This window comes from Agelaius phoeniceus, chromosome 27, assembly GCF_051311805.1.
Source record: "Agelaius phoeniceus isolate bAgePho1 chromosome 27, bAgePho1.hap1, whole genome shotgun sequence".
Taxonomy (NCBI): Eukaryota; Metazoa; Chordata; class Aves; order Passeriformes; family Icteridae; genus Agelaius; species Agelaius phoeniceus.
The window spans coordinates 2,735,156-2,806,865 of record NC_135291.1 but is presented as its reverse complement, the minus strand read 5'-3'; the positions used below and the strand labels follow the sequence as shown (position 1 = coordinate 2,806,865).

At 49.9% G+C, this 71,710-nt stretch overlaps 2 pseudogenes; both read left to right on the top strand.

Moving 5' to 3' along the window:
* The first annotated feature begins 50,755 nt into the window (after positions 1-50,755).
* On the top strand, positions 50,756-52,414 carry LOC129131995 (uncharacterized; annotated as a pseudogene).
* Positions 52,415-63,172: 10,758 nt separating this feature from the next.
* Positions 63,173-70,125, top strand: LOC143695877 (uncharacterized; annotated as a pseudogene).
* The last annotated feature ends 1,585 nt before the right edge of the window (positions 70,126-71,710 follow it).

The window sequence follows — 71,710 nt, the reverse complement described above, 5'->3', positions numbered from 1 at the left end:
CCGGTGAGAATTACAGGACCCCAGGGGAACCAGCAAAGAACGTATGCTCCCGTTAATTCCAAAGACGTTCAGACAATAGTAAAAGCTATCTCAGAAAAAGGAATTAACTCAGGGGTGGTTTCCACTCTCGTGGATGGTCTTTTTAGCAATGATGATTTACTCCCTTTTGATATAGTGCAAATAAGCCGTATGCTTTTTGATGGGGCGGGTTTGATAATATTTAAACAGGAATGGACGGACCAATGCGCAACCATGCTCGCTCAGACAGCGGGGGAAGGGCAGCCACTCCACGGGTCGAGTTTATCTAGGTTGTTGGGGAAGCATGACGAAGTAGCCATGCCCCAGCAACAAGCTGCGCAGCTTTGGATCGAGGAAGTCAGGGCGACTTCCCGGGCGGCCAGAGAAGCTATACGTGCCGCATCCAGGGTGGTGGCCAAACCGACACCACGGTCAACCATCAAACAGGGGGAGAGTGAAGGCTTTACACAATTTGTCGACCGCCTTCAGGCTGCGGTGGACTCTTCTAATTTACCCTCTGTCACAAAAGGCCTGGTGGTAGCTGACTGCCTTTGGCAGCAATGTAACACCGTAACCAAAGATATATTGCGTTCCCTGCCAGCTGGGGCCAGCCTGGCTGACATGATTAAGCATGTTGTGAGGGAAGAGCAGCTGACCCCACTTCAAGCAGCCATCCACACCCTAACCAGTGTGATGGCCTGCTTCAAATGTGGTCAGTCAGGTCATGTTGCGGCAAACTGCCCCCAGCCGGCACAGCTTCCCCAGGCAGCACCCCCGCCCCAGCAGCGCCCCAGAGGGATCTGCTGGAGCTGTGGGAAGAGAGGTCACCTCGCTAGGGACTGTAGATCCCGGCCCCGGGGAAACGGGAGAGGGAGGGGGCGTGCGGGCCATATTCAGCCCCCTCCCGCTCTGGATGCGAGACGGCCCATCTATGCCAACCCACAGTGGGGCAGGGGATCCTCATACCCTATGCTCCCACAGGAGGCAGTCAGTATTGCACCCCCGCCAGCGATACAATGGCAGGGCTATGCAGCACCACCAACCGTACCCTCGCACCCCCCACCACCACAAGCCGCGCAAGCGCTACAGGACCAGCAGGGGACGCCCCAAACCGGGACCCCTGGGTGGCCCTGGCCATGAAAATAGGGAAGGAACCCCTGATGATATGGGGGACATGCCGCCTCTATGGCAGTCAGGACCCCCACATCGTAGGGCTTCAGTTTTGGGCAGACACGGGATCAGACTGCACGATTCTCCCCCAGTCGCATTGGCCCAGGCATTGGCAGTTTTAGGAAGTCCCTCCAGTGAACGGGGTGGGGGGACAAACCCGGGCGTGGAAAAGCACCCAGCTAGTGGCTATAACACTTCACACGAACAAGGGACCAGAACAGACAGTAGCGATATACCCCTACATTTTGCAAAACTCTCCGCCACTAATAGGAAGGGACGTCCTTGCTATGCTAGGAGTCAGGATTACAAATTTATCATAAAGGCCACTGCTGTACACCCTCAGCTGCCGATCAAATTGACTTGGAAATCATCAGATCCTATTTGGAGGGAGCAGTGGCCTTTGTCAGAGCCTCGAGTGGCAGCTTTGCTGGAACTGGTCGACCGCGAACTGCAAAAGGGTCACACAGAACCCTCCACCAGCCCATGGAACACCCCTGTGTTTGTAATCCCCAAAAGGTCCGGAGAGGGTTATCGTCTCGTCCACGACCTGAGAGAAGTGAACAAGATGATTCGACCCATGGGTCCAGTCCAGACACTGCTACCCATGAATTCAGCTATCCCTGAAGGACAGCCGTGCACAGTGCTGGACATCAAAGACTGTTTCTTCTCGATACCCCTGCATCCGGACGACAGAGAACACTTCGCCTTTTCCGTTGCGTTTCCAAACGGTAATCGGCCTAACCTCCGTTTCCAATGGAGGGTGCTTCCACAGGGCCTAGTGGACAGTCCTGTTATCTGCCAGGTCACCATGGACAGAGCACTGATGCCAGTCACGAGAGACTTGCCTGGCAGAAACTTACTCAGGTTTCCCAAGACCCTTTTCCCTAGTCAGAGCTCAACCTCCTACCTCATTACAGTGCCTATGTATAGGACTACCTCATTCATTTGTGAAAGGGGGGGGGGGAAGTGTGGTAGGTAAGGGACAGGCGTTCGGAAGATTTCGGGCTGTGACGGAAAATTACAGGACTCCTTCTGCCCCTCTCCCCAGAGATAAGGATCACCCTTGGAATGTAGCCAAACATGTAGCCCCCCTAACCTATAGATGCCAGTAACTTTCCACTCCATACTAACCCTAGAAAGTATAGCCAAACCCCTTTCTGACGTAGAGAAACCCCTTAGTCCATAAATGCCCCTGAGACCCCTCAATAAACGCCTTTAACCGTCCACCACATTGGTGTTAGTGTCCGTTACTGGCCCGAGAGGTCCTGGGAGGGGATCACCGTGCTGAACTCTGAAACCAGGTCGCCGCTGCCTTCACAAGAAGGCAACATAGCAGACACTGTGTGGTTGTGTACCTTAAGTCTACACCTCCCTGTCATGGTTTTGGTCCCTTCACAAAATGACTGAAAACCTCAGCGCAAAAGTTAAAGCTGAATTTTATGCTCTACTAGCCAAACACAATGCCAAACCTTCTCCCGGAGGAAAAGAACGGGCACAAAGTAACTGATTTAATTTGAAAAATGTTATTGATAGAGTATGTTCTTTACAACATGAAACAAAATTTAAACTGGGCAAAAATAAAACTATTCTCTGCTCAGTTTTGGGAGCTTGTCTGACAGCAGCTATAAAAACTCTCTTAAAGTGAAGAAGTGAGGAAAAAGCTATAATGGACTCCCTTCAAAACCTAGTTGAAATTTGGAAAAAACAATTAAATGAAGAAAGAAATGAGATCCATCTGTTACGAGCTGCCCTTAGAGAGGAACATGTTAAGAATTCACTGAATGCTGATTCCTCAACACAGGCAGAGGAAAAGAAACTCCTCACATTAAACAGATTTATCCCTATAAGGAACTAGAAGCAGTAAAAAAACTGTGGAGAAAACTGCTGCCCTCATTTGAGACCCCTGGTTAAAACAGAATATAATTATATTAATGATGAAGATTTTGAACCACATATCACAACTAAACAAATACCATTCAGCACTACCAAATTGGCTGAGCTGAAGAAAGAATTTGGGTGCCTCCCACAAGAATCGGAGACAGAATATGTCTTCCAAGTGTCCCTCACTGGTGAAGATCAAATTAAATTAACTGAACAGGTGGCCAGTAGGTACTGGGGACATGGAGTTTTCCTAACAACAGGAGATAAGCGTGACACGTGGTCCCTGACACAATGTGTGCCTTTCTGGGCCAGGGGAATTAATCCTTTGGAAAGGGGAGACCCTTTAGCTATAGTCAGTGCCCCCAACCAGCTTTTGGAAGGCGCCCACAAAGCCACCTGCCTGAAAATGATTCATGAAAAAGGTTGATTCCTGGTTTTCAGTCACCAATGCAATTACCTGTAAAGCCTGAAATTATGACTCCTTTAATTTGATGGCTTCCTAAACCTACAGCAATTACTTTACAGAAAACCATAATGGCCTTGGGTCCCATAGAGAGACTAGATAGATTCCTTGGTAACCCCACTGACCAAACTGGATCTACTGATCCTGGTTTCACTCCATACTCCATCCCCTCACAGCCCCCAGCTTCTCAATCTGATTCACCTGCCAGTAGCCATAAAGTTTGGACATGGAGCGAGGTTGCAGTAGATTTGATTAATTACAGTAGATGATATGGACCTGTAAAAACCCTGGAGGAGAAATCAGAAAAAACAAAAAACAAACGGTGTTTGGTTTATCAGGGCTCCTCACGGTGAAAATTTAGGGAAGGGAAAACAGATCTCTAACCACCACCATTGGTGGTTGTTGGAAGTTAAAAGGGGGGTCCCCAGAGAGGTGATGGATGGTTTGCCCCTTGATAAATTACAGAAAATAATAACGAATTGGCACTATCAGAAACCGAATTTTTCAGTTCAACCCAGTGCACCCCTCCCTTCTCAGAATCCAGCCAGTGAGCCAAAAGAAACCCTCTCCCAGCCTCTCCCTCAGAATTTAGGATGTGAGCCAAAGCAAACACAGAACCAGAGAAACTAGGCTCTCCATCCCTTATAGGTGAGCGAAGGGCTGGAGCATGGATGTATCTGAGAATGCTCACTAAACATAAATCAGGAGATATATTGATCACAGCTATCACAGGCCTCAAACAGGCACTTGTAACCTTTCTGATTGACACTGGGGCACAAATCTCTGCACTAACAAAAAGGATGCCCAGAAGTGTAGAATTGTTCCAACAAAGAAACAATGATGTGCTTTAAATGCCCTAGGAACTACAGAATCTATGAATGTGGCCTTAGTAAAACTCACACTCCATGGAGAGGAGAATCAATTAGTTGTCAAAATTGGGGATATTCCAAACAATTTATTAGGGATGGATGTTATTGCTGGGAGGCAGTGGGAAGATTCTGAGGGATTCCTGTGGTCATTTGGCGTGCCACATCTTAACATTAGACTGCTCCAAGCTGCATCCTCCTCGCTGTCTAGCAAAATTACTCATGTAAAACAATACCCTCTACCTTCTGGTGCCAAAGAGGGCATCAACTGATTATACAGGACTTGTGAGACCAAGGAGTAATAGTCAATACCCATTCTCTTTTCAACTTGCCAGTGTGGCCAGTTTGGAAACCCAATGAGAAGTGGAGGCTGACAGTAGACTTCTGCAGGCTTAATGCCAACACAGACCCTCTTACAGCAGCAGTCCCAAATTTGGCTGAATTAATGACATCAATTCAAGAAAAAGCTCACTCAATCATGGCAACTATAGATGTCAAAGACATGTTTTTTATGATACCCATACAGCCAGAAGATATGGACCGTTTTTCCTTCACATGGGACGGACAGCAATACACTTTCACTAGGCTTCCCCAAGGCTACAAACACTCCCCCACTTTGGCCCACCCTACTTTAGCCCAGGAATTAGAAAAAATACCCAAACCTGACAACGTAGCTGTTTATCAATACATTGATGACATTCTGGGTGGGGGGGTGTGTGAAATAGAGGTAGTAGGGAAACATCAGCAGAAAATAATCTCTCACTTAGAAAGTCTTGATTTGCAGATGCCCCCAGAGAAAATTCAGAAGTCTTCTCAGGAAGTGAAGTTTTTGGGAATTTGCTGGAAAGGAGGTATGACATGTATTCCACCTGATATCCTAACCTCTTTAGATCAGATCAAAATGCCTGAATCCAGGAAAGATCTCCTGCAAGCTCTAGGATTATTAGTGCTCTGGAGAAAACACATTCCAGATCTTTCAATAATTGCTAGGCCCCTTTATGACTTGCTGAGCAAACAGGGTGAAATGGGATTGGACTCCTTCTCAGGAGGAAGCATTGCAATCACTGTTTTTTGAAGCAACAGCTCACCAAGCACTGGACCCTGTCCATCCCACAGATCCCTTTCAGGTGGAATGGGGATTTGGCTCCTCAGGGCTGTCAGTACAGCTACGGCAGCAGGGTCCTGAGGGTCCGATGTGTGGGAGGTTAAGATATTGCGATGTTACGGTCAGGCAGAACCCCTCCCCTTTTACTGTTACCTTTTACCGTTAACCCCTGTTATAAATGACCTGGTTCAACTGTTAATCAAGGCCATTTTACCGTCCACCACATTGGTGTGTGCGTGTACTTGGTCTGTGTGGCAAAGGTGCTGCCACCGAGCCGTTCTTGACCCAGGACCCCACGCCCCAAGTGTCGGCAACAAGTGGTGCTGAAACCCGGGACAATCCGGGAAGCGGGAACCGCCTGGGCGAGTGAACGGCAGCCGGAGCAGCAGGACTGTCCCCGGCAGGGAGGACGCTCCCAGAGGACCGGCGAGAGGGGAAAGTCTCGCGCTTAGGACCGGCAAAGGAGGAAGTCTGGCGCCGAGGACCGGCGAAGGAGAAAATGGAGTACCTCCCAAAGGTCATTTTTAAAATTCATAGGCAGTGGGGCATAGAGTGCGAACCAGGAGATTTTATCCTCGTAGTGTCGAGGCTCCTGCGGATTGGGGTTATTGGGCAGCTGGTGGATATTTTCCACCTCGAAGTGTGGGATAGTTGTACCGGGGCCCTAGCAGAGGAGGCTTTGTCCTCAGGCTCGGGGCGAAATCTTAAATTATGGGGCAGAGTCACGCAGGCTCTGCGAAAAGTTCAGCAGGAGCAGGAAATGTGGAAAACCACACAGGACTGTTTGCAGGCGGGGCCCTGGCAGGGTGTGGGGGCGGCCGCACAGACTGCGGGTGATCGTGAGTCTGCTGAGTGTGGGGATTTACAGCCGCGGGGATGCTCTTCACAGCTCCCAAGCTCAGGCACGCAAGCTGAGGGGAAAAAGTGGTCATTTGGGACGGGCTGCTAGAGGAAGCGCGAGGTGCAGGCGTTAACTTAGAGACATGGGGTGCTGCCATTGACTCAGAGGCGCGGGGCACCGCCATTGACTCGGAGGCGCGGGGCGCTGCCATTGACTCAGAGTCCGAGGGAGCCTGGGCGGGGCCTCCGCCTTACGCGCCACGGGGGGTGGGCGCCAGAAGGGGGGGATGCGGACACGGGCGTGATCGGCAGAGACGGAGAAGGTCTGCAGGACAGCGCAGACACGCGCAGGCAAAAAGGAAGGAAAAGACACGGAGGGGGAGCTGACGCCGCTTGAAGCATGGGTTGGAAATCTCATTACAAGGCACTGGCCTCCCCCAGCAGGAGGCAGGGCAAGCCTAGAGGGAGGGAGTGGCCCAATGCTAAGACAAAGGGGCGAGGTCGAAGCCTGACAGAGGGTTTTACCAATTCCATCCGGCCAAAAGATCAAGCACGCATCCTAGCAACCGCCCTGCTGGCTTTAAATCAGTTCCCCAGGGGAGACGAAACAAAAAGTCCTGCCCAGAGGCACTGGGCCACCCGGGCACTAGAGGAAGGCCCACAAGTCATGATTAAAAATTAGTTAGGAGAATGGGAAACGGGTTGGAGGCTGGTACTCACAGGGCGAGGGTACACAGCCGTCAAGAAAAATAGTAAAATTAAATGGTGCCTGCTTAAGTCGATAAAACTGGACCTTCAGGGCAAAAACTAATGAAATTTGTAAAGCTTGTTTTGCAGGACTGAATCCTCAGACGCCCCCATGGCCCGTATACCCCGCTTCCTAAAGGCTGTGACGAATCATCAAGCAGCCCGATGGCAGACCATACCGGGGTCGTGAAAAACTCAGTGACCACACTAAAGGAGAGGCCGGCGCAGAGAAGGACTGGGGGAAAAAAGCTCAACAAAAATGTTATCAGTCATGGTTCACATAAATGTTTTTGAAAGTCTTGTTTTAAGTGGTATCCATCAAGTAGAGTTCCAACTCTGGCCAGGTTCTGGCTCTACTTGAATGGAATGATCGCCAATCAGCCCAGAGTTTTTCTGCGTCAAAAGGTTCAAAGGGAGTTTTGGAGAAACGTGAATCCAGACATGAGTTCTCAACATCACTCTTCTTTTAAGGTCAGCTGTCGCAGACTCTGGGAGGATAGTTCGGTGCTGTGGTAAATGTATGATTTCAAATCGTCAACTGTGTTAACAACTATCAGCCAAAAAACTGAGGAAGTCCTGCAATGATATCCTAAGTCATGGTTCAGTCAGCCCCCATGACTGATTGCCCTTGGTTCTACCTTATTAGGCCCTATTATTGATCTTGGACCTTATATTTCAAAGAAGTTAGCATTGTTTATTAAAAACCAGTTAGAAATAGTTACCATTTCACCATCCACCACATTGGTGAGTGCGTGTACTTGGTCTGTGTGGCAAAGGTGCTGCCACCGAGCCGTCCTTGACCCGGGACGCCACGCCCCAAGTGGTGGCAACACCGAGGAGGCCTGTTGGTTTCTATTCCTGTGGTTTCAAAGATGCTGAGAAAAGATACACTACCTGGGAAAAAGGATTGTTTGTGGTTAGCTTAGCTCTCATAGAAGTGGGAAAAATTGCACAACAACAACCAGTTGTCTTGAGAGGCCCTTTCAAAGTTATTAAGACAGTCACTACTGGGACCCCCCACCCCACCCCCGCCGACAGGGTGGCCCAAAGGGCCTCAGTTGCAAACTGGTATGCTCAGATTGAACATTACTGTAACATTTTCTCAATAACAGAAGATGCTGTAAAAAATTTAGCGCTACAAGAAACTGAGAATTTGGGCAGCAGCCATGACAAACCTGCCTCTGTAATTAAAGTAGCCCCTCCTTTCTCCCCCAAACGATCAGCAAATTCTTGGTTCCCTGATGCCTCTGCTAAACAGGAGGGGAAGGTGTGGAGATACAGGGAAGCAGCCCTCCACATTTCCTCTGGTGAACGAATCATTACCGAGGGAGAAGGCAGTGCTCAGGTTGGGGAGCTGAGAGCTGTTTGGAGTGCTTTCCAACATGAGGTACAGAATACCTCTCCTGTCTGCATCTACACGGACTCCTATGCTGTGTATAAAGGATGTACTGAGTGGCTTCCTTTTTGGCAGCAAAATGATTGGGAAGTTAACAGAATTCCAGTATGGCAAAAGGAAAAGTGGCAAGAAATTTTCAACATCACAAGCCAAGGGAACCTTGTTGGGGTGGGCAGCCTTTCATCAGACAGATGGAAATCCAGCAGGAGAGTGGAACAATAAAGCTGATGATTTAGCAAGACTAAGTCCCCTGAAAAAGAACAAATTACAGAGGACTGGGATCAACTATTGTCGGGTTCGGCTCTCTGTCTCTGCCCAGACACGGGTAGGGTGGTTCTTGGCTGGCACGCACTTCAAAGGACGAGTCTGGACTCTTCAGCTTTTCGATCTTCAGATTGTTTATTGTTTCTTATCTACAAAATTTTCTGTCTGCCCAACAGAGGTCTGATCTGCAAGGCAGCCAAGGGCACTCGTGACCACCCACGGGGCAGTCATGTCTTTTTATACTAAAATCTACGTACATGATATTTACTTTTATTTTCCAATACTTTTCACCCATATTAGCAAGTACACCTTCACCATAAACCAATCCCCAAGTGCCAACATCACCACAGGAGATGGAAGACAAGAAGAAGAAAGAAGGAGGACGAGACACGCCCTGATCCCCCCATCTTGTCTCCATAACCCCCCTGTACCAAAAACCTTAAAGTTTATATTTCACCCTATAAATGTGTCCCTTTTACACCCTTCACTCTAAAGTGATTCTCATGTCCTCAAACTGCTGTCACTTCTGTGGATGGATCAAAATCAAGCCACCAAGCACTCTTGGCAACATTCCAGGATTTCCGAGACCCCCCCAAGGGTTCTCCTGGCATCTCTGGACATCAGGAGCGATGTGCTGAGTTCTCACAAACTATTAGAATAGCTGCATGTAAAAAGACAGCACACAGGTGTGAAAGATTTGTACAAGGAAGCTCTGGCCCAGCGTTGGCCTGTCACCAAGGAAAGGTGTAAAACATGCGTATCAACCTGTGAGCAATCGCAGACTGGAGACTGGAGAGACATCCTTTGGAAGATGACCCTCTGCATTTCAGAAAGGGTAAAGGCTTATGGGACGCGTGGCAGGTAGACTATATTGGACCCTTTAAGAAGTCAGGAGTTAAACACTTTGTGCTAGTAGGAGTAGATATTGTATCTGGGATGGTCCAGGCCAATGCTTTTAAAAGACCTACAGGTGATAATACTGTTAAAGCATTGCAGGGATGGTTTGGAATTTTCCCAAAACCACAGGAAATTCAATCTGATTATGGGTCCCAATTCACTGCTAGAATTGTACAGGATTAGGCAAAAAATGAAGGAATTAAATGGACTTTTCATACCCCTTACTACCCTCAAGCTAACGGGATCGTGGAAAGGACCAATGGTCTTTTGGAATGACTTTTGAAACCAGAGGAGGGAAATTGGGATGTTCAGTTATGGGAAGCTGTGAAAAGTGTGAATGACAGATGGGGGGGTAAATGGGTGTCCCAAAATCACTGCCTTTTGCCCCATAGCTCCAAGCATAATTGCCTCTCTAGGGAGACCAGATGATTTCAAGATTCCAGCATATTACCCTGGACAACCTGTTCTGATGGACCTCCCTACTGTAGGGGAACTACCACTAGTGCTAAAAACCCCTCTGAATAAACATGCATGGGTAGCCTCTGATGCTCTAGGGAGAGAGCATCGGATAAATACACACTGGATAATTCCATCATTCTAACTTTTTCTGTCCCTTAGTGGCAGGATTCTGTTGTCTTTACTTTTACAGAAGAACCCTGAGGGACATGAGGATCATCTGAACCATGATAACACTGGTGATACTTTTCTGCATCCTACCACAATTCCGTGGACAGAATCCTGCTGAGTGGTCGTGGTCTGAAGCTACCATCCATCACACTAATGTTCTAGGATCATATCCCAAGGGTCGCCACCTGAACCTAGAGCCTATAGTGCTGCATGACTCTGAGATATATCGCCCAAGTGAGTGAGGATGGGATCAGAAGGACTGGACTAGAACCCTAACTGGAACAATTGGTGAGTCGATTGTGGTAGCGTGCAGAAAAGTGGAAGGATCTCTCTATGAGAAAGCCACCTCCATTGCAGGTGCTGGAAATTTTTTAGAACCAGATGGAAAAAACTATTTGCACATCCCTACAACAGAACTGTGTCCTACGACAAAGTGGGAGTGTACCAAACAAATTCCCCTCACTCTGTGCTGCTGGCAGGAGTACGTTGGTAACTACAATTTAGGCCCCAGAACCAACAATGCAATTACAAAGGATTGTAGAAATTAATCAACTGACTGCTGGCATAATTTTACTTTAGCCAAACCAACTTATGTGACACGCCGTTGGCAAAATAACTTGACAAATCCATAAAGTTTAAAAGGTCTAGTTTACAAATTTAAGATAAATGCTATAACAAAGCCCACACTGAGTATAGTAGTCACACCCCAGTGGGTAGAAAGGACTGAGAGCACCCTTAGTCAACTTGATACTGAATGGCCTTGGTCCCAGGCTTTTGTTCATTTTTCCAGATCCATGGGAAACGTGAGGGATTTAAACCTATCAACTGTCATTATGCATGAAAATCAGATATACACTAGGCAGGGATGGGAAAACCAAAAAGCCTGGCAGCTTCAAGGGATAGTGGGGAAAAAAATTAGTATGGGATCCAAATGATTAACGGAACTACCCATAGTAACGCAACCTCAATCGGTGTTTTGACAGATCAAACAAATAAGCATGAAAAGGTTTGTACGCACCCAAGCTTACAGGATTGTTGGCACAATTTTACATTAGCACAAACCATAGAAGTGGTTTGTCTTTGGTCCAAAAAATGTAGGCCTGTAGGGCCTACATTTTAAGTTTATAGTAAATGCTATAGCCCAACTGGTTACAATTTACACCACCACCACTCCAGCCCAACCACCGCTTATGCTTAGCCCAAGAATTTTTGAAAATGGACCAGATATAATTAGGAAAACAGGACAACAACAAATACTGTTCAATCCAGCATGGTTCTCTTAAACAAGTCAAATTGCTGATGCAAAGTAATGTCTCAGAAATTCAGCCGGCCTGTTCACCTTTTTTGCAAACTTCCTTTGAGGGTTGGATGACCTGGTTGCAAAAGCGGAACTCTTTTAAAAGACGGACGCTAAGAGACATAACCGGTGTTGTGGGAACAGGATTGGGAATTCTAAAGAGTATTGATTCAGAAGTATTAATGAATAGAATTGGCTGCTACAACTAGAGATTTGACCAAGTTACAACAACCACTACAGTCATTGGCTTTAGGAACACACCAGTGGCTGCTATCAAACATTTTGCCAAATTGGGAAAAGGTAAATGTAAATGACCACAAATTGGTAAATGATGCACTCGGTGCTACACAAAACAACATTTCTTTGGCTCTCAGCTGTATCCAGGCACAATTGTGGATGCAGTCAGTTGCTGCCTCAATGATAAGAGAAGGTGAAGAAGGCACTTTTCCTACTGAAATTGGGAAAATAATTAGGGACAGTGCCACTGATTTTGAAAGAGAATTCCAATCCTGGTGGAACCTGGTGAATTTTACTTACAATCCCATTACAAACATAGCCATGGCTTTTGTGTTAACCATACGTAATGCCTCAGTGCATTTGATATTTCCTATGATTGCATTAGGGCTGAATCATGATGGAGCTGTTCTCTATCCTTATGAGCATTGGGAATGGGCCCGTCAAATTGGTGAGAAATGGCAAAATGTTAATTTAGAATCTTGTCTTGTCCGAGAACAACAAGGGTTCATCTGTGAAAGCAATGCAATCAATACAATAGCTCAAGACATTTTTTCAGACACAGAGCAAAATATCTGTCATTTTGAAATTCATCCTGATGAGACTTCTGAAACAGTCCTTATATATATAGGCAATAGATGTGCATGCTTCAGACCTGCTTGTGATTTTGTATTTGTAGAGAATGTTGTAGTAGATACTAAAAATTATTCAAATGTTTGTGCTTGTAACTTTACCAAGATTACAGGATGGGATTTCTTTTATGAAGCTCCAGTTACCTCTCACTACCCATTGCAATCCAACTACACACTGATTCACAAACTGATGCCTACTCCTATTGGGATGGATCTCACTTTGGTAAGACAACTGCTGCTCCATCGAGACTTAGTTGAAATTCTTGAGAAGATTGAGAAAAACGCACAGAAAGCCCTGGTGACTGTTCATCACAATGTGAGACAGATACCCCGTGTCATGGAAAGGGTGGAGAAAGATGCCGAGCACAGGTGGTGGGATACTCTTTTAGGTGGTCTCCTACTGCCATGGGTGTCCTGAGCAGTCTGTGTCATCCCATTGTTATCCTTTTGATACCAAATCTGTTTGGTTTTATTTTATCAGCAGTCCCATTTGTTATGAATTGGAGCAGGAAACAGCTGACAAGATTGACATCTATAGTTCATGCACACAACTTGGCTGATGTCCTATGCACTGTGAACATCCCCAAGACTTTGACACAAGGCAATTATGAATGAAGCATATGTGTTTTGGAATAATCCTAATTTCCATTAATGATTTTGTGGGAATTAGTTTTGATTTTTAGTGAATTGGTTTAGAAAATCATTTTAAAGTTAGTGCTTATATTATGATTTGTTTATTGCTTTTGCTTTTGATATTTGTGATTTGTTTTGACCATTTGAGAATGGTTATAAAAATAATACTATTTTAATTAATTAACCATTTGAAAATAGTTATAAAATTGATACTGTTGTGATCAATATTAATTATGTTTGTTTATTGTCTCTCTTTTTTTTCCCCTCTTCTTCCTATCCTTTCTTTTCCTCCTTTCTCTCTCTCTCTCTCTCTCTGTCATGCTGTCCCTATTTTTCCGGGTTCTACTACCAACGTACAGCGAGTCATGAAGACCTATCAGCGACACTCCAGAGCCCTGCTGATGACGATCCCTTCAAGACAATTGTGAGTCACGGGGTCGTGTGAGAGTCTGTCTGAAATATCCCTCATCTGCCTCACGATCGTCACTGGGGACCACTGAAAATCTCGGGCTTTGTAGGAGAAAGTTACACAAGCCAAAGGCTTCGAGACCTGAGAGCACAATGTTAGGTTATTGTTTTCACAGGTGTTGTTTGCTGTATGCTACACTGAGCCCAATGAGAAGAAGAAGGAAGCACCGTGCCCTTTGTGCAACAACAGCCTTGGAAGCTGTCCCACCTCTCGGCCTGGCTGGATTCTCCTGAGTTCTGGGTGGTCCCCCCACAGAAGACCCTCACCTGTTTTACAACCACCGTGACAGACAGACTGAGATGTAAGGAGCCTCTCCATCAAGGAGTGAGACATGAAACCCCCATGTGAAAAGGCCCCTCTGCTCCTTCCAAGGACTGGCACTGAAACCCCCAGCCCGGGGCAGGTGTGTGGGGGAGGCAAGCTGACCAAAGCCAGATGTTTGCCTGCAGGTTGTGACCGCTGGACCAAGAAGACAATGGCTCTCATTTACTGCTGAGAACATGGACTACCTGTTACATCTATTCTTTATTGTATCTGTTTCCCCCCCTCCCTCACAATTTTCAATAGAGTTATCATAATAAAACCTCTGAGTTAGCGAGAGATTTCAAGATCTCCCCGACATAACAGGCGGATCCTCGACTGGACTGGACCAAAGGACTTCGTCTCTATGTTTGGTAGCTCTATCCCCCTCTTTCTCTCTCTCTCTCTTTTGTCTCTCTCTTCCTCTATCTTTTTCTCTCCCTTAATCCCTCTCTCACATTTTGCAGTGGTCATTCAATAAAGGTGCATTTGTTTCGATTATCATTGCAAACCCCCTTGTACCGTGTTGGTTCTTTTTGCACCCTGAGATCAAATCCACAAACCATCACGAAACCCACCTGTTAGGACGGATCGTGACACCCCCCGAAGAACCCTCCCCAAATTCCCCCCCAAAGCCCCCCCAGCACCTCCAGACCCTGCAAAAACCCCCTCAAGTTCCCCCCAGACCCTCCCCAAATCCCCCCAAACGTCCTCAAGACCCCTCCCCAAATTCCCCTTACGACCCCTCCAGGACCCCTCACCTGTTCCTGCGCCTCCTCAGCAGCTCCCGGAGCCCCCCCGTCCTCTCCCAGCGCCTCCCCTGCTCTCTCCAGCGCCTCCCGCAGGACCCGCCCGAGCCCGGGGCGGCTCCTGGGGGTCCCCGAGGGGGTCCCAGGGGGCGGAGGAGGTGGAAGGGGGGCGCCCGCTCCATGCCCGGCCCCGGGGTCAGGGGGCGCCGCTTCAGGCTCGGCTCTGATTGGCTGGAGCGGCGCGGGGAGGGCAGGAGTTGCAATGGAAAGACGCCCGGTGATTGGTTGTTTTCGTCGAGGGCGTGGTGATTGACAGGAGAGGGGCGGGAGAGGTGGGCTTTGCTGAGGAGAGATGCGCGGTGATTGGTTAGTTCAGCTCGAGAGAGGCGGGCATTGCTGAGGGGAGACCTGCGGTGATTGGTTGGTTTGGCACATCAGAGGCGGGCGTATCTGAGGGGAGGTGTGCGGTGATTGGTTGGATTGGCGCACAGGGAGGCCGGTGTTCCTGAGGGGAGGTGATTGGATGGTTTGGGGCGGGGCGTCCGCTATTGGCTGGGAAAAGTCCGGGATTTTTAAGAGAACATTCCCGGTTTTCTGGGGAAAACCTCTCAGATTATTAAGGAAAAATTCCCGTTTTTTGAAGGAGAAACATTCCCTAATTTTTTGACGCCACATGACCCCAAATAACCCAAATAACCCCGAAACACTCGAAATAAACCCCAAATAACCCTAAAAAACCCCAAACAATACCTAAAAGTCTGCCAAATAACCCTAAACAAATCCAAATAACCCCAAAAAACAAACAAAAAAAACCCCCTCAAATTAAACATAAAAACCCCCAAATGATTTAAATTACACCAAAAAAAAAAACATATACACCAACATAAACCCCAAGAACCCCAAATAATTCCAAATAAGCCCAAATTAACCCAAATAACCCAAAATAATTCCAAAGAACCCCAAATAAATAGAAATAAACCAAGTAAAACCCAAGATAAACCCCAAATAGTCCATAAATACCATAAATAAACCCCAAACAAACCCTAAATAAACCCAAAGAAACCCCAAGTAAGCCCAGTTCCTCCCGTCCCCACGCCATAACAGATCCCGACCAATCAGAACGCGCGGCACTGATGACAATCCAGTTGCTGGGCAGAAACTCAGAGCACTGGCCGCGCTCAGCGATTTTCAGCGAATCCGCGCCCGGCCCGACTCTGACTCATCAGTTGCCAGGCACAGTCAAGGCCTCTCACTGCGTTCAATAATCAGAGACTGCGCGGGGTAATTTCCAGCCAATCAGAGCGTGTCTCGCTGATGACTCATCAGTTGCCAGGAGCGGATTTGGGGAGCGGGGGAAGGTGACCCTGAGGATGGGCTGGGGGCCCCAAATTAATCCAAAACGGGGTCGGGACCCCAAAACGGAGCAGGAGGGGCCTGGAGCCCCCAAAACCAAACACAGGGGAGGGGACTGGGGGAACGATTGGAAAGGGGAAGGAGAGAGGGGAAAAGAGGGGGGTGGGACCCCCAAATTGAGCTGAGAAGGGGATGGGACACCCTAAATTGATCTGGAAGGGGGGTGGGACCCCCAAACAGGATGAAGCCAATTTTGCTCCTGGAATATGTAAAATAGTTTATGGATATGCAAAAAGTCTATGAATATGCAACAGGCTGATGTCATGGGAGACAAGGACCATCCAGCAAAGGTTGTTATGGCCACTGAGACCTCCGAGTTATTTCCGGGGACACCCCTTAATTAATCTGGTTTTAATTCCATCAGTCTGTTGCATATTCATAGACCCTCATGCATATCGACAAACTCATTTACATCTTTCAGGAACTATTTTACATGTCCCGTCTTTGGGAGTGTCTCCCCATTTCAGGAGCCTCCACTGAAATGGAAAATGTAAACCTCCTCCCTTAGAAGACGAAGAAGAAGAAGTAGAAAAGAAGAAGAAGGAGGAGAAGGAGAAGGAGAAGGAGAAGGAGAAGGAGAAGGAGAAGGAGAAGGAGAAGGAGAAGGAGAAGGAGAAGAAAAGCTGAAATTTTGGGAATCCAGTGGGAAAATGGCTGATCCTCTGGGAATCCATTTCTTACCCCCCAAAGACAGGGCAAAGGCAGGGCAGTGGGGTTTTTATAGGGTATCCCAAGGGTGGAGTTGGGGTTTGGGTCAGGGGAGGAGTTCTTAGCAACACAAGAAGGATGAGATCAAATTCCTGCCTCTTAGCAACAGCAGCATTCCACACAGAACGTGTCCCTAAATCCTAAATTTCCTCTAAAACAACTGAGAAATTATGGAACTGCAGATATATTCGATCAATTTCCTTCATCTAACCCAGTTTGGAGAGTTTTTCAAGGATGAAGGTGAAGCAGAGGAAAATTAAGGCCAAACCAAAGGGCTAAGCAGCCAGGTGTGTTCCCAACATGGATCACAGGGAATGTGCGTGACCAGGGCTGTGCCCAAAGTGCCTCCTCCAGTGGGGGATGGAGCTGGAGCAGCGCACGAAGCTCTGCCCGCACTCGGGGCACTCGCAGGGCTTCCCTTACCGGTGCCTCCGTTGGTGTTGGGTCAAGTTAGAGCTGCTGGAGAAGCTCTTCCCACACTGGGGACACTCGTAGGGCCTCTCCTCTGTGTGGATGCGCTGGTGGGTGATGAGGGTGGAGTTGTGCTTGAATCCCTTCCCACAGTCAGGGCACTGGAAGGGCCTCTCCTCTGTGTGAATCCGATAGTGCAGGAGGAGATGGGAGCTGGTCTGAATCTCTTCCCACTCTCCCCACACTCGTAGGGCCTCTCCCCAGTGTGGATCCTCTGGTGCACAATCAGGTCGCAGTTCCACCTGAAGCTCTTCCCAATCTCCACGCACGTGTGAGGCTTCTCCCCATCATGGAGCTGATCATGGAGCACCAGCTCCGAGCTCTGGCTCCATCTCCGGCCGCCTTCCCAGCCCAGGCTGGCTCTTTCCCCCTCACATCCCCGCCATCTGCATTTGCAGCCCCTCCTCGTGCGGCAGCTCCGGGGCTTTTCCTCCCCGTTGGCTTCCTGTGCCGTGGAGCCGCTCAAAACGGCCTCTGCCACCAGGTTCTGCCGCGGGCATTTGTCCTCCCTGCTCTCCATGCTCAGCTCCTGCTCTGGGGGAGGAAGGACAAGGAAAGGATGGGATTTGCCTCCGTGCCACAGGCAAGGGCAAGGAGATCCCCCCAGGGCTGAGCTGCAGCCGGGGGCCCTGCTGGGCTGGGAGATGGAGCAGCACAGAGGGGAAAGGGGCACTCATCGCCAGCTCGGGGCTGTGCACAAATCACAAACAGGACGGGACTGCTAGGAACGTGTCCTGAGCTGTTTTATTTCCCAGCATCTGTCTCATTACTTGGTTATGACAATGGGAAGGTGCCAGTAGCTCACATCACAGGTAGCAGACAAAGAACTTCATGTAAAAACTTACTTTAAAAGGTTTTTGACCAATCACACAAAGCAAAGGCATACTGACAGTAGTTCTATCCAAGCACTATAAGCACATTGACGGTTAAAACAATGCTCCCTTATTTCAAATACAATACCTGCTTGTAAGCCTTAAAACACAATGCACAGAGCTCCACTATTAAGCTTGGAACTTCCTAATATCTATCTAGATACACTTTTCTGCAGGTTAGGGAGTTATTCTAGATAAGTGTTAATGCACAGACCATTGTTCTATTTCTCCCTACTTTCTACTTCTTATATAACTTTTCTGCTGACCAATCTTATGGTTACTGCAAAGCTCTAATCAGTTCTACTGTCTCTGAGGCTTGTCTTTTGAAGCTTTCCCAAAACCCTCTGATTTTAAGCATTCGAGAGACACTGACTTCCTCCTCACCTCCCTCAGTGTCCCAGGGCATCTTCCTCTTCCTCACAGCCTCCCAAGTGTTGGCAATAGGAAATCCTGGTTTGGGGAAAACAAGGGATGAGCACGTTGAGTTTGATGGTTCCTCTGCCCGAGTCCATCTCTACAAGTCAGCAGCCATCTGGGCTCCAGAAAAACCTCCCAAACACCAAGATTCAGCCCTGAAAAAGCCACCCAGGAGTTCCCTGTCCCTGGCCCCTCCCCTCTGGTGTTCGGGGGTTCCCCCCTGTCCCAGCTGCTGGGGTCACGCTTGGATTGGGGATCCCCCTTCTCCTCGGTGCCGGCTGCTGGCAGTCCCAGCAATGCCAAAAGCTCCCCCCGCTTCGCTCTCCCCATTTCGGGATGCCGGGGCTGTTTGGGCTCCCGGGCTCCCTTCTCCCCTCATTCTCTGCTCTGGGCTGCAGCGGCTCCAAGGAGTCCCCCCTGCCCCTCTCCAGGCTCTTGAGGCTCCCGCCAATGGCGGCGCTCCCCCCTCTCTGGGCTCCCCACTTTGGGCTCCTGGGGCACACAGGGCTCTGCTCCTCCAGGCTGCCTCTGCCGGCAGCCACCACCACCACCCCCCGATGTCCCCCCAAGGGGCCTTTTCTGCACAGCCTTGGACTTCTTCATTCTCCAAACATCCCCCAAAAACCCCAACCCAGGGACCCTCTGGATATCTGGGCCGAGCTCCCCCTCCCCGCTCACCGGCACGATGGGGGAGGCGATGATCCCACAGGTGGGGGCTGCGAATTCAGGCAGGGATCGAAGGCGTGGCTCCCTCAGTTCAGCCTCGATCTGCTTTTGTCCCTCCTCTTCCATCCCTCCTCCCCCTGCTCCTCCCCCCTAGCCCCACCTCCTTTTCCCCCTCATCCCTGCCCTTCCCTGCCTCCTCCTCCTCCCCCAGCAGCAGCCACACCCTCGGTGCCCGTTCCCGCAGCCCTCGCAGCCCACGGCAGGAGCGGGGATGGATCCGGGACGGGTTGGGATGGGCAGCGCGGGGCTCTCGGCTGCTCCCAGCCGCTGCAGGCGGGGGGAACCCGGCCCGGGCCAAAGGCGAGGCAAACTGGGCAAACTGGGGGCTGCACATCCAAACTGGGCCTTGCTGGGGACCCTGCCTGGCCACTGCCAGCCCTTGGGACTCCTCCCGGCACATCCGCCAGGGGGGAACGCACACAGGGCTGGGGGATCCCAGCAGTGGCAGCACTGCCAGGGACTGGGCTGCACTGGGACCGTACTGGGAGTGACTGGGGCTGTACTGGGCTTGTACTGACATCATACTGGGATCATACTGCCATGCCAGGGCACACTGTGATTGCACTAATGGAGAGTGGGATCATACTGGGATCATACTGGGATTGTACTGGGAGTGAGTAGGAGCCTGCAGGGGGCAACTGAGACCATGTTAGGGGCAAATGGGATATACTGGGAGTGACTGGGAGACACTGTGAGCAACTGGGAACATACTAGGACCAACTGAAAGGAACTGGGTGCATACTGGGGGTGATTGGAAACTGCTGGGCTTACACGGGGATGAACTGGGATCATGGCTGGAGGTGACTGGGATCCTACTGGCAGTGAGTGCCACTACACTGAGGCTGACTGGGAGTGCTTGTGAGCAAATGGGATCATACTGGAAGGAACTGGAAAGATGCTGGAGATAACTGGGGTACACTGGGATATACTGGGAGCGACTGGAAGGAAAGTGAGGGTGAAAGAGAGCAACTGGAACCATGTAGAGCAAAACTGGTTTATTCTGGCAGAGACTGGGAGCACACTGGGCTCATATCTGGATCATACTGGGAGTGACTGAATGTCACAGCGAGCACACCCTGCACAGCATCCCCCATACTGGGCCTGACTGGGAGCCACTGGGAGCAAATGGCATCATACTGGGACTCACTGAGTTGATTGAGGAAGCAACTGGAACCATGCTGGCGGCAGCTGGGACCATGCTGGGAGAGACTGGAAGTAAGTGGGATTATAATTGTGAAAAGTGCATATTTTGTGATTGGGTTTTGGCAAATATGAAAATGAATATTATACATCTTGTGTTAGAAACTAATGCTGTATTAATTCTCTTAAGAAGTGGGTTAAATACAGTTTTAGGTTATTACAAAATATTAAAATAGAAACTATGCTTGGTAAGAGACTTTCTTTAAAGAAAGGACTTGCAGCGAGATAGCAGCCCCAGGACACCTAAATCATTCAGAGAAAAAGAATTTATTGCCCTCTTATCAGAAGAAATGAACTTCTTCCCACCTCGAAGGCGCTGTTAGGATTCAGAGGAAGAAGGTGGCACTGACCAGAATCCCATGTTTGAATGGAATTTATGCATCATGTATGAAGTGTATGAATATGCAACAGGCTATTGTTTTTAAGGGTTAATCCTTTGTTAACAGGTGTCCTTTTTAGGGCTTGTGCTGCCCAGAAAAAGGTACCCGGACTCCATAACACTTTGTATTTGTTGTCTCATATTGTCCTAATTCAAATTGTCCAAATTTTTATTACTCTAATAGTATTACTATTATGATAATTATTTTATTACTATTAAACTTTTAAAATTTTAAAAACAAGTGATTGGCGTTTTTCACAATTTGGTAGCAGAGGATGGTTACCAACACCTCGCTGCCGGTGCTTTAGGAGAGTCAGAGTGGGGAAGGTGCCCCCTGCCCTCTTCAGCAGCCTCGCTCTGTTTGCCCTGGGGTGACCGACAGACGCAGGTTATGGTGGACAAAAGGAGACAATAAAACAAAGACAAGGGAAAAAGGCTCCCTACAACCACGGCAATTGGCCCCCTAAGAGTAGTAATGTGCACGAAGAACATGGGAAGGAAAAGGGATTGGTAAGTATTTCTCAGGGGGGATGAATGTGAGTGAATGAGAGGCGGGCTGGTTGTGCCAGACCTGCCAAGTGAGTGCTGGAGTCTCCCATGCTGCGTTTCTGACTTTCCACGGTAAGTGGCTGTCGCAGACATCTTTCATAAAAAATCCTTTCTTAGGATTTTTCCTTGTGAGAAGCTGCAGTTTTCAGCAACCAAAGTAAACAATGGTTATCTGCTGCTGTGGAATGCAACAGGTGGACCCGTGATTGGTCTCCTGTGGGTGTTTGGATTTCTTGACCACTCATGGCAGAGCTGGCTCTTGCTCTCTGTCTGAGACACATATCTTTGTTATTCATTCTTTTCTATTCTTAGCTTAGCTAGCTTCTCAAGAAACTTTTTCCTTTCTATTGCTTTTTAGTATAGTCTAATGTAACATATATCATAAAATAATAAATCAAGCCTTCTGATCATGGAGTCAACATTCTCGTCTCTTCTTCATCCTGAAAACCCTTGTGACTACAGTCACAATTGGTGACCCTCAACTGAGGAGGACAATCATCACTTGGTGAGACCACCAGAGGAGCATTGCTGCACTGGGTAAACCCTGAATGTGTGGCATTGATGGTTGCTTCGCAAGTGACCACAGAAGTGGATTCTAGCCAGGAGCTGAAGAACTGAAGATCCGAATTTGGACAGAGTTCACAGCAAGGCTGACCACAAAGAGAACCTTCTGAAAAGCCTCCAGGAAGATGTTCAGAAAGCTCAGCAGCACCGTGCAGATAGCCAGAGAGTCCTGGACACTGTCACAAGGTACTGTTGGTTTTTCCCCTCCTGAAGATGAGGCCATTCGCAGTTTGTGGCTGCTCATGTGGAGGACTTCTTCCCTAGAGGATGAGGTTCCATTCTCCCCTTCAGAGGAGAAACTTATTGCCCTCTGGCAAAAATGGGGTGAAGAGGATGGAATTCTCCTGTTGGAGACAGATTTCTATGAGTTTTTTCGATGGGCAAAGCTCTTTGGGTTTTCTTATGAATGTGCTATATGCCCTCGATATGTTTGTCTGGGAGTGTATGGACTCAATTTTCCAATTCTTTTTGGGCCGTGGGTTCGGATGCCCCTCAATTTATCCAACCTTTTTGTTGCTCTTTCTAGTCTTGAAACGGAGAGCAGCTGTTTTTCCCTGGATTGCTAGCTGCAAGGGCAAAGCCCCGTTCCCCCCGATTCCGGGGGAAGACCCTTTGGAGGGGGACGCTCTGCTGCTTTCCAGCCCCCCTGAACCACAGCAAGGGGCGAAGTTTCGCCCGCAGCCGAAGTTTTTTTTACTGCGTCTTCCGAGCATGCTCAGACGGAGCCGTTTTTTCCCCCCTCCCGTTGCTCTCAGGGGGGATGGGAGTGGGCGGTGCCGCCCCAGCCAGCGCCACGGGCACCGCCCCGGCCAGCGCCGCCAGTGCCACCCCAACCCACCCCGCGGGTCCGGGCGGTTCCCCGCGCGGCCCGTCCCGCGGCCGCCCCTGCCGGGGAGCCTGTGGGCGCTCCGGCCGCGGTTCCGCCGGCTTCCCTGCCTGCATCTGAGGTCTCAGAGACACCGCTTCCCGTGTCTGCGCCAATGTTGCTGGGCAACAGCGATCCACCGCTCCCCCCGGCCGTCCCGCCGCCTTCTGCGACTGCGGTTCCGCGGCCGATGTCAGAGCCCAGCGCAGAAGATGCTGCCGACCCCGTGCGACCCCGCCACCCCCGCCGCCTCCCCAGGCGGCCCCGCTGCCCGCCCCTGCGGGGACTCCGTCCTCTGTGTCTCCGTCAGAGGCTGCCCTGGAGCCGGGGGCGGCAGCTGCAGCGGCGCCTCCTGCATACAGCGTGACTTCCTCCCCGAGTTTTTCGGGTTGTCCCGGGGCTGCCCCTACGGGGGGAGCTGGGACAGGGGAAGAGGGCGTCAGCCTGTCCTTCCGTGGAGGAGGCATGGCCCGACAGCTGGCTGTGGGTGCGGCCCGGCTGCGTGTTTTCAAGATCAGCATTTTTGGCGGGTTGGTGGGTGTTTGGTCCGGGGTTTCCCCCTGGGGGATGCGGATCTCTCTGCCGCCCCTCGCGCGCCCCAGCGGCGAGGGGGAGGTGGGTCCCAAAAGTTCTGCCCCTGGTCCCCAGCCCAGAGGGGGTGGAGGTGGGGCTGTGAGGCAGATGGGAGGAACACCTGTTGCATTTGCATCGCAGAGGCAGAGGGCACAGCAGGAAGCGAGCATCGCTTGTCTGCTATGGGGAAAGGACATCCCCAGACCCGAGACGAAGTTTCTCGGGACAGCTTCTGTCTTCCCATTGCTGGCATGCCTCGGTGATTTTGGGGAAAGGAAGAGTTTGGTCACCCCTTCTGCCATTGTACTGGCAGCAGGGTGCGGGTCTGTGCCAATGCAGAGCCTGCCTCGGGGGCTGGGCCTGGGCTGTCTGCCTTGGTTGCTTGGGCCAGGGCCACCTCCCGGCCTCCTGTTGGGTTTGGGGGCTTTGCTTCCCCCTTCTGGTCCTGGGCCACCTTTCTGTGGGCCAGGTCTGGGGTTCCTGATCCTTCCACATGGGCCAGGGCCCCCAAGGGCCTCTCTCTGGCTCCTTTGCTGCTGCTGCTCTTTCCGACAAAAAAAAAAACAACAAAAAAAACAACAACAACAACAAAAAAACCAATTAAATTGAATTGAATAAAAAAGGGTGAAAGAGCTGGCAGCAGCTCAGAGGCATTGAGGAGCCAGGGATTGGCTTCAGCCCAAGTTGTTCAATAAAGGGCTGTGGCAAGACATTTCAGAAATTTTCTCAAAATTCTTTGAAGACTGTCAATGGACTTTTGATAACTATTGATGGACTTTTCTGTAGCAAGCCTGTTTCAGGACCAAAAGAAACTTTCAGATATGGCAAAGAGGAACATCTTCAAGCCATGGACTTTTCCTGAAACTCAGCTGCTTGGACTTGAATTTTCTTTGCATTGTTTTTGCATTTTCTTATATTATAGAATTGTTTTAGTGATATGATAGAATTTATGTTCTACGGGTGAAGAAATTCCCAGTGCATTCCACAGGAGCACTTGAGTGGAGTTTGATTGGCAACAGATAACCTGTCAAGTGTTTGTCTTTTTCTTCGGCATGAGTACAGCAGAGAAAATTACAAACACTTTTTCCTTTTAATTTAATTAAATAAAAAAAGGTGACATGTTGCAGACATCTTTCATGAAAAATCCTTTCTTAGGATTTTTCCTTGTGAGAAGCTGCAGTTTCAGCAACCAAAGTAAACAATGGTTATCTGCTGCTGTGGAATGCAACAGGTGGACCCGTGATTGGTCTCCTGTGGGTGTTTGGATTTCTTGACCACTCATGGCAGAGCTGGCTCTTGCTCTCTGTCTGAGACACATATCTTTGTTATTCATTCTTTTCTATTCTTAGCTTAGCTAGCTTCTCAAGAAACCTTTTCCTTTCTATTGCTTTTTAGTATAGTCTAATGTAACATATATCATAAAATAATAAATCAAGCCTTCTGATCATGGAGTCAACATTCTCGTCTCTTCTTCATCCTGAAAACCCTTGTGACCACAGTCACAAGTGGCCAGTAAAGAGACAAAGTGAATGTTAAAAGGAGTGAAAGAATCCCCCGGGGTAACTGGGACTGGGTCTCAGAGAGGGGCTGGACCCCTCGGAGGAAGGGAGCAGAGGAGTTTCCTAGCCCAATCCACTAGGAAATGGGACAAAAGGGGCTCCTAAAAACCTGCTGGGTTGAGGGATTAATATTCCAAGAGCATTCAGGGTAAAGCAAAATTCTGCTGGATTGAGGATATGCTCAAGAGCATCTGGGATTGGACAACACAGGTGGATTGAGAAATAAAAAAATGCCCAAGTGTTGGGGAAGATGAAACAGGAAAGCCTTATAAATATGATTGTCTGGCAAAAGATTTTGACAATATAGAAACTATAAGCAAGATAGAAATCAAAGCAAGCTTTGAGATACCTCAGTTACTGAACAACTGGAAAACAATGGTATGGCTGGCTGAAGGTAATCCCCTTTTGATGGAACAATTCCCTCTGCTTGCAGACAGATCCGAGGGTCAGAGCAGATCCTGCCAGCTTGGCAGAAGGGGTCAAAAGAGGAGTTTTTACGGTTTAAAATGTAACACAGTGTGGTAATGTAATGATTCTTATAGGCTGTATGTAAATGCTATAGGACGTGCATCTTGTACTAGATTGGCTGTTGAGAAATAGAATATTCAACACAAAAGAAGATTTATTGTGTTGTAATGGGAACCTTACTCTCTTACGCTTTTGCTCTCTTACGTTTTACTCTCTCACCCTCTCATCCTCTCTACCCCTCTCTTCTCTCGGGCCTGCTCCAGCTGTGCCTGGCAGCTCCAAGCAGGGCCCTGCACCCGGGCCCTTTGCAATAAACCGCAAGTTCCAGGGCCTGGCTGCAGAGATCTCTCGTCTCCGTCCGTCCCGACCGTCCTACCCCCCGACGCTCCTACACCCAAGAGCATCTGGGGTTGGCCAGCACAGCTGGGTTGAGGGATATCCAAGAGCACCGGGACTGACCAGAAACACCTAAACTTGTAATAGGTGATGTGAAAGTAAAAGGTACCTTATTGTTGTCTTGTTTGTGTGTGAGAGTGAGTCACACACAAAATCAGCCTCAGCTTCCTGGGCAGGTGGGAAGGGGGGGCTGTGGAAAGAGGAGTGTGTGACCCACAAATAAGCCATTGTCCCTTGGGTGGGTGGGGGCTGCGACAGAGCATGTGTGTGACTGCAAACGGGCCATTGTCCCCCCGGGCCTGTGAGGGGGCCGTAGCTGAAGAGTGTGAGTGACACAAATCAGCCTCACAGGTGAACGGGCACCGGAGGCAGCAGAGTCAGGGCCCTCCCAGGAGGCCGGGAGATACTGAGACCCAGAGGCCAACGCCAAGGGGAGGGGGCCACAGGGACTCGCGATTCTCTGTCAACAGGGATCCACTTTGTGTCCTCAGCGTGTGAAAGAATGTGTGGAAGTGAATGAGAAATAGAAGCGAGTGAATGTAGACAAATGAAAGTATATGTAATGTAGATTGTGTATTTTAAGCTTCACTATATCTACTTGGAGAGAGGTGGATTGCACTGAAAGTAGTGTGAGAAAAAGGTTTTTTATTTTTAAGTGTGTAGTTGAAAGAAAAGTGGTATTTCAGTTGTTAGTGAAAGTGAAAAACAGAGGCAGATGATGAATAGATAAGATCTTGAAAAATGAGACAGAAAACCAGTAAGTTGGATTACAGGGAAAAAAAAAGAAAAAAAAATAGCCCTTTGGCAGTTATGTTAGGTAACAGAGATACAACTCCTTGCAAAAGGAGAAAGTACAGTGTATGTAGTAGTTGATGGGAAAAACATGCAAACTATGGAAAAAGGGAAATTAAACTTAAACTAGTAAGCTCAAACTCGTGAATTATATACTTTAAAAAGAGCACTAGAATATTTAACACAAAATAAAGGAACCATATATACTGATTGAAGGTATGCCTTTAGCGTAGTACATACCTTTAAAAATTTGGAAAGGAAAAAGATTACTTAATTCAAGAGGAAAAGGTTTAGTACATGAGGAACTTATTTCAGAGGTTTTAGAGGCATTAAAATTACCTAAAAGAGATAGCTATAGTACATATTAAGGAACCCCAAAAGGGAAAGACCCCAGAAATAAGAGGAAATAATTTGGCAGATGACGAAGCCAAGGATGCAGCAGAAAATGGAGCTGAGTGAGTTATGTTAATATTAACTCCAAACGAGGAAAAACTGGAAATTCCAAAGTTTAGGGAAGCCGAGAAAAAAGAATTAAACAAGACAGGAAGTGAACAAGATAAACCAGGGAAATGGAAACTTCTTGATGGAAGACAATTACTTAATAAAATGTGCTTACTAGGAAAATATTAGAAGACATGCATCAGAAAACCCACTGGGGTACTCAAGCTTTGTGTGATCATTTTTTAAGGAACTATGGGTGCACTGGGATTTTTAGAGTAGCAAAGCAAGAAACTGAAAGATGCTTAATTTGCCAAAGGATAAATAAAAAGGTGATGAGAAAAACAACATTAGGAGGTCGTGAGTTAGCTCGTCGACCATTTCAAAGTATCCAAGCAGAAGTTTAGATTTGTTAGGCTCTGGATTTATTTGTAAAAAAACCCATTTAATCTAGAAGAAAGAGAATATGGCATAGGTTAGACAGGAGATTTTAGGAGAATAAAAATCTTTAAAGTATGAGAAACCCCCGAGACAAAACAGGAAGAGAACAAGGGGAAATGAAAGGGAGGGGAACAAGAGGAAAAGTCAGAAAGAGAGTGGGATCCTCTGCAGCTCTTGCCCCCTCCGTTCGCGGCCGAGGCGCCTGTCCCGGGTCCCGGCTCGCTGCCCGCCTCAGCTCCGCCTGCCCCGGTTTCCATCCCAGGTGCGGGCTCACTGCCCAGGGCAGCTCCACCTGCCCCGGCGCTGGCGGTGAATTTGTGTGCCCTGCTCCCACTGCCCGGCCCGCGGCCGCTCTGCCGGCCATGCTGGGGAAGATGGGGGTTGCTCTGTCCTGCCGCGTGGGCCGAGGTCACCGCGCCGACCGCACCGAGGGCGGGTCCCAGCCATCCCATCCCCGGCTGCCCTGCCCGTGCCAGCTGCGCTGGGCACCACCGCTGCTGCTGCCGGGGTCTCCCACCTGCCTTTTCTCTGCCGCGAGCTGCCGGATCAGCCGCCATAAGCCATGTGGGGGCTGCCCACGCTCCGGCTCGGTCTCACGGGAAGATCCCCCTCTGCCGATTCCGGCAGCAGACCCTGCCCACACTCCCACCGAGCCTCGGCGGGATATCCTCCGTGCTCCAGCGTGGCTGCTCTGGGGGCTGCAGGGGGATCTCTGCATCCCCATGGATCTGCAGGGGGATCTCTGCATCCCCATGGATCTCTGCATCTGGCACCGCCGTTTTTGGAGGCACCAGGAATAGGCTGAGCTCTGCCTGAAGCTCTTCTCACAATCCCCACACCCTTCCCGGCACAGGGAGGCTTTTACCTCCTCACAGCTCCCCAGGCTGGGTTGGCAGCCCCTCCTCGTGTGGGATCTCTGGGGCTTTTCCTCCCCATTGGACTCCTGTGCCGTGGAGCTGTTCCAAATGGCCTCTTCCACGAGGTTCTGTGGCAGGGATTTGTTCTCCCTGGTCTCTGTCTGCAGCTCAGTGCGTGAGGGAGGAAGGACAAGGAGAGGAAGAGACAGGGAGAAGGGAAAAGGAAAAGGCAGGAGGAGAGGAAGGAACAAGAAGGAACAAGGGAGGAAGGAGATGGGAAAGGAACATAGATGGATGTAGGACAGAATGAGGAGAAGAAGGAGGGTGGACAAGGAGAAGATGGGATTTGCCTCCATGCCAGAGGGAAGGGGAAGGAGATCCCCCCCAGTCCATCCCTGGCAGGATGGCGTTGGCAGTGAGGCTGTCCTGCAGCGATGCTGGGCTGGGAGATGGAGCAGCAGGGAGGGGAAAGGGGCAGTGATTCCTCCTGCCCTGCCTGGCTGTCCCAGTCTGGAGCATCCTGGCGCTGCCGAGGCCCTTGGAGCGTCCGGCACTCAGGAGCCCGGAGCTCACGGCTGCTTTATAAAGCTGACAAAGTTGGCAGGATGGGTCTGGGTATGATCTCAGCAAACTGGGTTTATTGGTACAGGAGCAGGGGACAGAGCTGAACTGGGTCCAGGCACAAAGACAGGGTGCAAGCTGAGGGCACAGGGGGTTTTTATATGGGGTAGTGAGGGTGGAGCTGAGGGTCAGGGTCCAATGGATATGGGGGAAATGGGGCAAAGGAGGGGTTAAGGGTCCGGACAGCTAATAGGGAAACAGGGGCAGAGGAATGCAGTAAACTGGGCCAATGGAGGGACAGAGAGCTAGGGACTAATCAAAGATGGGTAATAGGGGTGAACTAGGGTAATTAGGCCAACAGGCCAATGGGGTAACATAACTTTCCAAAAATCAGCATGTGCCGGCAAAGATCTATAGGAGAAGCAAGCTTGTCACCATAACCTTGAAATCTATTCTTCTTATTAGGGACCAGTCCTACACGGGTGGGAGATTGAGACTCCCATGGGCCTCCACACCAGTGCATCTTCCTTTTCCTCGCAGCCTCCTCCTCCTCCATCCAGACAAAGTTTAGGGTTGACAAATCCTGGCTTTGGGGGAAGAACAAGGGGTGAGCACCTTGGGTTTTGTGAGAAATGAGCCTCACTCTTTAGAATTTTTGAAAGTTTAATAAGGAATAATAAGGGACAAATCAGTAACAGCGCTGGGTGTTGGCAATGGCCAGAGGCACACCGGTTAACCACAGCAACTCTTCTTGTCTAGTTTCTCCATTGTATTGTTCAAATACATATTCATAATGATTATACATATTCAAACATTTCCTGGAACTCATTTACATGTTCCAGGAATTCTTTAGGTTGGTTTGACCCCCAACTCGCCTTTTTAGAGCACGTGCAGGAATCGTGGATTGCTGTTTTGAGGGTTGTGTGTCACTGCCTCACAAGGGCCCCTGTTCTGTGGTTTCAGCAGGTGACAGTTATTGACAGTGGAAGGGTCAGTGGCAGGGGCCTCATCACATCCCTTCCTTAGATGTTATCTGACCATGCAGACGCTTTTAGCTACTTCCTCAAGTACTTTAAATGAACATTAGCTATTTCACAAATATCTCTGAGTTGTTATTGTCAGTTAGTTACAAAAATAAAAGCATTAGTTATTATTTCACAACTACGGCTACTTCTGTAAAAGTTAACATTCTAATGCACAACACATGGCATCCACTTTAATATTTTGCAAAAGCCAAAACTATAATGTATGTTTTTCACACTGTCCACTAACTAGAATATCATCCATAAATGATGTTCTGAGGATATGAGCTACACACGGGCCAGGCATTGGCCACAAAGAGCTGACAAATTATACTATAGCAAAAGCAGTGAAAAGTGATTACAAACTGTACTCTATCAAACTCATTGTGATTAAGAATATTTTGCAGAAGTCAATACCTAATAGCAAAAGCCAGCACTACCTAGTTATTTATAACAAACCCAGGGCAGGTTTTTCCCTTGCATGGAGCACCTGGGCCTTCCCCGGGCCCCTTCTGCCCTCCTGCAGAGCCGGTGGCATTTTCCAGCACACACAGTTTGTAACCAAGAGCCGGGTGCAGCCGAGAAGGCTCCAAGCGCCTCCTTCCAGGCTGACTCTGCAGGTGCCGAGGCTGCTCTGGGCTCTGCCAGGGCTCTGCTGGGGCTCAGCTCTGGGCCAGGCTGGGCCCGCCCTCCCCTCACATTGCTCCGGGCAGCTGAGTCACAGCGGGAGAGGGAAGGGACACGTCAAGGGAGTTGAGGTTTAAGAGCGTTTTTATTCATCAAACTTTCATAACAAACAGGCTGCTCTAACTACCATAACTAACTAGCAATGCTAACTACCCTAACTAACTACCAGTGCTAACTACCATGACTAACTAATTGTCCTAACTACTGTAAGAAGAAGCTGTCCTCAAGTGCTTCATCTGCTCTGCTGCTCCCTCAGGTTCTTTGCTGCAGTGATCAGAGGGGTCAGGCTGGAGAGAGGCTTGGCTGATGATAAAAATGGGTGCTGCCCAAAGGATAAAAAATAAAGAAATGAACTGTTACTTTCCAGAGTCAAGTTCCTCACAGGCTCTGTTGCAACAGGACAAAGGGAAATGGTTTGAAAATTGAGGGAAGCAGGCTCAGATTAGATCTAAGGAAGAATTTTTTAACCAGGAGAGTGGGGAAATACTGACAGGAGGTGCCCAGAGATGTGGGAGGTGCCTCCTGCCTGGAAACATCCAAGCTCAGGTGAGGCAGGGCTCTGAGGCCCCTGAGCTGCTTGAAGATGTCCCTGCTCGCTGTGGGGCACCAGGTCCAGATGAGCTCGAAAGGAGCCTGCCAGGCCACAGCAGGCGAGGATTCTGCTCGCTCTGCGCGTGGAACGCAGCGAGACTGGAGACTATCGGAGGGGGCCCCACAAGAAAACCCCTCCCTGGCGCTGCTGCTTCCCCTGCAGCCCTTGGCTCTCACCTGCAGCAGCTCCTGGGCAGCCCAGCGCCGCTCCTCGTCCGGCTCCAGGCTGCACTCGAGGAAGTCCCGCAGCAGAGCCGACAGGCGCCGGGGCTCCTGCAGCTGCGGGGTCCTGTTCTGCCGGATCAGAGCGCGAGCCTGCAGGGAAAGCAAACTCAGCGCTCTGCCAGCTCCCTTCACACCCACACGGGCTCACATCCACCCCGGGGCCTCAGCCCCAGCTCCAGGGCCACTTTCCTCCCTGCCAGAGATGCTGCTCAGAGCTCATTTTGCTATGCCAAGCAAAAAACCCAAACCCTGGGGCTGCCACAGCCACTGCAACATCCAAATGATCTCGCCTTGAGAGCCAGTTTCATTGGCTGGCTTTGTTAGTAGGAACCTCCATCAGAAATAGCCCATTTTGCTTCTCCAAATATGGACACCAGCTTTACAGGCCATTTTCCAGAGTCACTGTGGTCTGCCTGTGTTATTTCAGAGGATTCTTCCATCAAGCGCATCTCTGCAGTGCCACTGACACTCAAGTAAATGCATTCCTGATGCCCCATCCCAGAAACTGCCAGGCAAGAAACAGGAGGTTTGTGATGCTGAAAGCTCAGGCTTGGTGACACAGAAAAAGTAGCTTGGACTAGGAAAGAAATATGATAGACTATGGGGATGTTAAACCATCATCTTCATGTTTTCAACAAGTTTCCCAGTGAGAAGAATCAGGGGGGTGATCATCTTGCAAAATGTCTTTTAGAAACTCCTGCAGAAATCTTGTTGGGTTTGGGGCTGGGATTTGGGGATGGTGTGGGGTTTTCTTGCAAGATAACATTAGAGCTGATGCACTTGCTTCATATTTCCAGGTCATCCTCTCAGCTAGAAGAGCTGCAACAACGAAAAGCCCAAAGCAAATTGTTGCTGGAGACTGCAGCAAATTTGTCTGTGTGGAGGCACAAGTCCTCTGGGAATTCCCTTCCCATGTGCAGAAACCTCCAGCTGCTGCTCCCAGTGCAGGGTCCCCCTGTGCTCGCAGCCTCTGCAGGCACTGGAGAATTTGCCTCTTACCATGGCCGCCGTTTCCCTGAAGTAAGGAGGTTCTCCTTCCACCATCTCGATGGTCACAATGCCGAAGGACCAGATGTCCACCTTGGGGCCATAAGGAGATCTGGTCACAACTTCTGGGGCCATCCAGTGAGCAGTGCCCACCATGGAGCTGCGCTGGTCCTGCTCAGGGCTGAGCTGAGCGCAGAGGCCAAAATCAGCTGAGGACAGAAACAAACCCTGTCAAAGGCAGCTGCAATGAGGAAATCAGCACAAAGATTCCCCAGGCTCAGTCTGAGAGTGTAGTAGTGAAGTCAGCTGGAAAAGCCCTCAGGGCTGTAGCCAAGGAAAGATGGAACTGGGCCCTTCAAGAAACCCTCAGCTTTCCTGCAGTGGCTTTTACTGATTCCCTTGGAGCTTTAGATTCCCACTGCTGCCCCTCTGGAAGGGCCATGGCCAGAGCAAAGGCACTGCTGGCCCCCTGCTCCTCTCCTGAGCTCTCTGCAGGGGCAGCCACTCTCAGCTGGCAGCAGGGGCTGGGCAGTGCCCCCAGCAGCCCTTGTGGGGCTCTGGCCCTCCCTGGGAAGCAGCCCCAGCCCCGCAGCCCGGGAGCGCCGTGCCTGGCCAGGAACACCCACCCAGCCTGACAGAGCCGTCCATGCCCAGGAGGATGTTGGAGCTCTTCAGATCCCTGTGGATCACCCGGTTGGAATGGAGGAAATCCAGGCCCTGCAGACACTGAGAGAGAACAAGAAACACGAGGGCAAAAATCAATGGCTGGAATATATCACACCAGAAAGGACAGCTCAGAATTCTGCCAGCAGCAGCTTTGCTGTGACAGGCCAGGAGTGCAGTGCACACAAGCTCCAGGCAAACGGTTCAAGGCAAAGCTGAGAACAGCAAATCAAATCCAAACCAGACAGAGAGTACCACAACAGCAGGAGAAAGAACAAGAACAGAGTAGAAGTGCAGTGATGCTGGCAGGCCGTTCACTGCAGAGGCTCTTTCTTCTCCAGCTCATGAAAACAACTCAGAAACAAAGCCCTGAGCATGAAGCCACTCCTGTTCTCACACCCTGTAGGGTGTGAGGGTTCTCACTCCCTGGAAGGACCATCGTGTCCCAGCCATGGGAGTGACAAGCAGGATCCCTCACCTCCCGACTGACAGCTGCCATCTCTCCTTCAGCCATGCGTGTCTGTCTGACAACGTCCCGCAAAGTTCCTCCATCCATGTATTCCATGACCAGCCAGAGATCTCCATCCACAAGGAAGCTGGAAGAGGAAAGCAATGGCATGGAGATGAAAGTGCAGAGCTCAATTCCCCCATGGAAAAGCCTGGAGGGGAGTTTTGTTTCCAGGTCACATGTCAGTGAGGACAGAATCAGATGGAGAGACATTCCTGCCAGGCTGCACAGTCCTTGAAATCTGCACAGTCTAAAGGGGAAGGAGACACCTGTGAGAAAGGAGAGGCCTTAGATGGCAAGCAGGTGAAAAATGCAGTTTAGCAACAGCCCAGATCAATGTGGAACCACAACCCTTGGCCCCAGCTGGTTCAGCTTCTGAACTCATCAGTTCCACCATTCCCTCCAGAACAAGGCAACACAACTGCCAGGGTTATCCAGGGGAGGAGGCCATGCAGCACTTGGGACAAAAGCAGTCAGAAAACCTTTCAGAAAGTCCCTTCAGAAAACAGGCAAGGCCAGTGAAAAATGGGCAAATGAGGCATTTCTGGAAACAAGAACCCGATCTTCCTGGCATCTGTAGCAATGGAAAAGGGCTGGGAAGAAGAAGCCAAGGGAAATAATTTCTGCTGTGGTTTATCAGCACTTGCTGGGAGACACAGCAAACGGGGTCAACTTGAAGGAAAAACCAAAGCAAAGCAACAAAAGCACGTGGAGGGAGTGAACTGCCAGGCTGTTATTTTGGGAAGATGTGGCTGGGTCAGGCATTTTCAAAACAGGCTACAGACTCCTGATGCCAGGAAAGGTTAACGCAGGGCCCGGGCTCGGGATCAGAGCTGAATCACTCACCTGTCCAAAGAGTTGACAATGTTGGGGTTCTTCTTGTCCTTCAGGAGCAGGATCTCATTCACAGCTCGTTCCCTGTTCTGCCCTCTGAGACTCATTTTCTTGATGGCCACCTGAAGGGACATTGCAGCTTTGAACTGGAGGAGTCTGTGGCAGGAGGCCACAGCAAACACGGAGCGAGTCTTTGTGGAGCGACGGAGCCGGGCTGTGCCAAACTGCCTTGGGATGGGACACCAGAGCTCAGCAAGGGCCATTCCCACAGCCCATTGCTCTGCCAGCTGGGGGCTGCTTACAGGACACATGGCCAGAGACATTTGGCCTTGCAAGCTCTGCAGAAATGGTCCCTCAGCTGTCAGCCTCAAAGCTCTAACAACATTCTCTGCACCTACAGTCTTCTCAAATGGCCTCAACACTCCTACTATTATTATTCAAACCCATTTTGCAAGCAGGAGGTAATTCTGGTTCTGTGAAAACAGAGCAAAACAGCCAGGAACCCCTTAGCAATTCTATGGGATTTGGTCATGATTTCAGATCCAGCTGCTCTGTTTGGGATTGCACAACAAAGCAGACACGCACACCCATTGCTCAGGTGATCCCTGTCACAGGCTGTCACTGACACCAGACCAAACACAACTTCAGGCTTTAGGAGAGAGCTTTGCTCTGGATATCCATATCCTCATTTCTCTCCCTCTCTCTCTGTGAACAGCTGAAGTAGGACTAAAACCCCAAACTGATCCCAAGCAGGATCTCTCCATAATTAGGCCTTGAGGTATCCTTTGAAGATGAAAGGCAGGATGGAAATAATAATAATGTTATAGTTTAGCTAAGAATAGCTAAATAATGTTCCTGTCTGAGGTTGGGATGAAGATCAATTGGGCCTCAGTCTCCAGCAGCTGATGCATTCACACTTTTAGATATGAAGGCCAAGCCAGCGTGTCCTGCTCTGACAGACACCGCTGCCCTCCTTGCATTCCTTTGGTGCTTCAGAAGGACCAAGTCTGTCCCAGCTGTGCTCTGCAGGCTGACACTGCTCTGCCTTCAGAGGAGCAGCCTGGGCAGGAAAGCTCTGCTGGCCCCCAAAGCTGCAGCCACAGCTCCCAGCAGAGGGGAAAGCCCTGGAGAGCTGCCAGGCGTGCTGGGCGTGTTGGCACTGACCTCTCCTCCAGTGGCCCTGTCGAGTCCTTTATAAACGGTTCCAAAAGCCCTGGAGACAAAACAGCAGAGAAGAAAGAAGCAGCGCTTTAGGCCCTGGCAGGGAAAGCCAGCCCAGACAGGAGATCTCTGCTGCCTGCAGCGTTCACAAACACCTGGGTGCATCGACCCTTCCAACAACAGCACAGCAGCCACCAGCCCTCTGCCATGCAAGGTGTGCAGGAGAAAACTGAGACCCAACATGAAGGAATTGGGCTGGAGCAAATCCCAAATGTCCACCCTGAATTGCTTTAGTTCAAAACCTGAGGTGAGAGATGGCTGTCTAAAGAACTGGAAAAGAATGCATTTCATCCTTTTCCATTTCCTGCCTAAGACCTGCAGGTTCCACAAGGGCCCTGCCATCAGGCAGGTGATGCTTTTTCCCCCAGAGTGCATCAGCTCTGTGCCTGTTACTGAATGGATGGGGTCTGCTACCTGTGCTAGAATAGAGCACTTATTAGTTCATCTCTGGTTTCTGTTTCTAAACCATTAGGTTGATAATCCTGACCAGATATTTTTTGAAGGAAAATATTTGAAAGAAATCTTCTTGAGAACTGTTTTCTGACAGTCACCACATGGTGAGTTGCTCTTTTAGGCAATCCAGTTCCAGGGACAGAAGATCTTCCAGGTCCTGCTCCTTGCTGCAGGCAGGACACTGCCAGCCTCAGGGGCCTTTGACGGCACCTTCTGACCACAGTTATCAATTCTGATCAGGACTGAGAGACAGCAGGATGGTAGCCCAGTGTCTGAAGGTGCTTGGAGCTCTCCTGACTTCTCACTCGATCCTGCACCAGCACAACACCCGGCCCTGCTTGTGCAACAGTAGCTGCCGTGCACTTACCCTTGGCCAATCTGCTCCACTTCCAGGTATTTCTCGGCAGGCTCCTCCTCGCTCACGGTGTTCCCTGAAAGAAACCACGTGGAAGACGCTCCCTCCCAGAGTGAGACCCTGCCTTGCAGCAGAGCCAGAAGCAGCCCCACTCCCTGGGGCCGTGAGCCCCTTGGTGTCAGCTGGGGAAGGACAATCAATGGCTCGGTGACATTCAGCTGCAGAGCAACACTGGGTGCAGCTGATGCCCAGACACACACACAGCACCTGCTCGGGCACCCAGGAACAGAGCAGACGTACTCAGCTGCATCAGGCACCACTCCCCTCTCCCCTCTGCCTGCCCGGCTGTGCTGCTGTCAGAATGTTCAGCCCAGGATCCCACAGCGGAGGGAGGTTCCTTGTCCTCTTCCCAAGCAGAGGGAGCTTCTCCATCCTCTTCCCAAAATGCTGCAGCTTCTCCATCCTCTTCCCAAAATGCTGGAGGTTTGCCATCCTCTTTCCAAGCCAGGGGATGTTTGCTGTCCACTTCCCATGCTGGGAGATGTTCACTCTCCTCTTCCCAAGCCACAGGATGTCCTCCATCCTCATCCCACACTGGGAGATGTCCATTGTCCTCATCCCACTCCGTGGGAGCTTGGCCACTCTGGTCCCACACCAGGGGCCATCCACCGTCCTCGTCCCAGGCCGGGAGATGTCCCCTGTCCTTGTCCCACCCCGCGGGAGCCTCGCCGTTGCATTCCCACCCCGCGGGATGTTCGCCCTCGTCTCCCAGAGCAGCGGGAAGTTCACTGTCATCTCCCGGCGCTGAGGGAAGTTCACCATTGTCCCCCAGAGCAACGGGAAGCTCACTGCTGTCTTCCTCCTTGTTGACCTCCTCTTCGGAAGCAGAGGGAGCCCCAGGAGGTGCTGGTGCTGGTTCTGTGCCCTGTGGACAGACGGCAGCGTGAGGGACGGGAAGTTCTATCTCAGTTATCACCTTATTTATCCTCAGTTGCACATCCAGCTGCACTACACAGAAATTTGGTTTGGAGCTGTTCCAACTAACAATGGGCTACAGTCGACATTGCCACTTATTGTTTGGAATTCCATATTCCACCATGGCTAAAGCCAGCAAGCAATCCTCTGCCTGCAAAACCAGACCTGCAGCTCTTCAAAAACTCTTCAGCAGAAAAGGAGAAAACTGATGGGAATTCCTTTGCTGCTGCTGCTGCTGCAAAGACACTGACAGGAACTTTCCTTCAGCCTCCCAGGCTGGCCCTCGACTGCCACATGCTGAGCTCACAACTTGCTGCACAATTCCAAACACCAAAGGTTCCTTTCCCACTCACCGAAGGAGGAGCTGCTCGGAATGCAGACATGAGGTGCCCTGCAATGGGAGAGGGAACATGAACCAGATGCTGTTAGGAGAAAAACTGCCATTACTGGGAAATGCCACGGAGCAATGCAACCCCAAGAGAGCATTTTGCTTTCACTGCATCCCTCCAGGAGCCACAGTCCCTTCCCACAGCAAGCAAGAGAACAAGCACAAAACACTGGGCTGGGTCAGTTCTTGGCTGGAGCAGCAAAGGGAGGGAGTTCCAGGCTCTGCTGGCACAGACTCCCTGCTTGAGGGAACAGAACCCCCCAGGGCTCATTGCAGATGCTGTGCACGCCCCGCTGGCTGCAGACACCCCCTTTTTCAGCTGCAGCTGCGGGCAGGAGCTCTCCCAAAGCAATGGTGTCTTCATGGCCATTTGGTTCCAAACTCAACTCAGCTCCAGAGGAAGAACAGAAAGCACACAGCAAGCCCAAAGCCACAGATGCTGCACGAGGGAAAACCTCAACTTACGTGCCAAGTGGGTTAAAAAATACCCTGAATAAGCCACAGAGTACAGAGTGCAAACTGCAGCAGCCACGTGCTGGATCATTTTGGCTGCGCTGCACACGCCTGCAGCCTGTAGCCCTGCAAGCACAGAAGGACAGGGCTGGGCTGGCTGCTGAGAATGCCTCGGGCAGGAAGATCCTCCGGCAGCGAGCCCAGAGCCACTCTGGGCACTGAGGCCTCCGTGTCCCACAGCAACGGGAACACCACGGGGACGTGGCGCTGTTCCTGTGACATCCCAGCAGCAGCTCACGCAGAAGCCGCCTGGAAGGTTCTCCTGTGTCACAAAGGAGCACAAAGAACCCTCCCAGGGCACAGCCCATGGCCCAAAGGATGCAAGAGGAACTCGGAAAATGCAGCAAACAAGGACACCCCATAGCCCAGCCTGAACACTGAGGAGAACAAGGACAGGACCAAAGCAAAGGAAACGTGACCTTTAGTCACTGATAGTTCTGACTAAAAGCAGCAAGCCTTGTTCCATCTGGGATCTTTGTTCTAGTTCTAAAAACAAGCAAGGGTCTCCACTCTAAATACACAGAAGGCAGGAACTGGGGAGGAGGTGGGATTAGGAAGGAGGAGGAGGAGGAGGGAGAGAGGAAAAGGAGGAGCAGGAAGAGGAGGAGCAGGAGCAGGAACAGGAGGAACAGGAGGTTCCAGTGCCCCCTGTGGCCGCAGCCACGGGACCATCGCCCCCAGCTCGTCTTGCAGGTGAGCGGGCAGGGGGAGGTCGTCCCAAATCTGTCGGGGGGTCCCTGAGAGGGTTTTTTATTGGGGTGTGTTTGGAGCTCGCAGATTGTGGAATTGACCCCAAATATCATCTGGTGTCTCTGGGAGGTTTTGTTTTCTCTGTGTGTGTAGGTTTGGATTTTGCAGGAGCCCAAAGCTGAGCCCCTTGGGGGGATCTTTGGGGGCCCATGTGGCCATTGCCCAGTATGGGCAGGGGAGGACATTGGTCCTGGGGACCCCCGGGAGAGCAGAGGAGGGGAACCCCTGGGACCCCCAGAGTGGGGAGAGCAGAGAGGGGCGATCCCAGAGCTGGGGGACCCCGGCAGACTGGAAAGGGGGGGAGCCTGGAGAGGAGAGACCCCTGGGATCCCTGGGATCTCAAAGTAGAGCATCAGGGGAGAAGGGCCCCCATGGACCCCCAAAAGGCTCTGGATCATCCCTGAGCAGGACGCCAGAGAATGGAGAAGCCCTGGAACCATTGGACCCCCATGATCCTAAGGAAAGGAAACCTCTGGAACCCCAAAAGTGGAGAGATCAGCAATAGGGAACTGCTGGGAGAGTTTTTTGGGGCTGAATCTTGACATTGTGGGGATTTTCATGGACACAAGACTCCTGCTGACTTCTAGAGATGGACCTGGCCAGGAGGAGCCTCTACTCCAAGGCGTTCCCACCATGGTTTCCCCAAACCAGGGTCTGTCATTCCCAAGCTGTGGCCAGATGGAGGAGGAGGAAAAGGCCCAGACATTCCGCACAAGGAGGGGCTGCAAACCCAGCCCAGGGAGCTGTAGGGAGGAAAGAGCCCCCCTGAGCCAGGAAGGCAGCCTGAGATCCAGCCAGAGCTCAGAGCTGATAGAGAAGCCTCATGGCAGGGAGAAGCCCCACAAATGCTTGGAATGTGGGAAGGTTTCAGCTACAGCTCCACCCTGATGGAACACCTGAACATCCACCCTGGGGAGAGGCCCTGGGAGTGTGGGGAATGTGGGAAGAGCTTCAGTGGGACCTCCGACCTGAGCAAGCACCACAAGATCCACACTGGGGAATGGCCCTAGGAGTGCTTGGAATGTCAGAAGAGCTTCAAATGGGATTCAGAGATCGTCACTCACCAGCACTTGCACACCAGGGAGAGGCCCTGCGAGTGTCCCGAGTGTGGGAAGAGCTTCGTGCGCTGCTCCAGCTCCATCCCCCATGGGAGGATCTGTGCTGGATGATCCCCAGTGACCCCTGTTGGGCAGAGCCCTGGTGACCCCTGTTCTGGGTGATCCCCGTTGGGTAGGGGGAAGGTGCTGGAGAGATTTCTTTCCCTTCTCCTTGTGCTGCTGTGATTTGGTTGGTAATAAATTCCCTCCCTGTGTCCAGGCTGGGTCTGTTGTGCCCGTGCGGGATTTGCTGAGGGATCTCTCCCGGTCCTTGTACTGACCCACGTCATTGTCGAAGTGCATGAACATTTGCCGGTTGTAGATGAACCTTACCTGTCCCCTGTTCCTGTACCAATAAACCCAGTTTGCTGCAGAGCATACACAGACTCATCCTGCCGACTTTGTCAGCTTTATAAAGCAGCCGTGAGCTCCGGGCTCCTGAGTGCCGGATGCTCCAAGGGCCTCGGCAGCGCCAGGACGCTCCAGACTGGGACAGCCAGGCAGGGCAGGAGGAATCACTGCCCCTTTCCCTTCCCTGCTGCTCCATCTCCCAGCCCAGCATTGCTGCAGGACAGCCTCACTGCCAACGCCATCCTGCCAGGGATGGACTGGGGGGATCTCCTTCCCCATCTCTCTGGCATGGAGGCAAATCCCATCTTCTCCTTGTCCACCCTCCTTCTTCTCCTCATTCTGTCCTACATCCATCTATGTTCCTTTCCCATCTCCTTCCTCTCCTCCTGCCTTTTCCTTTTCCCTTCTCCCTGTCTCTTCCTCTCCTTGTCCTTCCTCCCTCACGCACTGAGCTGCGGACAGAGACCAGGGAGAACAAATCCCTGCCACAGAACCTCGTGGAAGAGGCAATTTGGAACGGCTCCACGGCGCAGGAATCCAATGGGGAGGAAAAGCCCCAGAGATCCCACATGAGGAGGGGCTGCCAACCCAGCCTGGGGAGCTGTGAGGAGGTAAAAGCTTCCCTGTGCCGGGAAGCGTGTGGGGAATGTGAGAAGAGCTTCAGGCAGAGCTCAGCCTATTCCTGGTGCCTCCAAAAACTGCGGTGCCAGATGCAGAGATCCATGGGGATGCAGAGATCCCCCTGCAGCCCCCGGAGCAGCCACGCTGGAGCACGGGGATGCCTGAGAGGAGGCTGTGCCCCCGTGGCCAGAGGGGCCCCGCTGGAGCAGCCTGTCCTGGCAGGACTGACCCCGGGGCACAGTGACCCACGCTGCAGCACTTGGAGGGGGGCTGTGCCCCGTGGGATGGACTCAGCTTGGAGAAGTTCCTGGAGAAGTCTCCGGTGGGAGAGACCCCGGGTGCAGCAGGGGAACGACTCCCGTCCCTGAGCAGAGGGAGAAGCCCCGGGGCATGAAGTGAGCACGGCCCCATTCCCTGTCTCCGGCACTGCCGGGGTAGGAGGTGCAGCTGGAAGGAGGGAGGCGTGGGGGAAGGCTGGATTTAAGGCTCTTCACTTACTTCTCATTATCCTGCTCTGAGTTTTTGGAGTTTTCTGTCAGAAATCTCTCCCCGCGCCCACTCATCCACAGGGTTGGGGCAATTTTCCCTTTTTGGGGGAAATCAAAGCGATTCCTTGATGCTCCTAATTAGAGGTAGCAGTAGTGAGGCTCCGGGGCTTCTCGCTGACCGGAGCCCCAGAAGCCGCAGTGCTTCGGGAAAGCCGTGGCGGGAGGTGCGGAGAAGTTTGTTTGTGTTTTCAGCTCAATCCCCTCGGGCCCGGGCCCGTTCCAGGGCTGTTCCTCATCTCCGGCTCTGCCCTCACGCAGCCCGGGGGGCCCTGAGAGCGCGGGGCGAGGCTGTGCCGTGTGCAGAGCCCGCCCCTGGCTGCGATTGGGCGACGGTGCCGTCAGTCGCGGACGGCTGACCAATCCACTGAAATGTTCCTCATTTCAGGGATTGCTCAGCAGGAAGGTCAGGAGCTGGAGCTGTCTGGTTGGTTATTCCCAGGGCAGCTTGTAATCTAATGATGCCATTGAAATGAGAAATCGGTTCTGTGGCTCCTGACATGAATTGGTTTGGGTTCCCAGGGGCTGGTCCATGGTGTTATAGGATTTGTTCTGCTGGCCGTTCATCTTTTCTCCATTTTTGGCCGCGCTCTCCAGCAAGGACTGCATCAATTGATGCTTTTCTCTACTTAAATCATCAAATACTTGGATTCCCAACTGATTTCCCTGAACTTGTGGTAGCAAGAACATTTCAGTGCTCTAATACACCCTATATAACACTGACAGTGACAGCACATGTTGGAGTGGGCAGAGGGATGATTCCCCCCCATTTATTTATAGTGAAGTTTTCCCAACATTCTTCATTTGCTGTTTCCCTTTGCAGCTTCGCCCGTTTCTGTTGCAGGGTCAGATATCCTCACCCTGGGCTCTGCCTTGAGCTGTGCAAATTCCATCAGTGCAAGCAGGCAGAGCTTGGGCTGAGGGACAGAGGGAATCAGCCCAATTCCTGCCCCAGGCAAGAGACCCAGGTCCATTGTCCAGGCTTTGCCCAGCAGTGTTCATTTGCATTTCTAAAGCTCCTCTGCAGGCTGCCTGGAATGAAGCTTCTCTTCCAGAGCATGACTCATATGCGCCCCACCCCAAAAGCCAGGGTTTGGGGTATTTTTAATGTTTGGGGGTTTTTTTGAAGAGTGTTCTATTAACGGTTTGTGAGTTAAAGGGTCACCTTTAAAGCTCTTCTAAACGCAGCCTGGAGGTAAACACCAGAAAACGCGGACCAAAATTTTGCCATCTCCACCAGCCAGGCAAACACACACTGAAAAAGAATCCAAAGCAATAAAGATATTTTCTACTTCTTCTGCTGAGAATAAAAACTGATTCTCACCCCCAAACCTAACTGACAATATGAAAGTAGGATTATTTAGAAAAAACATTCTCATGGTGTAATCTTATTTTAGGCAGCCCAGAGTGTGGGTGTGAGTGAGCCCCAGAGTGGAATTGTGCCGTGGTGCTCCCCAGCAGCTGTGGCAGTGCAGGCCCAGCCAGCGCTGAAGCTGCAGCAGTGGCAGCAAGGCTTGGCCGCAGTGGCTGGAGGTGCCAGAGGAGGGTGGCCAGGATTTCCGAGGGTTTGAGCAGAGGATCTGTGGGCAGGCCCAGGGGCTTGGCCCGCTGTGGAGCCCTGGCTGCTGCTGCGTTGCCTTCAGGGCAGGCTCAGGGGCGGCTCCCATGGTCCTGCTGCAGGCGGGAAGTGCAAATCTCCGGGGCTTCAGAGCCCCTGAGGCCAGGCTGAGGGGTCCCCCCGTGTTCAGCTGTGCTGGTGGCTGTTTCTGGCCTCAGGGACACTTGGCATGGGCCCCTTGGCCACCAGTGGTGCTGCTGTGCACTCCTTAGGCAGGAGCCGATGTCCTGGCTGGGTGTTGGCAACAGCAAAGTGCCAGGGCAGGCTCTGTGCCAGCCCAGCTTCCTGTGGGAGAATATACCTTGATCTCTGATCCAGTGCTTGCTGAAGCAGTCAGAATTGCTTTTGCTCCCCTGTTAGGTGCCATGGTGTCAGCAGAAGGTATTGAAGCCTTCCTGCTCAGGGCATTTCAGTGCCAGGCTCTTACAAGCACCCAGAGCTCCTTGGGTTGAGCTGAGCATGGGGCGGTGACCTGCGCTTTGTCTGATTCCCCTTCCTTCCCTCCCCTGGAACAGGCTGTTGCTTTTAGACACCACTTGTCCTGGTTGCTTCAGAGTACTTTGGAGAGGCTCCATATCTAATTTTCCCTATTTCCCTGGGGCTGCCCACACTTCAGGGTTCACTTCAGCATAGGCCTGGCCAGACATTTGACACAGAGGTACAACAGAACTGGCCTCTGTATCAACCTTTATAATATTAATTTGCATTCCAAATTTAGCGATCAAATCCCTTCCCAGTAAATCATGATAGCAATTAGGAGCAAATAAAACTTCATGCATTTCAAATCCTTCTCCCAGATCTACTAATAGTGGTTGAATAAAACCATACAGCTTTCCCACTTATGCCATGAATAATCAAAGACATTTTTGGCATTTCTCCCTCCCTTAGGTCTAAGATTCAGAGTGGATTGAGAGGCCCCTGTGTCCATCTGAAAATGCCTCCTCTCAATGCAGACCCACCTGAATGTTCTCAAGGGCTCCAGTGTGGAGGGTCCCTGGTGTGATGGGAGCTGTGACAGCCCTGCCAATCCATGTCCATCACGGGGTGGACTTGCTGGTCCTGAGGGTGCTGCTGTCTGTGCTTGCAGTGTCCTTGTGCCCTGCAGCTGGAGCCCTGATTCCTTGCCAGGGGCTGTTTGGGTGGGCTGTCCCCTGCCGAGGAGGGCAATGCCTCTGCCGGGTGATTGTGGCCGAGCCCGTGCCCTGGGTGCTGGGGCCCCCTTGGACCCTGGGGTTGATCCCTCAGGGGCTGTAGGAGCTCTGCCCTGGCCTTTGCCTTCAGCTTGGCCTTTTGCTGCTCCCTTCTTGCATTCATCTGCTGGGCCTTTGTGCCCAAGTGCTGCAGGGCCTTCTTCTTCCCCTCCTGCAGCCCCCCTCAGTGCCTGTGGGTGTTTGTCTTGCTTTACAAGACAGGTGTCTGCTTGGGAAGGCAGAAAAAGCCTCTCTTGGAATGGAGAATGCAAACCCCCTCCCTCTTAAGTTTTACAATAGTGAAATCAAGGGTCTCTCAGGCAAAGCTATGGGAATAGGAATACCAGTTCTTTACTAGTGTGTATAATAAAGCAAACAAACAACCACAGCTCCGGCAGTGACAACAAACAGAGCCCGGAGCCAGTCCCGGCCTTTCGGCTGCGGCGCTTTCCCGTTGGGTGCAGTTCCGGGCACGGCCGGCAGGGGCGCTGGTGGCTCCCGCGGGGCAGGGCAGCGCATCCCTGCCATGGGAACCTCTCTTAACGGAAATAGAGCAATCCCTTCATCTAACTCTTTCACTTTTTTACCTTCTATGACCTTTCTCCCGTGTTTTGAGAAAGAATTTGGAGAGGGCTGCCTTTTAACTGAGCTCCTAGTGTTTAGATAAGGCGCTTCCTGTAGAGAGAGAGCTTTCCTGAACAGCTGGAGCTGTGGTTACCAAGGGGATGTAACTCGGAGCAGGACGGGGTCAGGGGAGGATATCCCGCTGAGGCTCGGTGGGAGTGTGGGCAGGGTCTGCTGCCGGAATCGCCAGAGGGGGATCTTCCCGTGGAGACCGAGCCGGAGCGTGGGCAGCCCCCACATGGCTTATGGCGGCTGATCCGGCAGCTCCCGGCAGAGAAAAGGCAGGTGGGAGACCCCGGCAGCAGCAGCGGCGGTGCCCAGCGCAGCTGGCACGGGCAGGGCAGCCGGGGATGGGATGGCTGGGACCCGGCCTCGGTGCGGTCGGCGCGGTGACCTCGGCCCACGCGGCAGGACAGAGCAACCCCCATCTTCCCCAGCATGGCCGGCAGAGCGGCCGCGGGCCGGGCAGTGGGAGCAGGGCACACAAATTCACCGCCAGCGCCGGGGCAGGTGGAGCTGCCCTGGGCAGTGAGCCCGCACCTGGGATGGAAACCGGGGCAGGCGGAGCTGAGGCGGCAGCGAGCCGGGACCCGGGACAGGCGCCTCGGCCGCGAACGGAGGGGGCAAGAGCTGCAGAGGATCCCACTCTCTTTCTGACTTTTCCTCTTGTTCCCCTCCCTTTCATTTCCCCTTGTTCTCTTCCTGTTTTGTCTAGGGGGTTTCTGATACTTTAAAGATTTTTATTCTCCTAAAATCTCCTGTCTAACTTATGGCATATTCTCTTTCTTCTAGATTAAATGGGTTTTTTTACAAATAAATCCAGAGCCTAACAAATCTAAACATCTGCTTGGATGCTTTGGAATGGTCGACGAGCTAACTCACGACCTCCTAATGTTGTTTTTCTCATCACCTTTTTATTTATCCTTTGGCAAATTAAGCATCTTTCAGTTTCTTGCTTTGCTACTCCAAAAATCCCAGTGAACCCATAGTTCCTTAAAAAATGATCACACAAAGCTTGAGTACCCCAGTGGGTTTTCTGATGCATGTCTTCTAATATTTTCCTAGTAAGCACATTTTACTAAGTAATTGTCTTCCATCAAGAAGTTTCCATTTCCCTGGTTTATCTTGTTCACTTCCTGTCTTGTTTAATTCTTTTTTCTCGGCTTCCCTAAACTTTGGAATTTCCAGTTTTTCCTTGTTTGGAGTTAATATTAACATAACTCACTCAGCTCCACTTTCTGCTGCATCCTTGGCTTCGTCATCTGCCAAATTATTTCCTCTTATTTCTGGGGTCTTTCCCTTTTGGGGTTCCTTAATATGTACTATAGCTATCTCTTTTAGGTAATTTTAATGCCTCTAAAACCTCTGAAATAAGTTCCTCATGTACTAAACCTTTTCCTCTTGAACTAAGTAATCTTTTTCCTTTCCAAATTTTTAAAGGTATGTACTACTCTAAAGGCATACCTTCAATCAGTATATATGGTTCCTTTATTTTGTGTTAAATATTCTAGTGCTCTTTTTAAAGTATATAATTCACGAGTTTGAGCTTACTAGTTTAAGGTTAATTTCCCTTTTTCCATAGTTTGCATGTTTTTCAAATCAACTACTACATACCCTGTACTTTCTCCTTTTGCAAGGAGTTGTATCTCTGTTACCTAACATAACTGCCAAAGGCCTATTTTGGGGTATCTCTGCTAGTATGCTTGTATTCCCTCTTTTTTGTTCTTTTTTTTTTCCCTGTAATCCAACTTACTGGTTTTCTGTCTCATTTTTCAAGATCTCATCTATTCATCTTCTGCCTCTGTTTTTCACTTTCACTAACAACCGAAATACCACTTTTCTTTCAACTACACACTTAAAAATAAAACACCTTTTTCTCACACTACTTTCAGTGCAATCCACCTCCCTCCAAGGAGATATAGTGAAGTTTAAAATACACAATCTACATTACATATACTTTCATTTGTCTACATTCACTCGCTTCTATTTCTCATTCACTTCCACACATTCTTTCACACGCTCAGGACACAAAGTGGATCCCTGTTGACAGAGAATCGCGGGTCCCTGTGGCCCCCTCCCCTTGGCGTTGGCCTCTGGGTCTCAGTATCTCCCGGCCTCCTGGGAGGGCCCTGACTCTGCTGCCTCCGGTGCCCGTTCACCTGTGAGGCTGATTTGTGTCACTCACACTCTTCAGCTACGGCCCCCTCACAGGCCCGGGGGGACAATGGCCCGTTTGCAGTCACACACATGCTCTGCCACAGCCCCCACCCACCCAAGGGACAATGGCTTATTTGTGGGTCACACACACCTCTTTCCACAGCCCCCCCTTCCCACCTGCCCGGGAAGCTGAGGCTGATTTTGTGTGTGACTCACTCTCACACACAAACAAGACAACAATAAGGTACCTTTTACTTTCACATCACCTATTACAAGTTTAGGTGTTTCTGGCCAGTCCCGGTGCTCTTGGATATCCCTCAACCCAGCTGTGTTGGCCAACCCCTGATGCTCTTGGGTGTAGGAGTGTCAGGGGGTAGGACGGTCGGGACGGACGGAGACGAGAGATCTCTGCAGCCAGGCCCTGGAACTTGCGGTTTATTGCAAAGGGCCCGGGTGCAGGGCCCTGCTTGGAGCTGCCAGGCACAGCTCGGAGCAGGCCCGAGAGAAGAGAGGGGTAGAGAGGATGAGAGGGTGAGAGAGTAAGAGGGTAAAAGTGTAAGAGAGTGAGGTTCCCATTACAATTCAATAAATCTTCTGTGTTGAATATTCTGATTCTCACTAGCCAATCTAGTACAAGATGCACGTCCTATAGCATTTACATACAGCCTATAAGAATCATTACATTACCACACTGTGTTACATTTTAAACCGTAAAAACTCCTCTTTGGACCCCTTCTGCCAAGCTGGCAGGATCTGCTCTGACCCTTGGATCTGTCTGCAAGCAGAGGGTATTGTTCCATTAAAAGGGGATTACCTTCAGTTGGGCCACACCATTGTTTTCCAGTTGTTCAGTAACTGAGGTATCTCAAAGGTTGCTTTGATTTCAATCTTGCTTATAGTTTCTATATTGTCAAAATCTTTTGCCAGACAATCATATTTATAAGGCTTTCCTGTTTCATCTTCCCCAACACTTGGGCATTTTTTTATTTCTCAATCCACCTGTGTTGTCCAATCCCAAATGCTCTTGAGCATATTCTCAATCCGGCAGAATTTTGCTTTACCCTGAATGCTCTTGGAATATTAATCCCTCAACCCAGCAGTTTTTAATTCTGGATGATCTTGGGCACTCTTATCCCTCAACCCAGCAGGTTTTTAGGAGCCCCTTTTGTCCCATTTCCTAGTGGATTGGGCTAGGAAACTCCTCTGCTCCCTTCCTCCGAGGGGTCCAGCCCCTCTCTGAGACCCAGTCCCAGTTACCCCGGGGGATTCTCTCACTCCTTTTAACATTCACTTTGTCTCTTTACTGGCCACTTACCGCGGAAAGTCAGAAACGCAGCATGGGAGACTCCAGCACTCACTTGGCAGGTCTGGCACAACCAGCCCGCCTCTCATTCACTCACATTCATCCCCCCTGAGAAATACTTACCAATCCCTTTTCCTTCCCAAGTTCTTTGTGCACATTACTACTCTTAGGGGGCCAATTGCCATGGTTGTAGGGAGCCTTTTTCCCTTGTCTTTGTTTTATTGTCTCCTTTTGTCCACCATAACCTGTGTCTGTCGGTCACCCCAGGGCAAACAGAGCGAGGCTGCTGAAGAGGGCAGGGGGCACCTTCCCCACTCTGACTCTCCTAAAGCACCGGCAGTGAGGTGTTGGTAACCATCCTCTGCTACCATAATTGTGAAAAATGCCAATCACTTGTTTTTAAAATTTTTAAGGTTTAATAGTAATAAAATGGTTATAAAAATAGTAATACAATTAGAGTAATAAAAATTTGGACAATTAGGATTTAGGACAATACAAGACAATGGAAACAAAGAGTTACAAACGGCTCGGGTACCTTTTCCTGGGCAAAGTAAGCCCAAAAACGGACACACGTTAATAGAGGATTAACTGTGAAAAACCATAGCCCATTGCATATTTGTACATCTCATACGTGATACATAAATTCCATTCCAACACAGGATTCTGTCTGGTCAGTGTCAGCTTCTTCCTCTTCATCCTGATGGCATCTTCAGGGCTGAGCAAGGCAGGAACAAGTTCATTTCTTCTGATAATTGAGCAATAAAATATTCTTCTCTGAAAGATTTAGGTGTCCTGTGGCTGCTATCTGGTGTGAGTCCTCATTCCTTTTTTAAAAAACTATCCCACATACATAGTTTCTATTTTAACATTATGTTATAACCTAAAACTACATTTAACACACTACTTAAAAAAATTGTTACAGCATAACTTCCTAACATAACATGTATAATACTCATTTTAATGTTTGTGATAAGCCAATCATAGACATTTTTCACACGGGCTCTGTCAGCAGCAGTGGAAAGAGCAGCCTAAGAGCAGCGGCTCCAATTGCCTTCCTCCAAAAACCTGAGAGAGGGACAAAAAACTGAGAGAGGGCCAGCAACTGCGCCCAGCCCCTACCCCCAGCCTGAATCCTCCGGCATCTCTGCACCCTTCCCCCGTCCCCCCCTCCCCCGCTCCTGGGAAAACTCCCAAAAAAACAGAGGTCCCAAGCACCCAGCAATCAGCTCTCATCAGCAACTCAACCCTAACCCTAACCTTCTGACAGCTGCTAAGTTTTCTGCAAAATCATTCATTTCTCCAAGGACCCAAACCCAATCCTTAGAAGAAAATCTGGATCCTTCCATGTACAATCTGTATTTCCCAGATGTTCCTTGCTCCTCGTCCCTGTGCTCAGGGTGCCCTCCCCAGCCCGTATCCCAGAGCCGGTCCCTGTCCTGCCGCAGTGTCCAAAGGCGCCCCCCGGCGGGCAGGGCCGGCAGCTCCACGGGGCCGGGCAGCGGCCGGGGCGTCCCGCAGCCTCCTGGGGGCCGGGGGCCACTGCCGGCCCTGCCCGGGGCTGGTGGGGTCAGGCAGCGCCCGGCGCTGAGCCCCGGCTGCCCCACAGCCCCGGCCCGGCCCCGCAGCTCCCCCCAGGCCCCCAGCCCGTGCTCCCGGTCCCGCACCTCTGCGCCCGCTGCTGCCGCTGCCCCCCACAGAGAAACCCCCTGAAACCCTGACCTCCTTGTTTTCCTCTCCTGGAAACCGGGGATACAAATGATCAGCCGGCAAATGTTGAGGATAAGACCCTGCTGAAAAACATCCCAGTCCTCAGTATTTTTCTCTTCCTTCTCTTTTCCATCATCCTTTTCCTTCCCACAAAGATTCCTCCTGCGGCTTTTTGCCTTAAGCATATTGCTGCACACTCCCCCTCACCCAGTCCCTTTTCAGCACACCAACACCATCCATGCCCTGTTCTCCAAATGCGAGGGGAATTTGGGGAGGTGGGAGTGGGGCAGCGCCAAGGCCGGGCCCCCCCGCGCTGTCCTGGCGGGAGCGGCTGCAGTGGGGACCGAGTGCGGGCGGGAGCGGCCGAGAGCCCAGCGCTGCCCCAGCCCGACCTGCCCCAGCTCCATCCCTGCCCCTGCCGTGGGATGCTGTGGGTTTGGGGGCAAGAGGGAGCCGGCAGCGGGTGCTGGGCCTGGGGCAGGAGGAGAAGGGAAGGAGAAGCAGGGTTGAGGAACAAAAGGGTCAAACGATGCATGTGGGAGGAGAAGGTGCAGAAGGAGGAATAGCAGAAGGAAGAGGAGTGTGAGGAAGAGTGGGGACACAGGAGGAGAAACAGGAAGAGGAAGCAGCACAAGGTTCCACCTCTCCCTGTATCTGCAGCCTCTGACCCCAGCCCCAGGAGCGTTGCCCCCCCCACATGCAGCAGGTGACAGGGGATTGGGATCCACAATTTTCCCGGGGGTGAATCTTGGTGTTTCTGAGCTTTCTTGGGCTAATTATTGGTGCTTTGTTTTTTTGTGGGGGCTGAATCTTTATATTTGGAGGGGGCTTTTGCTGAATGTTGATGTTTGGGAAGTTATTGATCTGTGTCTTGATGTTTGGAGGACTTTTGTGCTGAATTGTGGTGTTTTGGAGGTTCTTAGAGACACAAGATGCCCAATGACCTAATGAGATGAACTTGGGCAAGGAGGAACTCCCAGTCCAAGGCACTCTCATCTTGTTTTTTTCTCCAAACCAGGATTTTTCATTCCTAGGGCGTGTCTGGATGGAGGAGGAGGAAAAGCCCTGGAGATTCCGCACGAGGAGGGGCTGCAAACCCAGCCCAGGGAGCTGCAGGGAGGAAAGAGCCCCCCCTGAGCCAGGAAGGCGGCCAGAGATCCAGCCAGAGCTCAGAGCTGGTGGAGAAGCCCCACAAGTGCTTGGAATGTGGGAAGGGTTTTAGTCGGAGCTTAGATCTGATCCAGCACCAGGTGATCCACACTGGGGAGCAGCCCTGTGAGTGTGAGGAGTGTGGGAAGAGCTTCAGCCACAACTCTGTCCTGATCCAACACCAGAGGATCCACACTGGGGAAAAGCCCTTTGAGTGTGGGGAATGTGGGAAGAGCTTCAGGCAGAGGGGCCAGCTGATGCAACACAAGATGATCCACACTGGAGACCGGCCTTATGAATGTGGGGAATGTGGGATGAGCTTCTGCCAGAAGGGGAGCCTGATGCAACACCACAGGATCCACACTGGGGGAAAGCCCTGTGAGTGTGTGGAATGTGGGAAGAGCTTTAGATACAGCTCTGGCCTGAGGAAACATGAGAGGATCCACACTGGGGAACAACCCCATGAGTGTGGGGAGTGTGGGAAGAGCTTCAGCATCAAGTGCCAGCTGACGGAACAGCAGAAGATCCACACTGGGGAAAAGCCCTACAAGTGTGGGGAATGTGGGAGGAGCTTCAGAGGAAGCTCAGCATTGATTCGGCACCAGGTCATCCACACGGAGGAACGGCCCTACACCTGCTTGGAATGTGGGAAGAGCTATGGGTGGCACTTTGACCTGAGAAAACACCAGGGCACCCACACTGGGGAGAGGCCCTACGAGTGTCCCCAATGTGGGAAGAGGTTTCACAGGAGCTCCGATCTTCTCAAACATCAGCAGAGTCACACCGAGGAGAGGCCCTTCCGCTGCCCCAACTGTGGGAAGGGCTTCAAGCAAAACTCCACCCTCACCCTGCACCGGCGCATCCACACCAGGGAGAGGCCCTACGAGTGTGGGCAGTGTGGGATGAGATTCTCATTGAGCTCAACTTTCACCCAACACCAACGGAGGCGCCACTAAGGGAAGCCCTGTGAGTGCCCTGAGTGTGGGAAGAGCTTTGTGCACTGCTCCAGCTCCATCCCCCATGAGAGGATCTGCATCGGATGATCCCCAGTGACCCCCGTTGGGGAGAGCCCTGGTGATCCGTGGTCCTGGTGATCCAAGTTGGAAGGCATCTGGCTGGGGGGCTCCACATCTTCCTGGTTCTCTGAGGGTACCTAGATAAACCCAGAGGCAGGAACCTCCATCAGGACGCAGGCCTACAATGGGAATTCCTTGGGAAGAGCAGATTTGTTGAATTTCAATCCCATAAAATCTTTTGCATTCAATCCTATCTTCTGGTGACATCAAGGAGTACTGAATGGTCCCTGAGGTATATTCTGGGTTGACTATTTGGTGCTTGTATCCCCAGTCTGTTCTGTTTATGCTGAATAATAAGTTTTACACCTTCAAGACCTGTCCTGAGAGTGAAGGGGTAGAGAAGCAGCATGCAGTTTGTTTTCAGAAACTGCACTTGCTCCTCCACATTCCTGCTCTGGGACTGTGTTGTCTGCGGATGGACAGACAGCGGGACAGAGCTCTCCTTTGCTTTTAGTTAGTTTTAGCTAGCTGAACCAAACAAGTTCCTGAACTGTGGTGTTTTTTTCCCTTTTCTTTGGACCTGTTTAAACCTGCTCTGGCCTGAACACCAGAAGAGCACGGGCAGCTCACACCTGTGGCCCACTGGGCCGGGCCTTGGCCGTGGCATTTCCAGCACCAGAGGGACTGATAAGGGACTGAGTGAGCTGAGCTACAGCCCACAGAGGGACTTGGTGAGTTTGTCTCTCTTTTAGAGCAGCAAGAGGTTTTACTGTTTTGTTATCTTTATTGAAAGATAAAAATATCCGTTCCAGAATATGCAGTTGATCTTCCCAGTTATCACTTCATTGACACGGTATTCCACACGGTATTTCATGGTCCTTCAAAATAAACACTTGAACACCAACATAGGTATCTAATCTGTTAACAAATGTGTGTGGTAAGGCTAATTCAATTTCTTCTAGGGTCTTTGCTGCTGGGGTCAGTTGCCTCTCATCAGTAGAGGAGGTGGTGCCTGAGAGCAAATCATGCAATAGTTGCATCTGATGATTAGTTATGCCTAAATATGATCTAATCCAACCTATTAAACCAACCAATTTCTGTACATCAGTAGCAGTTTTAACATCAATGTCTAACTTCACAGGTTGAGGCATAACTTGAGTGTTAGTCACTAACATACCAGTATTTCCAAGGCATGTGTTCCTGCACTTTCTCTGGGGCAATGATCAGACCAAAAGCTTTCAAATTTGTTACAGCACATTGTTTAAGAGCTGATAACTGTTGTTTGTTATCAGATGCCAACAAGATATCATCCATGTAATGATAACAGCAGCAGTTATTAAATTGCTCCTGCACTTTTGACAAGACCTGTGCCACAAACCATTAACAAATAGTTGGCGAATTTTTCATGTCTTGGGGATGTACCCTCCATTGATATCTTTTATTGGGTTCAGGGTTCAGCATGATTATGGAAGGCACAGTAAAAGCACATTTTTCTTTGTCTTGCTCAGCCAATGGAATAGTGAAGAAACAATCTTTCAGATCAATGACAACTATTTGCCATTCCTGTGGAATCATTGTAGGTGTAGGAAGGCCTGGTTGTAAAGCTCCCATTGTTGCCATTACAGCATTTATCTGCCGTAAATCATGTAAAAGTCTCCATTTTCCCGATTTCTTTTTTATTACAAAAACAGGGGTATTCCAGGAATGATTGTTCAATATTTCCTGCTTGAAATTGTTCTGTGACTAATTCTTGCAGGGCAGTAAGCTTTTCGCTAGAAAGGGGCCACTGGTCAACCCGGACAGGTTTATCTGTCAAGCATATCAAGGCTACAACTGGACGTTCATTGCCCTGCATCACAGTGGCCCCCATTAAAAATCCGTAGTAATTTTGACACCCCATTGAGATAAACAATGTCATCCCCACAAACTTTGAGGAGCATCGGCAACATAGGGTCTGATGTTAGATTGTTGGCCATCAGGATGTTTCACATTAATTACAATGGCTGACAGGCCACCTGTTGTAGCACCACCCAACCCCAGAAGTCCAAAACTTGCATGAGTGAGAGGCCACGATTGAGGCCAGCAAAGTCACGAGAGTATTGTGACATCTGCTCCAGTGTCAATCAAGGCTGTTACTGATATGGTTCCTGGATGACATCCACTGGTGGTGAGGATGCATGTCTTTTCTGAATGGTTCTCCGTAACTTTCTGAGCCCAGAACACTTGAGGTATCCCTGTTGATCCAAAACTTCCTGTGCCACGACTTCGGTCCACTGTATTCAGAACAGAACTCACAAAAGGTACAATTTGAGCAATGCAAGTTCCTTTCTGAATAGTGACAGGAGGGTCATCAATGGGTACCATAGCATGAATCTGTCCTAAATAATTAGCATCAATAAGTCCTAGATGCACATGAATACCTCTAAGTGTAGTACTTGATCTTCCCATCAAAAATGCACTCAATCCCCGTCCTATTCGACCATAGGCATCGAGGGGCACTTTGCACATTTCTTTTGTCAGAATGGTTACTGTGTCAGCAGTGGGTATATCAATCCCTGCAGACCCACTTGTTGCCCCTTAGTATTGTTCACAAATGTTTAGCTTTGCAGTGCTGGGGAGGCCCGCATTTGCTGCTGTGGTTCTTGGGGTATTTGTTTTCCCACATGCCCATTCGCGCTCTTCTTCCTGTTTCCCTGCAACAGCTGACCATTTGCATGATATTTACTCCTGCATTGTTTAGCATAGTGCCCAAATTTAGCACAATGGTTGCACATAACGTTGCTGCTTGCATTTGATTTAGATGTTATTTTCTGGGTATTACACTGTGCCATTACTTGCCCTTGCTGTCCACAATTATAGCATTTTGATGAAGGTCTTAGAACTGCAGCAAGAGCTGCTATTTTATGCTCTACTGAACCAACTTTTGAGCAAGTAGTAATCATTTGAGGCAATGTGGGTTCTCCAGGTAAAGTGTCAATAATCTTTCTGCAGCCCGAGTTTGCATGTTCTTTAGCCAAATGTATACAGAATTTGTGTCGCAAAGATTCATCATCTACCTGTTTTTCAATAGCTGCAGCAAGCTCTTCCACAAATTGCAAAAATGGTTTTCTCATCCCTTGTTGTATAGTATCATATCTCTGTTTTGGAGCTGCCATTTCCATTGATTTAATTAAAGCACTCGTGCCAATTTGCTGAGCTTGTGCCAAAATTGAAGGATCCCACCTTGCCTGTGAATCTGGGCTAGCAAAAGGCCCAGTGCCCAGTAGGGCATCAACACCCACAGCATGATGAGGGTCGTGTTGAGGCAACTGCATATTTGTTACAGCTGTGCGTTCAGCCGCTCGCCTCCAAGTGTCTTGAAATACACCGTATTGTACTGGCTGGAATGAAATAGTAGCAATATGCATGATGTCATAAGGTGCAAGCATATCTGCATTAATTACACATATTAATTGCATTACCTCTGAGGAATTAATGCCATACTGAGCCACTTTCGATTGGAGATCTTGCACAACCTTCCAGGCAAAGACATGATGACTGTCATCCTGCCCTGTTCCAGGAGCTGCTTTAAAACCTGGAAAAGCCATAGGGCTATCACAGGCAACATTTGCATTAGCACTGTTCTCCTGAGGTACTCTTGGAGCACCAATTCTTTTCTTCAGCTGCTTTCTTCCTAACAAATTCCCAAAACTCCTGAGTGTCCAGGTTTAGAGCAAATTTGGGAGAGAATCCCCCAAAGGAGCTCCAGTAGGAAAGCAGATCCAATCTGCTCTTCTCCCCCCAACTGGTCTGGGAGAAAATACCTCCTTGGAGAAAGGTGGAAAAAACCTGTCTATTAAACAACAAAACCTTAACAATATCAAACAATAAAATCTCTTGCCACTCCAAAAGAGATGACAAACTGAGAAAGTCCCTCCCCGGGTTGCGGCTCAGCTCACTCTGTCTCTGATCAGTCCCTCCGGTGCTGGAAATGTTGCAGGCCAGGCCTGGCCTGGTGGGCCACAGATGCAGCTGCCCGTTCTCCCCTGGGTGTTCAGTCCAGAGCGGGTTTCAAGAGCTCCAAGGAAAAGGGAAAAAAACAAAAGTCCCCACAGTAGGGAACTTCTTTGCCTCAGCTAGCTAAAACTAACTAAAAGCAAAAGAGAGCTCTGTCCCACTGTCAGTCCATCCGCAGACAACAACAGTCCAGGGGCAGAAATGTGGAGGAGTGAGTACGGTGTCTGAAAAAAAACTGCTGCTTCTTCTCTCCCGCTGCTTCACTCTCTGGAACACTCTTAAAGGTGCAAAACTTATTATTCAACATAACATAAGGTGCAAAACTTATTATTCAACATAACATAATTGGGGATAAAAGCATCATATAGTCAACCCAGGACACTGAGGCTCTCAAGGAAGCCCAGTTACTTGACGTGGGGGCAAAGTCCATGGAGCAGTAGGGCTACAGCTATTAGAAGGTGAACTGTCAATAGTTCCCTGCCCCAACTCAGATGTTACTGCGGGAGACTCATCACTTGATTCGCTGTCACTGTCACTGTCAGGTAATGGAGGACACGACCTTGGAGATTGTTCAGGCAGCTCAGAGGGGAGCGAAGGGGCAGATGGCTGGGCTAGAGCAGAGGGAAGCAGGGGGGCAGAAGACTGGGTTTCTCTCTCTGCTAAAGACATTTCAGCTACCTGGTGCAGTGGTGTGGTGTATACAGGCACCATCAGGAGCTGCTGCGCAGCTGTGACATAAAGAGGTTTAGGAGTCTGAGAAGGAGATACTATGGCAGTTTTCCCAGAAGCTTTGGCAGCTGTCCCAGAAGCTTTGGCATCCAGCCCAGAAGCTCTGGCAGCTTTCCTGGAAGCTTTGGTAGCCTGCCTGGTAACTTGCATGGCACCTGCACCTTCTTCAAGGATAGATTCACCAAGTTCCCCATCAGAGGCCCCCTCTGCCTCATCCCCTTCATCAGTTTCTGTTATCAACACTGATTCTTCATCTGCATCCTGCTCTGTTTGTTCTCGCTCGGTTTTCCATTCATTTAATGCCTCAAAAAGCAATCCCCAGGTAACAGCTAGATTGACAACAGTTTTATCTCCCACTCAGATGACTTCCCACAGTCTGTCCCCGACTTTTTCCCATGCTTTAACACTAAATGCTGTGTCAGGATCAGTGCCAAAATCCTGTGATTTAGCTCACAGCAATATACTACGAAGGGCATAGTCTGAAGTATTAATTCCCTTATTTCTTAACAAAACTTTCCATGTAGCCAAAACAGTCTCTTCTTCATTAGATAAATTATTTCCCATTATTACTAGTTGGTGGCTCACCTACTTCCAGTTGTCTTGATAGGAGAAAATCAGGTCTGGACTTCCCTGTGGCTTCCACCCGCCATTCTCAGCTGCACCAACGCCGCCTCCCCCACTACGTCCCAGTGAGTCATGGCTGCCAGTCTCTAGGAGCCCGTATGGGTCCAGACCAAGTATGTTCTTAAGGGTGTTGAATCACATCAGGGTCACCAGATGTCACTGTCAAGGCAGTCATGACACAAGGCAGAGACCACAAGCAGTCTCAGATGGCAACTCTTTATTATCGAACATGGCTGACCTTTTATACCCTTTCTAATTGTTTGTATTTCTTCTACCCTAACTATTGGCCACAATAAATCAACATAATATCATTTGGGATAAGTTACAGTGACTTCAACTAACTTTCTAAAAATACTTCATCCAGCTGCAAAGTTCTCTTCTTATCTTTCTTCAATTCCTTACTTTTCTTGGTCTCCTTAGTTACAGCCTTGGAGAGAATCCTTATCAACTTCTTGTTTCTTACCTTTCTTCTCACTCCTTTAGCTAACAGGCCCGCTGTTGGCCCCTTCCACACAAAGGCATTTGCTATACCAGCCCCCACAGTAAGGTTCATTAGTAACGGTTGCCCTATGCTGAAGGCACACAGGTGGTTACATGCCTCTATCATTTACAGCAGGATGGGCTCCTCCTTAGACAAGGACTTCAGAAGTTTTTTACAATTCTCATTAGCATTTTCAGCAGCTAATTTTGAAAGCAACACCTGTCTGGCAATGTCATTCTCAATTTGTCTTTTAAGAGCTTGTTTCAAGCAGCCATTGAATTGCATATAAGGCTCCACCAGTCCTTGCTTTACATAAGTAAATACTTTTTGGGGGGCTCACAGCATCAGGAACCTTTAAAAATGTGCTATGCACAGCTTCAGTAATACCCTCAAGGGCCTCACTAGGAATGTGGGTTTGCCCAACAGGGTCTGAGTGGCTTCCTTCTCCGGCCAGGTGGTCAGTCATGAGGGCTGCTATATTCTGGTTTGCATGTCCCACAAATTTCACAAACAAAGCTTCAAACCCCTTTTTCCACTGAGCATCTGTGGAGGCCGGTGGGCCTACAGAACAAAGGCCATTAGAGGCCTTTGGACAGACAGACCCCAAGTGGAGAAATCTCCCCTGTTCAGGGCAATTGAGCAGACCCTCTTCCAGGATGCTTTGTTGTATATGCAAATGTACCCAGTTCTACCTCCCTGGTTGGACTGTTGGCCTCTCCCTCCCTTTTTCTTTATATTTATATGTCCTTGAATGTTCTCCCTTCCCTGCTTATCCATTGGCCCCATATTGCCTCAGTGTCCCACCCTCTTTACCCTATTGGCTGCCACCCCTTGTCTCCCCTCTGTACTGCCCTGAGACCTCAGCCCATTGGCCCTGATGCTCTCCTCCGCCCCCGTCTTTTCCCCTGTATTTAAACCCAGACCTTCCACTGTTCTTTTTGTCTCTGGACCCCTTTGTGCATGGCTGGAATAAACCTCCTTCTCTGGCATCCGTACATAGACCCTTCCCATTTCTTTGTCGTTGTTGATTCTACAAGAGAAGTGTGTGCTGCAGTGATTGTGTGTGTGTGTGTGTGTGTGTGTGTGTGTGTGCCTGTGCCACCGAGCGGCTTCATTACTGGAGACACTTCTGGAAGGTCACGGCTCTGCTGCCTCTCGCTCCACCACCAACGGGCTTCTGGCTTGTGACAGCTGGCAGCCTGAACAGGGACCTGTTCGGAGCATTCCTGGAGGTGTCTTCAGTAGCTTTTTGGCTACTGAAGTTCAGCCATGTTCGGAGCAGCCAATTCCCAGAGGAGACTCCTAAGTTTTATTGGGGAATCGCACAGGCGACCGGCAATGTTCTTGAGGCGAGAAGATTGGTTGAAGCTGACAGACAACCTGGAGAGGTTTTGTTGACCCACTGTCATGTGAGTACTATATTTGGGGGTCACCCTTTTTTGTCTTTCCTTTGCCTTCTTTTCCTCTTGGATGTTGGGAGGAAGTGTGGGGATGGGAGCCAAACTGACCCACCCACACAGGGAAGTTTATACCCAAGTTAAAGGAATCCTTGTTGGGGAAAATTTTCATTTTTCAAAGGGAGATTTAAAATGTTTTATTCATTGGTTGTTCAAGTATTTTCCTGATGTTATGAGGGAATCCGTTCTAACGAGTTCCGGGACCATATAGGGAAAAGGTTCTACATTCTTTGAATTAAAGGGGATCTTTCAGTGGGGAAATTTTATCCTTTGGCCTTATTGCTAAGTCTGTAGAAAACATTGGGAAACATTCGGGACCCCAGTTTAACACCCCTTCTCCCCGTTCCTCCCCTCGCATCCCTAAACCCTCTTCCCTGCCTCAGGGAGGATCGGGAGATGGATCCTGCCAGCAGGCGCAGGGTTGCTACCATCACCCTGACATCTCCCAGTGTCCTCTGTCCTCTCTCCAGGGCAGCACTGGCCATGCTGCCTTGGGCTCTCTCCTAACCCTCTTACCAATGCCCATGTACCCAGTTCTACTACCCCCAGCTGTTCTCCCAGACAGTGCTGGTAATGTGGCCAGCCCCGCCATCTTGTTTTCTCCCTCTCCAAGTTTTTCTGCCCTTTCTCCACAAAATGGTGCTGACCCCACAAAGGCAATGGCCATTTTGTCACCTCCCTGTCCTGCCAAAAACGACGCCTCTGACCCTCCTCCCACTTTCTCTATTCCTGTAATCACACCCTGCCCCTCCCTTCTGTGTCAGGAAGTGTGTCCATGTTGGGACTTCCCCTCTCTATTGGGAATCCCTCCCCATTGTGCGCACCAACCCTACCCCTTCCTCTCTTGACTCCTCCTGATAGTCCCTCCCATTCCCATTCCCACAACACTGGATTCAGAAGTAGTGATGACAGCGACCAGAAGGAGCCCATATTGGCTTCCACAGCTGCCCACAAACAGGCAGATTCTGGCTGCCCCAAGAGGCCCCATGCAGTCATCAAGTGCCCTCCATCCTCCTCGGAGGATGAGAGTAGGGATTCCCAGACTTGGATTTCAGTCCTGAGTTTGAGGATCACTGGGCCAAGCTGCAGAGGGAAGCCACTGGGAGGGCTCAGAGCTCACCAAAAAGATTGTGGGCTTGCAGATTATATGTAAACACAGCAGAAGGGTGACTGCAATCAATTCCTGGGAGCCGATCCCCTATGGGGAATTGAAGGAGCTCTGCAAAGTGGCTAAGGAATATGGTTGGGGGTTGCATTTCTTAAAAAACTTTCTGGAAGCCACCTTCTCTTCCCGTGTCTTGGTCGTGCATGAAAATAAAAATATCATGAACTGCCTACTCTCCCCGTGTCACAATCCATCCTTACGAACGGGTTTTGTGATTGTTCGTGGATTTGATCTCAGGGTGCAAAAAACCGACACGGCACAGGGGGATTTGCAGTGATAATCAAAACAAATGCACCTTTATTGAATAACCACAGCCAAATGTGTTGGGGAGGAATTGGGGAAAAAAGGGAAAAATAAGGAAAAGAGGGAGGAAGAGAAAGGAAGGTATATAGCTACCAAACATAGAACAGCCAAGTCCTTTGATGTCCAGCCGATGGAGTTCACCAGGTCACGTCTGGGGAGATCTCGAAGTCTCTCGCTAACTCAGAGGTTTTTATTATGATAACTCTATTGAAAATTGTGAGGGAGGGGGGGAAACAGATACAATAAAGAATAGATGTAACAGGTAGTCCATGTTCTCAGCAGTAAACGAGAGCCATTGTCTTCTTGGTCCAGCGGTCACAACCTGCAGGCAAACATCTCGCTTTGGTCAGCTTGCCTCCCCCACACACCTGCCCCGGGCTGGGGGTTTCAGTCCCAGTCCTTGGAAGGAGCAGAGGGGCCTTTTCACATGGGGGTTTCATGTCTCACTCCTTGATGGAGAGGCTCCTTACATCTCAGTCTGTCTGTCACGGTGGTTGTAAAACAGGTGAGGGTCTTCTGTGGGGGGACCACGCAAGACTCAGGAGAAGTCCAGCCAGGCTGAGAGGTGGGACAGCTTCCAAGGCTATTGCTGCAAAAAGGCAAGATGCCCCCTTCTTCTTTCATTGGGCTCAGTGTAGCATACAGCAAACAACACCTGTGAACAATAGCTTAGCACTGTGCTCAGGTCTCGGAGCCGTTGGCACGTAACTTTCTCCAACAGGGCCAGAAACTTCAGACAAGGGTCTTTTCTTCAGTGGTCCCCAATGGCGATCATGAGGCAGATGAGAGAAACTTTGGACAGAGTCTCACACCCCGGTCGAGTACATGCTGTGGGAGAGGCAGTAAAAAAGGCATCTCAAATCACTGGCGGACACATATTCAAAAGATGCCAACAAACCAAATCTAACCCTTGAATAAATGGCAAGAGAAGGTGACTTCCAGAAGCCACAAGACCAAGCAAAGGATTTACAAGAAGCTGCACTCGGTGACATCACCACTGCTGCAAAGACATCCCTGCTCCTCACTCTTGACGACACCCTACCTACACAGAGCTTCAATAACATTAAACAAGGGTAAGTGAAATTTTCATGAAATTTGTAGACAGACTTAAAGTTGCACTTGAGTGACAAATAGAAGGCCCAGAGGCCAAGAAGGAAGTGCTAAATAAAATGGCCTTGGCAAAGGCAAACAATGACTGCAAAACAATATTAAGAGCTCTCGCCTTGGACCCAGAACCTACAATCAACCAGATGGACGAGGCCTGCAACAAATTATCTTCCACTGAACACACTGTGTCAAGGGCAATCTCTAAGGGAGAGGGCCTTTTTAACATCCCAAGACGCTGCAAAATGTTTTAATTGTGGGGAACTGGGCCTTTTTTTGAAGGACTGTCCAGAATACAAAATGCCTAAAGACCAGCAGCCACCAAAGGGGTGCCATTCATCACACTGTATGGATTGCAACAGACATTCTAACAACTGTTCTCAGTTTTGTTATCACCAGTAACCTCACCACCACCAGCAGCATTATCAGCCAAAAAACTTCCAACAGACTGCAGGGTGGCCCCGTGTGAAGACAGCAAATGGAAAGCTGTTTCACTGTACCCTCCCCACTATTCTGGAGGTCCAATACGTGGGAAATTCCCGCGGAGCTCTTCATACTCCGAACAACAGACCAGAGTGACCAAGGCTTTCCAGCAAGTTCAGGTCAGGACATGACACCAACTGGTGAGTGCTTTGTCTATACAATTTGATGACTCTGCTTTCTATCGTATTCCCACCAGAAAATATGGACCCCTAGAGGGCCTGAGGGATGTGCTGGTAATAGGTAATTGTATTCATGGACCAAATGAAATACATATTATAGTGGAAGTGCAAACTGTTGGGCCAAGTGACGAAATCACAGTCACTTTCTGCTGCACAAAACCACCACACTTCCTGCACAGAGAGACTGTGATTGCCCAAGCCTTTTTATTGCCATTAAGCATAGACAATATCCCAGAGCACCCAATGGCATGCTGGGTTGAAATCATGGGCCAAGACAAGCCCCTTATAAAGTGCAGTCAGTTGAATAAAGGTAATGACATCCACCTACAAGGGATGGTGGACACAGGGGCCAACGTTACTATCATTACACAACCTCAATGGCCCCTGAACCCGGAGCTGACTCCTGTCACTGGAGTCACCTCAGTGATTGGAGGAGCTGCCATCTCCATGAGGAGCGAGCGTATTATCACAACAGAGGGACTGGAGGGCCAAACTGCCACCATCAGGCCATTTGTAGTCAGGGCACTCACCACCCTGTGGGCCAGGGACCTGTTGTCCCAGTGGGGAGCTTGACTTGATATTCCACCTCTGTCCCGGGATTTCTATTTGGGGCCACTGCAGAGTGCACCACCCCACAATCACCTGGAAGACTGACACCCCACCGTGGGTGGATCAGTGGCCACTCTCAACAGAGAAATTACATATCCTCGAGCTTCTTGTGGAGGAGCAGCTCTCCAAGGGCCACATTGTACCTACCAACAGCCCTTGGAACTCCCCTGTCTTTGTTCTCAAAAAACCTGGCAAGGACAGGTGGACACTCCTCCATGACCTTTGTAAAATTAACAAGGTCATTGAGGACATGGGTCCCTTGCAGCCTTCCTTCTCCGTCCTTGCTTCCTTGTGACTCGAGACTGGTGGTCGTTGATATCAAAGACTGCTTTTTCAACATCCCCCTCCATCCTCAAGATGCTCCCATATTCACCTTTTCCATCCCCTCCCTGAACAGACAGGCACCTCTGAAGCGGTACCACCGGTGAGTCCTCCCGCAAAGTGAGAAAAACTCCCCTATATATGCCAGTGGTACATGGCCCTTGTCCTATCTCCCATCCAAAGGACTCTCCCAGATGCCATTATCCTACATTATATGGATGGCATTCTGTCTTGGTTTGAAGACAGGTGTCTGCTAAGGAAGGCAGGAGCTTCCTGTGAAATGGAAAATGTAAACCCCCTCCCTCTGAATTATTATAATTTTGAAATTAAAAAGCTCTCGAGCAAAGATATGGGAATAAGAATAACAGTTATTTACGAGGAAAACTAAAAATACAAATGCAATAGTACAAACAAAAAACCCCACTGGCAGAGTCAGAATATGACCTGACACCCTGTAGGTCACAGTGGTGGTAGCAGTCCTATTAAATGGAGGCTGCAGTGCTCCTGCAGTGACAGGTGGGGTTCTGTTGAAGCAGTGATCCTGTAGAAGGGTGGAGTTTTCCTCTGAAGCTCCAGTGGTGGCGTAGATGGGCCTGGACTTCCTCTGGGAATGCAGTGGAAAAGAAAGCTGCTTCTCTGGGAATCCAGTGGGAAAAGGCTGTCTCTTTTCTTCCAAATGTCTAATTATATCCAGGTAGGATTGCTGGGCTCCTCCCTCTGGCCGGAGCATCTCACAATGAGATGATGAAATTGTTATCAGTCATGCAGTGACACTCAAGGGCCCAATAACAGAAGATATCTCCCAGAGGGGGGATTGTTGAGGAAGAGATAAAGTAAACTGTTGTAAGAGACGGTCCAAAGTTTCCCTCATTTGCCTCACGACCATCACAAGGACAGAGAGGAAGACCCTGAGGACCCTGGCTGGAGTTCTGGCCTGGTTGGGGTGGATGCTCGCCAAGTGATTGTTTGCAGCTGTGCTTGCTGTGCCCCCACGTTACAACTGCTTTGAGCAGGGGCTGACAGGGAGCGGCTTGCTCTGTACACTTACACCTGCTTCACGATCCCTGCTCATCACAATGGCCCATGAATTTCCCCACCTCTTGGCCAGATGAACTTTCTGGAGTAACTCTGGTGATCCCCCCATAGAAGATCCCTCCTATGCCTCACAAGCGCTGTAAGGGAAGCCTCCTCCCAAGGACTGAGACTGAGACCCTTAAAATTCTAACACAGGGGCGCGGGCCTGACTGAAGTGGGATGTTTGCCAAGTGTTGCCTGCAGGTGTGTTTGCTGCACCAAGACTGGTTTCTCATAGACACCAATCCTGAAAACAATGGGTCTCGCTCACCGCTGAGATTGATTTGTCCTGTTTTGGAACATGGACTGTCTTACTCATTTTCAATAGACTAATTCTCCATTGTCTTTTATCTGTTCTCCCCTTGGTGGATGACTATAAAAAACCCCTGAGTTATGCAAAGAATTTGAGATTCTCCCCCAAGTGACAAGATGGATCTATTGGCTGGACCACGAGGATTTTGTCTCTCCGTTGGTAGCTATTCCCACCCCTGTCTTCTTCTCTCTCCCTCTATCCTTTATCTCCTTTCTAATCCTTCTATTGCTTCTGCTGTGGGCACTCAATAAAAGGTGCATTTGTTTTGATCAAGACTGAAATCCCCTCTCTGTTGTTTTTGCACTCTGAGATCAGTTAATGAACCATCACAACCCCACTTGTACGAGTGGATCGTGACATGAAATTGGCGTCATGGACAGGATTCTGACAGACAGAGGGGTTTGCAGGGTTGTGTGTAGTCTGTAACAGGGGAAGGATGTTTCTCTCCAGCCGCACCGAGCCCGATACCCCGAAAGGGGTGAGTGGTTGTCTAAAAAGGAAAGGGAGTGACTCAAATTTCCCACAAATTGCACATGCCTAGGTGAAAAGCACCCCCATACTCAATTGAGGGCTCTGCCTTCAGAATTTCACAAAAGATCTCTTAGTGCAAAAAGGGAAACTGTTTTTGTGTATGTGTGAATCTGGACTGTCTGGGAAGTGAAGGGACTATTTGAAGTAACTGAGTAGAACCTCTCAGGCACATTTAGTCTCTTCACCCACCCAGGGAAGCAAGGGAAACACAGCAGACGCTGTGTGGTTGTGTACCTTAAGTCTACACATCCCTGTCATGGTTTTGGTCCCTTCACAAAATGACGAAAAACCTCAGCGCAAAAGTTAAAGCTGAATTTTATGCTCTACTAGCCAAACACAATGCCAAACCTTCTCCCGGAGAAGAAGAACGGGCACAAAGTAACTGATTTAATTTGAAAAATGTTATTGATAGAGTATGTTCTTTACAACATGAAACAAAATTTAAACTGGGTAAAAATAAAACTATTCTCTGCTCAGTTTTGGGAGCTTGTCTCACAGCAGCTATAAAAACTCTCTTAAAGTGAAGAAGTGAGGAAAAAGCTATAATGGACTCCCTTCAAAACCTAGTTGAAATTTGGAAAAAACAATTAAATGAAGAAAGGAATGAGATCCATCTGTTACGAGCTGCCCTTAGAGAGGAACATGTTAAGAATTCACTGAATGCTGATTCCTCAACACAGGCAGAGGAAAAGAAACTCCTCACATTAAACAGATTTATCCCTATAAGGAACTAGAAGCAGTAAAAAAACTGTGGAGAAAACTGCTGCCCTCATTTGAGACCCTTGGTTAAAACAGAATATAATTATATTAATGATGAAGATTTTGAACCACATATCACAACTAAACAAATACCATTCAGTACTACCAAATTGGCTGAGGTGAAGAAAGAATTTGGGTGCCTCCCACAAGAATCGGAGACAGAATACATCTTCCAAGTGTCCCTCACTGGTGGAGATCAAATTAAATTAACTGAACAGGAGGCCAGTGGGTACTGGGGACATGGAGTTTTCCTAACAACAGGAGATAAGCGTGACACGTGGTCCCTGACACAATGTGTGCCTTTCTGGGCCGGGGGAATTAATCCTTTGGAAAGGGGAGACCCTTTAGCTATAGTCAGTGCCCCCGACCAGCTTTTGGAAGGCGCCCACAAAGCCACCTGCCTGCAAATGATTCATGAAAAAGGTTGATTCCTGGTTTTCAGTCACCAATGCAATTACCTGTAAAGCCTGAAATTATGACTCCTTTAATTTGAGGGCTTCCTAAACCTACAGCAATTATTTTACAGAAAACCATAATGGCCTTGGGTCCCGTAGAGAGACTAGATAGATTCCTTGGTAACCCCACTGACCAAACTGGATCTACTGATCCTGGTTTCACTCCATACTCCATCCCCTCACAGCCCCCAGCTTCTCAATCTGATTCACCTGCCAGTAGCCGTAAAATTTGGACATGGAGTGAGGTTGCAGTAGATTTGATTAATTACAGTAGATGATATGGACCTGTAAAAACCCTGGAGGAGAAATCAGAAAAAATAAACGGTGTTTGGTTTATCGGGGCTCCTCACGGTGAAAATTTAGGGAAGGGAAAACAGATCTCTAACCACCACCATTGGTGGTTGTTGGAAGTTAAAAGGGGGGTCCCCAGAGAGGTGATGGATGGTTTGCCCCTTGATAAATTACAGAAAATAATAACTAATTGGCACTATCAGAAACCGAATTTATCAGTTCAACCCAGTTCACCCCTCCCTTCTCAGAATCCAGCCAGTGAGCCAAAAGAAACCCTCTCCCAGCCTCTCCCTCAGAATTTAGGATGTGAGCCAAAGCAAACACAGAACCAGAGAAACTAGGCTCTCCATCCCTTATAGGTGAGTGAAGGGCTGGAGCATGGATGTATCTGAGAATGCTCACTAAACATAAATCAGGAGATATACTGATCACAGCTATCACAGGCTTCAAACAGGCACTTGTAACCTTTCTGATTGACACTGGGGCACAAATCTCTGCACTAACAAAAAGGACGCCCAGAAGTGTAGAATTGTTCCAACAAAGAAACAATGATGTGCTTTAAATGCCCTAGGAACTACAGAATCTATGAATGTGGCCTTAGTAAAACTCACACTCCATGGAGAGGAGAATCAATTAGTTGTCAAAATGGGGGATATTCCAAACAATTTATTAGGGATGGATGTTATTGCTGGGAGGCAGTGGGAAGATTCTGAGGGATTCCTGTGGTCATTTGGCGTGCCACGTCTTAACATTAGACTGCTCCAAGCTGCATCCTCCTCACTGCCTAGCAAAATTACTCATGTAAAACAATACCCTCTACCTTCTGGTGCCAAAGAGGGCATCAACTGGTTATACAGGACTTGTGAGACCAAGGAGTAATAGTCAATACCCATTCTCTTTTCAACTTGCCAGTGTGGCCAGTTTGGAAACCCAATGAGAAGTGGAGGTTGACAGTAGACTTCTGCAGGCTTAATGCCAACACAGACCCTCTTACAGCAGCGGTCCCAAATTTGGCTGAATTAATGACATCAATTCAAGAAAAAGCTCACTCAATGATGGCAACTATAGATGTCAAAGACATGTTTTTTATGATACCCATACAGCCAGAAGATATGGACCGTTTTTCCTTCACATGGAAAGGACAGCAATACACTTTCACTAGGATTCCCCAAGGCTACAAACACTCCCCCACTTTGGCCCACCCTACTTTAGCCCAGGAATTAGAAAAAACACCCAAACCTGATCCTGTAGCTGTTTATCAATACATTGATGACATTCTGGGCTGGGGGGGGGGGTGTGTGTGTGAAATAGAGGTAGTAGGGAAACATCAGCAGAAAATAATCTCTCACTTAGAAAGTCTTGATTTGCAGATGCCCCCAGAGAAAATTCAGAAGTCTTCTCAGGAAGAGAAGTTTTTGGGAATTTGCTGGAAAGGAGGTATGACACGTATTCCACCTGATATCCTAACCTCTTTAGATCAGATCAAAATGCCTGAATCCAGGAAAGATCTCCAGCAAGCTCTAGGATTATTAGTGCTCTGGAGAAAACACATTCCAGATCTTTCAATAATTGCTAGGCCCCTTCATGACTTGCTGAGCAAACGGGGTGAAATGGGATTGGACTCCTTCTCAGGAGGAAGCATTGCAATTGCTGTTTTTTGAAGCAACAGCTCACCAAGCACTGGACCCTGTCCATCCCACAGATCCCTTTCAGGTGGAATGGGGATTTGGCTCCTCAGGGCTGTCAGTACAGCTCCGGCAGCAGGGTCCTGAGGGTCCGATGTGTGGGAGGTTAAGATATTGCGATGTTACGGTCAGGCAGAACCCCTCCCCTTTTACTGTTACCTTTTACCGTTAACCCCTGTTATAAATGACCTGGTTCAACTGTTAATCAAGGCCATTTTACCGTCCACCACATTGGTGTGTGCGTGTACTTGGTCCGTGTGGCAAAGGTGCTGCCACCGAGCCGTTCTTGACCCAGGACCCCATGCCCAGAGTTTCGGCAACAAGTGGTGCCGAAACCCGGGACAATCTGGGAAGCAGGAACCGCCTGGGCGAGTGAACGGCAGCCGGAGCAGCAGGACTGTCCCCGGCAGGGAGGACGCTCCCAGAGGACCGGCGAGAGGGGAAAGTCTCGCGCTTAGGACCGGCAAAGGAGGAAGTCTGGTGCCGAGGACCGGCGAAGGAGAAAATGGAGTACCTCCCAAAGGTCATTTTTAAAATTCATAGGCAGTGGGGCGTAGACTGCGAGCCAGGAGATTTTATCCTCGTAGTGTCGAGGCTCCTGCGGATTGGGGTTATTGGGCAGCTGGTGGATATTTTCCACCTTGAAGTGTGGGATAGTTGTACCGGGGCCCTAGCAGAGGAGGCTTTGTCCTCAGGCTCGGGGCGAAATCTTAAATTATGGGGCAGAGTCACGCAGGCTCTGCGAAAAGTTCAGCAGGAGCAGGAAATGTGGAAAACCACACAGGACTGTTTGCAGGCGGGGCCCCGGCAGGGTGTGGGGGCGGCCACACAGACTGCGGGTGATCGTGAGTCTGCCGAGTGTGGGGATTTACAGCCGCGGGGACGCTCTTCGCAGCTCCCAAGCTCAGGCACGCTGGCTGAGGGGAAAAAGCGGTCATTTGGGACGGGCTGCTAGAGGAAGCGCGAGGTGCAGCTGTTAACTTAGAGACATGGGGTGCTGCCATTGACTCAGAGGCACGGGGCACCGCCATTAACTCGGAGGCGCGGGGCGCTGCCATTGACTTGGAGGCGCAGGGCGCTGCCATTGACTCAGAGTCCGAGGGAGCCTGGGCGGGGCCTCTGCCTTACACGCCACAGGGTGGTGGGCGCCAGAAGGGGGGGATGCGGACACGGGCGTGATCGGCAGAGACAGAGAAGGTCTGCAGGACAGCACAGACACGCGCAGGCAAAAAGGAAGGAAAAGACACGGAGGGGGAGCTGACGCCGCTTGAAGCATGGGGTGGAAATCTCATTACAAGGCACTGGCCTCCCCCAGCAGGAGGCAGGGCAAGCCTAGAGGGAGGGAGCGGCCCAATGCTAAGACAAAGGGGCAAGGTCGAAGCCTGACAGAGGGTTTTACCAATTCCATCCGGCCAAAAGATCAAGCGCGCATCCTAGCAACCACCCTGCTGGCTTTAAATCAGTTCCCCAGGGGAGACGAAACAAAAAGTCCTGCCCAGAGGCACTGGGCCACCCAGGCACTAGAGGAAGGCCCACAAGTCATGATTAAAAATTAGTTAGGAGAATGGGAAACGGGTTGGAGGCTGGTACTCACAGGGCGAGCGAGGGTACACAGCCGTCAAGAAAAATAGTAAAATTAAATGGTGCCCGCTTAAGTCGATAAAACTGGACCTTCAGGGCAAAAACTAATGAAATTTGTAAAGCTTGTTTTGCAGGACTGAATCCTCAGACGTCCCCATGGCCCGTATACCCCGCTTCCTAAAGGCTGTGACGAATCATCAAGCAGCCCGATGGCAGACCATACCGGGGTCGTGAAAAACTCAGTGACCAAACCAAAGGAGAGGCCGGCGCAGAGAAGGACTGGGGGAAAAAAGCTCAACAAAAATGTTATCAGTCATGGTTCACATAAATGTTTTTGAAAGTCTTGTTTTAAGTGGTATCCATCAAGTAGAGTTCCAACTCTGGCCAGGTTCTGGCTCTACTTGAATGGAATGATCGCCAATCAGCCCAGAGTTTTTCTGCGTCAAAAGGTTCAAAGGGAGTTTTGGAGAAACGTGAATCCAGACATGAGTTCTCAACATCACTCTTCTTTTAAGGTCAGCTGTCGCAGACTCTGGGAGGATAGTTCGGTGCTGTGGTAAATGTGTGATTTCAAATCGTCAACTGTGTTAACAACTATCAGCCAAAAACTGAGGAAGTCCTGCAAAGATATCCTAAGTCATGGTTCAGTCAGCCCTTATGACTGATTGCCCTTGGTTCTACCTTATTAGGCCCTATTATTGATCTTGGACCTTATATTTCAAAGAAGTTAGCATTGTTTATTAAAAACCAGTTAGAAATAGTTACCATTTCACCATCCACCACATTGGTGAGTGCGTGTACTTGGTCTGTGTGGCAAAGGTGTTGCCACCGAGCCGTCCTCGACCCGGTACGCCACGCCCCAAGTGGTGGCAACACCGAGGAGGCCTGTTGGTTTCTATTCCTGTGGTTTTAAAGATGCTAAAAAAGATACACTACCTGGGAAAAAGGATTGTTTGTGGTTAGCTTAGCTCTCATAGAAGTGGAAAAAATTGCACAACAACAACCAGTTGTCTTGAGAGGCCCTTTCAAAGTTATTAAGACAGTCACGACTGGGACCCCCCACCCCACCCCCGCCGACAGGGTGGCCCAAAGGGCCTCAGCTGCAAACTGGTATGCTCAGATTGAACATTACTGTAACATTTTCTCAATAACAGAAGGAGCTGTAAAAAAGTTAGCGCTACAA